This window comes from Danio aesculapii, chromosome 1, assembly GCF_903798145.1.
Source record: "Danio aesculapii chromosome 1, fDanAes4.1, whole genome shotgun sequence".
In the NCBI taxonomy this organism is placed as follows: Eukaryota; Metazoa; Chordata; class Actinopteri; order Cypriniformes; family Danionidae; genus Danio; species Danio aesculapii.
In genome coordinates this window covers 43,037,566-43,109,654 of record NC_079435.1, presented here as the reverse complement: position 1 = coordinate 43,109,654, position 72,089 = coordinate 43,037,566, and the positions used below count along the sequence as shown (strand labels likewise).

The window sequence follows — 72,089 nt, the reverse complement described above, 5'->3', positions numbered from 1 at the left end:
CATAATTCTAAAACACTATAAATTATAATATAAATAACTTAGAACTGCATTATAATGTAATATAAAATGTGAATTTTCCTATATAAATTACAATTGCGTATGGAAAATCTGGAGTTTTATGATGGCAATATGCCATACTCATGAAAAAAAATTTTTTCCACAGAAGAGGTCTAGTCATGATCTGGTGAAATTCTGAAAGACTGTATATGCATGATAGTGTTCCTTTAAACCACAACATCATAATCATGCATTTTAGAGTAAACTGCAAATGACTTTTCCCTAACCTTTACTTTAAAAATAAAATGCTTCCCAATTCTAATGTATGCAATAGACAGTAATAAGAACAGAGCACATTTGGTGAGATTTCAGCTCTTGCACAAATGCTCCACTGTACTGCTATGCTGAAGGTAGAGACTGAGTTTCAAATACCCCACATCAGTAACACCCTTGACCACCACGGATCAAACATGTCCAAATATAATCTCTTCACTCACCACTGACCTTTGCAATAGAATATGATTGTGTGCATGTACTTTGTGTGTGCGTGTTAGTGTGTAAGGCAGTGAGAGTGAGTACTGTGGTTAGTCTCAGCAGCCAGCCAGGTCTCTTGGTTATCTCAACTGGAAAATTCGCTGTGACATTGAGGAGATGTTTTTGAGGGTCTCGTCATGAACACACAGAACCAAGACAAGACTGCAAAAATGTATTTGAATAATGGCTAAACAGTATGTAATGATTATGTTAACGGAGTCCTCCAGCTAGCCTTAAAGATTAGCAAAAATAAGCGTACAATGTTACTGAGAGTTGTGACGTCTTTAAAATCCAAATATACCCCAATAAATTTCTTAGTTTTTTTTTTAAATACTTTAGTTCTTAAATGTGTGAATTTATTCCTTTTTTTGTCTCTTTAGCCACCCAGACCTATACATCTAAAACAAATACATCTCAAATTGCAGCCACATACAACTTGATGTTAATAGTAACAATTATTAAAATAAATTCACAACTATTATTAGAATAGAAAACATTAATGAATATACTATGTTATATCATATTAATAAAATGTATTATTATTATTATTATTATTATTATTATTATTATTATTATTATCACATCTGACGTGTGGTGCAGGGAATAAAGTGTGAGGATCTAAATGCAGTCTCTCCAGGTTTATTGGTTATTTAAAACAAAACAACCCAGGCTCATTTTGATTACGGACCCCTATATACATTTCTAGATGTATATATCCCCCCCCCCCCCCCCCCCCCCCCCCACAACGTTCCCTAAACCCAACCGGTAGCGTTTAAAAAAAAAAAGCACCAATTGACCAGCGGGGTCTCACTTCCCTAAACCCAACTGACAGTGTTTTTAAAAGCAATGCAGAAAAAGAAAAGCCCTTGCAGCAGCCTGATTTTGACCACATTTCCATTTTTTTTCAAAATTCTCACCCTGTTATTATCTTGTTGCAGACAATTGGGTTAAACAATATGATGAGGAGTGGAGACTAAGGTAATTAACAAGAGAAAACTCATATGACAGGGTGTGACAAATGAAAGCATGAAGCTGAACAAAACTAAACAAAGAAACAAAATGGAGACTGTTACAAACAATTATATTATAATACATTAAATTTAAGGTATACATTTCATAACCTGGTTTTGGCCGGTAGAATTTTTTAATTATCAGTAACTAAATAGCCAAATTTGTCACAATAAGTAAAACTGTATTTTCAAAGCCTGGCCATGGCTGCAGAATTTGATTTGTGTTTAATGAATTTGAATGAAGTCTTTATGTTTATGAGCATCTATGAATTTACCCGTATAAAGAAAAAAGACACAAACTCTATTATTTTGCTGGATTGCATTTGGCTTTGATTATGGCATGAAGTCGTCGTTTAATATTTATTTTTGCTGTATATTTCTGCAATGTCACAACATTTATTCATTTCCAGAATTGCATTCATTATTTCCCAATATCTTGTATTGATGATGTGAGAGTTGGACCGTTGCACAAAATCTTCTCCAGTACATCCCACAGATTCTCAATAGGGTTAAGATCTGGACTCTGGTAGTAGGCTCAGAAGGCTGTTTTCATCCATCCACATGGTTAATTAGCTATACTAATTGAGAAGACCCCAGATCCAGATCTGTTTTTACATCACTGACGGTTGGGTTTAGGGTTGGGTACGGGTAGACGTTTGTAAAATACAATTAATGGCAAATGATAACTGCCTTCTGAGCCCCCTACTGGTCTATATCTATCAGTTTATAACCACTGATAACTCTCATTAAATTGATTGATAAAATTCTAATTGGCTGGTGCATCCATCACAGTTCCCTGGAACAGGGAACATATGGACTTAGACCACATGTCCTTCTTCCATTGCTCCAGAGTCCAAACTTTATGCTCCCTAGCAAATTGAAGCCTTTTTTTTTACAATTAGCTCAATTTAGAAGTTGTTATCTTAAGGCTACACAGGTGTTCAATCCCAATTCATTGAGTTCGTTTAAATAGTGCATGTGGAAATGCTCGTACTTTTAATATTAACCATAGCCTTAAGCATTTTTTGCTTATTTTTTTCTGGGGTGAATGAGACATGAGAGAAGTCTTAAATCTCTTGTTGTGGTGAATCTGTTCTGGATGCTTTAAACGCTACCCTACAATTGCTAGCCTCGCTGAAATTGCTTACCCTAGATTTAAGGGTGTAATTGTTCCTGTCTTTGGCAAATCATGGGGTAAATTAACAATGTCCTGGAGCAAATCAGTCTAAGAGATTTAAATGGGTAGTTACAGTACGTTAGCCATACTGGAATAAAAAAAATGGGCATAGGTTTTTTTTTTATTCTTAGCTCTAGCTGGTTAATGCTAGTCTACAATATGTGTCCACAACTTGATTAGTCTTTTTTTTTTAATCTGAATGATTTGCTTGTTAAGCTAATTAAAAGATTTAGAGATTAAAGTTTGCAATATAGCTTCCAAAGTATAACAAACTGGTGAACTTTTTCAGCAGAATCTAAAAGTGGCCTTTGTGCCTTCTTATTTGCTTGCTTTTATCCAAGGTAGTTAATCATTTAGATTGTGGGACAGTAGCATGAATACACACATTCACACAGTGCAGCGCACAGCACAGCCCACTATTTGCCACATGACGTCATGCTCTAGTCTCTAATTATCTCACATATGAGCACCAAAAATACCATGATGGAACGTGGCATGCATGCTTTCTGTTCACACATACACAAACAGCCACACTTTGTTGTGTCTATATGTGATAAACACAGGAAAAAATAACACTCTTATCTCCTGCTACTGTTCACTTTGCATTCCCTGCTCTTGATAGTGGGGCTTTATCTCTGTCTGCTTAGCTTTAGCCACGTAGCTTTCCAGACAAAAACATTCCAGCATGAGGTCATTTTTCTAAGTAATGAATAGTTTCAAGAGCTCTTTGGCTCACCTTTGATCTTGTAAATGTGGAATCCTTATTAAATGTGCACTAGCTGTGATTTTGTATGTTGTGCTTGACAACATAACAGTCGTCTTATACTTTAGACAAGGGGTTCTTAATCTCGGTCCCGAAGGTCTGGTGTTCTGTAGATTTTAGCTCCAACCCCAATCAGACACACCTGGCTTGGCTAATCAAGCTCTTATGCCGCAGTCACACTTAAGCTACGGTCATACTGGGCTTTGTGTGTGCGAAAATCTGTCGTGCGGCGATTTAACAAGATGATTAGACATTAAAAAAAGCGAGCGATTGCTCCATGTTTTAAATTTCTGTCTAGAGAGGTCATGTTTTGATCCTCGATTGGTCTCACGCAGTCAAGTGATGCGATTTCGCAAGTCAGAGTTCACCAAGCTTGAACTTTGCACCGCAGCAACATGCGAAACTTGACACATGACCTTGCGTTTCCGGTCTGACGCATTCGCGTGCAGATGAATGGAAGTCTATGGGAGGAAAAGCCCAGTGTGACCGCATCTTGAAGTTTGTGTGTGTGAAATTCTGTAGTCCGGCGCTGAGAAAAGGGATTAAACAAGATGATTAGACATTTAAAAAAGTGAGTGATTGGTCCATGTTTTGAATTTCTGTACAGAGAGGTCATGTTTTGATCTTCGATTGGTCTCACGCAATCATATGATGCGATTTCGCAGGTCAGAGTCAACCAAGCTTGAACTTTCCAACACAGCGAACTTTTCGCACAAGCTAGCGTTTCCGGTCTGATGCATTCATGTGCGTATAAATGGACATCTATGGGGAGAAAAGTGCAGTGTGACTGCAGCTTTACTAGGCTTTCTAGAAGCATCCTTGCAGGTGTGTTGAAGTAAGTTGCAGTTAAAATCTGTAGGACACCGGACCTTCAGGATCGAGTTTGAGAACCCCTGCTTTAGACTGTCATCAAGAGGTTTCGCACACACAGACACACACAAACTGTACAAAGACTAGGTTTTATCCCCCAACAGTATGCTTAAACCACCCACCATCAAAAAACAATCATATAATCATGTTTACAGTTCCAAAATACTTAATTCTGTGTGATTTATGAGCTATTTTACTTGTTGATCTGTTTTAAGGATTTTGGAAGGTATTCAAATCTGTTCTATGATTTAATTATGTTTCTTAAATGTACATGATTTTGTAATGCAACTTTTGTATTTCAACACTTATTTCCAAAATCATTTGCAATTCTGTTTTACTTATAGACTTTTTAACAGGCTAAAATCAAAGATTAGAGTTGGGTTAAAATTTTTTGCATATTAACACTGTTCATTAACATGATTCTTTATCCTTATTCTCTGCGGTTCTTTCTGTCCACCCCTTTGTCTATCATGCTGAACTTTATTGGCTCTGCATTCAAGTAGAATTAAACTGTGCAGTATTGATCTTGCACTAGCTGTGCTGGAGTGGATTATTGCTCTCTCTCCCTCTCTCCTTCCACCTTTGTTTTGTCAGAATGAAAATTACGTTTAATGCCAATGTCTGAATAAAAATGTGTTAAAGTTTTTTTGTAGCTCATGATACATGTGTCTGAACTGCATCGTGGGATATTTTACTGAGGAAATTATCTCTGAAGTCTAACTAATGATTTTTATTTACATTTTAGTAGTTTTAATAAACATACTGCACAAGAAAAAAAATAAATAAATAAAAAAGAAATATGTATTCAAAATCTACAATCTATCAAATCTGCAATACATTTCAGACCTATTGAATTCCCCACCAAAATATTTTTAAGAAGTATGGAAAATATTAGGAGAAACTTGTAGACGTATGTAGTATTACTACTAGACTGCGGGTGTTATAAGCTGTCAAATTTAGTTTTACCAAACTCAAAGGCTCTGGCTGTATCGTGACACACAAAAGTAGCTATTGGCTATTTTACAAAAGTGGAAGAGTTTGATATGTCCTTCCCTGTCTTCCTGTTTAAATGGAAATTATACAAAAGGCATTGAATAATACTGTGTCTTTCTTATGTTGTGCAGAATCGATCACCGGTGATCATGCCGGTTAGAAATGAATAATTTTCCATTAAAAACGCGGCCATCATGTGACCATCAGGAAGAACGCAGCATCTCATTTCTCAGAGGACGCATTCTCTGTTCTCTTGGTCTCCCAGGTTCGTTCTTCCAACCTGGCAAGACCGGTCTTCACATGAACCGTTCTCTGCGTTCTTGGAATTGAGAAACAGCCAATATCTAGTAAGAGCTTGATTAGCTGTTTCAGGTGTGCTTGATTAGGGTTGGAGCTAAACTCTCCAGGACACTGGCGCTCCAAGACCGAGTTTGGAGACTCCTGTTATAGACATTCATATTTTTACATAATAAAATGGCACTTTAGTATGTAGTAAACAGCATCTAAAATTTTTGTGAGCTTTTCCACTTTCGACAACTTCCAGAGGTAGTCCAAATACACTTGGACTGCTTTTATATTTTAAATGCTCATGTCATCAAGTATGTTCAAGCAGCCACAAAAATGAAAGTTTACCTAACATAGATATGATTGTTATTAGAAGGTTTTCCTACTGGCTTCTAATAATAAATGTGCCGTGCTGAAAAAGACATGGATTACAAACTCAAAGTTGCCATCCACATTCTTCTCAATTGCTTACCAGTTGCTTGTGAATTGTATGAAAATTGTGAAACCACAAAGCACATTAAGGTGGAAACCGGGCCTAAGAGACAGAATTCACACCTACAAGAAAATTTACCTATTTCTGAGGTTAATTTTATTCTGAATGAAGAATTCTTTCCACTGTCTTCCTCTTTAAAATCACCCTTGCCATTGTACAGATGAGATCCACTGGTTATTTATACCCCTTAACTTAAGCCATTACTAAACTCTGATGTTGAAAGCATTCAGTTTGAATATGAAATAAATTCAGAGTGTAATAATTCTAGAAAATGTATGTGATCTCACTACCATCAGTGCCAAGAGTAGATCTCTGCTCAAGTATCAATAAAGAATGAAAAAGACCCTTGCTCGGAGTAAATCAGAGGGGAAGTAGACAAGAGCAGAAGTGAGAAGACTGGAACAGAGGTGAGATTTTGTCATGTTTAACATCTCCATCACTTTCACAGCTGAGAGAGGAGTGTTTTTGGGGGAAGGGGGATGATTCTCACGTTCACACATGAATGCACTCGTGCACAAACACATTTAACCATTTAAATGAGGGCATGTTGTAGAGTTCTATTGTTTTTGCATAAAGTAAATTATAATCATTGAAGACTAGCTCAAAGCAGAATGGTGAATCATTTAGAACTGAACAATATATGTAGGTGATTCAGCAAACAGGATATAGAAAAGCAATTCTGATGTAAAGGGCACCTATTTTACCCCTTTTTTAAGATTCAAGATAAGTCTTTTGTGTCTCCAGAATGTCTGTAAAATTTCAGCTCAAAACACCCATCAGATTATTTACTATAGCTTTCAAAATATTGAAAATTTCTGCTTTGAACACAATATTGTTTTTCTTGCCTGTGCCTTTAATGATAATTCTCCATGGCGATCGTTCCCACGTGCCTGCAGAGTGTTCCTTAATCTTTGCCTCGGCTGCGTCAGATAAACAGCACAGTGACAGACATGAAGGAAGCAGATCTCACGCAATGTTTGTGAGAAATATTACAGTAATAACTTTCCCAATGATTATTTGATGTATTTGTTGTGGAGTTAATTCAAGCCGTTATGCAACGATGAGTCACACACAATGTCTTTATTAAGTTCACGCACATGCACATACACACAGCGCACGAGTTTATCTTTGCACTGTTTTGGCATAGCAAATGTGACAGGATACACGTTAATATCCATTGCGATATGGATATCCGTTATGTTTAACGTATAAAATTAACCTGATTTAACATCCACAAACTGGGATTGTGTCTTTTATAGTTGTACTGACATGCTACTGTGGGGATAAAGTCAGTAAATTTGCTATAATTCATTACAAACATGCACTATTTTAAAAAACGTTTTAAACTTGTAAAACTCATTCTTAATCACATTTGATGATGGTTGATGATCACAGAGAGCTCAACGGATCTTTTAATCCAGGTTGCTTTGTGCACATCCTGTCTTGTTGATATAATTATACGCATTACTACGGAGACATGTTAATACACAGTTGTCAATCAAATCGGTGGCCGGGGAAAACACACTCCTATGTCATGTTGCGGTGGGCCTCAAAATTGGAGGGATTTGGATCCCATTTTAAAACCAAGAAATTTAAAAAGAGATTTGTTGTCTTCTTATAACGCCAACATGACTGTGGACCCACTATACCTACACAGAGTTCTGTCCAAACAGTTTACAAAAGATGATTTTCACCATAGGTGCCCTTTAAATTCAAGTTAGAAGAAATTAAGTTAATTAATTATATTAAATCCAAAAAAAAATTATAAACTCAAATCATTTTTAAAAGTTGCATTGAATATTTATATATTTTAATGATAAGTTATCAAAAATTATCTTAGTTAATATTACATAAATGTATTATCCAATAGTGTTAATAGAACTTTTATCTTTTTAAAACACATTCAGCATTTTGTAAAATGTTCATAATTGTAACAGAACCTTCAGAGATCAGAGAACAAAAAGTTTTTCATTGCTATACTGCTTCCAAAATGATAAAAATGGAATGCAACTTTAATATTTTCATAAAAAAAAAAAAGAAAAACTAGAAGGCAACTGACCCAGCCGGGGCTCGAACCAGCGGCCTTCTTGCTGTGAGGTGATCATGCTACCCACTGTGCCACCGCTTAATTTTTTACATTTTCTTTTCATCAAAGCATGTACACACATCATGTCAGTGTTGAATGTAAAAGAAAATCTATGGAATTTGGAATGAATGTTCTTCTGTGCCAGGGTGTGGTTCACACACTCACACTTACCATACTTCACTCACAAAGCATCAAAGCCACCTCTGCAGAATAATAGAGCATAATAATAGAGCTGGCTCTCAGCGGCACTTAGCAATCAGCATCTCTCCCACACTTATGACGGCTAGCACCTACACACTCAGACAGAACAAGACAGACGCACACTCACCCACTCCGTCTGGTCAAATGCACACTGTTTAGACCTGCAGGTCATTCCAATGAGCTGTACTTAGATTCATTTCAGGAAAAAAAAAAAAAACAGCTTTATGCCTGTTCTTTGCCGTTCTCTCATTAGCAGTACAGATGCCGTGGATAGCACATTGGCATAAGGGGTGAAGCTGACAATTAAATTGCTGTGACACAATATGGATGTAAATCTGTGCAACCACACACTTGCACATGCACTAAACAGAAAACTATTTCTGTTATAGTATCATCATGTGAAAGTTCCAAAAGTGAATCCCAGACGGAGACGTGATTTTGCCAAGTTTTGAAATTTATGAATTAAATTTTTTAAGTTATATTAAAATGACATCACATTAGACTTACAATGTCAAATATCTATCTATCTATCTATCTATCTATCTATCTATCTATCTATCTATCTATCTATCTATCTATCTATCTATCTATCTATCTATCTATCTATCTATCTATCTATCTATCTATCTATCTATCTATCTATCTCTCACAGGGATGCTAGACAGAGTTGAGGATCCACGTGCAGTTTACTTAGCTTAGTCAGGCAGGCAATGGTCAACGGGAACAAACAAAAGCATGAGGACAATCCAAAAAAGTAGTTAGGTCACAGCAGGCAAAAGGTCGATACAGGCAGCAGACAACGTAGACAAGGGAACAAGGTAAGGGTCAACTACAAATAGACTTGACACACAAAAAAATTGCCTAAAAATGTTACAGGGTATAACCAAACAAGACTTAGCATGTGTGTGTGTTTGAGAGGTGTATAAATAGTCTGTGTAATTAGTCCTGAACAGCTTCGGCTGGGTGTGTTTGCAATCATGGGGGATCTGGACCAGGAGTGAGTGAAGTGCATAATGGCATTTGTAGTTCATTAAAGTGGCAGATTTGTAGTTTTGCAGTGATCTTTACAGGCTGGCTCACTGGTGACTGGGGTGGTACTATCTATCTATCTATCTATCTATCTATCTATCTATCTATCTATCTATCTATCTATCTATCTATCTATCTATCTATCTATCTATCTATCTATCTATCCATCCATCCATCCATCCATCCATCCATCCATCCATCCATCCATCCATCCATCCATCCATCCATCCATCCATCCATCCATCCATCCATCCATCCATCCATCCATCTATCTATCTATAATATTGCTCTAATGTTCCCATTAGGCTTAAGTTAACGTGATTTCTGAATAAAGTATTATTTTAAACGTCTTTTTTAATCAAAGTATTTCATCAAAGTATTTCTTTAGATATTGCAAATATCAACAGGAGTTCAACTCAAAAAATGTATAAACATTTAAAATAGTATAATGAGGTAAAAAAAAGCATTTAATTCACATTTTGAGCTATAAAGTTACAATTAAATTACTAAAGAATTAAACTAACAAATTAAACTAACTAAATTAAAGTCACTGTATATTATTAAATAGCCTACTGCATAAAGTCACAATTATGTGATATAATATTGACATGAAAAGAACTAAGCTTGCATTTTGACACAATAGCATTTTGACAGTCATGTTGCAAGTTATACACTACCTGACAAAAGTCTTTTTAGCCTATCCAAGTTTTAGGAACAACACATAATAACTTGACTTCTAGTTGATCATTTGGCATCACAAGTGGCTTATATAAAAAAGGCCTCTAGATTATGCTCTTTTACTAAAATAAAATATGATCATGTCTTGAATTTTAAATTATTTAATTAGGACAGTAAGGTCCTAAAGATTATTTGTATTCATCTTCAATGCCTCCTTCTTCTAACCCCAGACATGCTCAATAATGTTCATGTCTGGTGTCTGGGCTGGCGCACCTTGATCTTTTTTGCTTTCAGGAACTTTGATGTGGAGGCTGAAGCATGAGGATTGCTATCCTGCTGACAAATTTGCCCTTTCTTGTGGTTTGTAATGTAATGGGCAGCACAAATGCCTTGATACCTCAGGTGTTGATGTTGTCATTCACTCTACAGATCTCTCGCATACCCCCATACTGAATGTAACCCCAAACCATGATTTTTCCTAAACCAAATTTGACTGATTTATGTGAGAATCTTGGGTACATGCGGGTTCTAATAGATCTTCTGCGGTATTTGTGATGATTGGGATGCAGTTCAACTGATGATTCATCAGAAAAATCTACATTCTGCCACTTTTCTAAATGATTAACTAGAAGTCAAGTTATTATTTGTTGCTCTTACAACTGGGATGGACGACAAGACTTTTGTCAGGTAGTGCGTAGTCAGTAGGGTGAGATAAAGATGAGCAATAAAGGTGCATTTAGTAGGAAAATTAAAATAGCAGTTATGATATATTAGGTATCAGCTATGTGAAATGAAGCTTTAAATATATGAAGCCACATTGTGGGTTGCATTTCTGAGATATAATGTTGCAGTTCAGACATACAAAACTACAACTGAAAGATATAAAGTCATATTTTAAGATATAGACAATAGCATGAGAGGAACAGTAAATATATGCAAATTAAAAGGTGTAAAACATTAAAAAAATAGCAGTTGTGAGATACAAAAATCACATTGTGAGTTTTCTGAAATTGCAAAAAATAAATAAAATAAAATAAATAAATAAATAATAATAACAACAACAATAATAATAATAATAATTATAATAACAACAACAACAACAACAATTCCTTATATTTTTATAGTGCTTTTCTGGACACTCAAAGCACTTTACACGTTAGGGGGAATCTCCTCATCCACCACCAGTGTGCAGCATCCACCTGAATGACACAATGGCAGCCATATTGTGCCAGACCGCACACCACACACCAGCTGATTGGAGAGGAGACAGAGTGATGAAGCCAATTATGATATGGGGATGGTTAGGAGGCCATGATGGACAGAGGGCAGTGAGCAAATTTGGCCAGGATGCCAGGGTTAAACCCCTACTCTTTTCGAAGAACATCCTGGGATTTTTAATGACAACAGAGAGTCAGGGCCTCGGTTTAACATCTCATCCGAAAGACTGTGCTCTCTGAGCAGTATAGAGTCCCCCTCAATATACTGGGGCATTAGGACCCACACAAACTGCTACAAAAATAGCACCCCCTGCTGACCTCACTAACACCACTTCCAGCAGCAACCTAGTTTTCCCATGTGATCTCTCATCCAGGTACTGACCGGAGGCAGCCCTGCTTAGCTTCAGTGGGTGACCATGTGAGAGTTGCAGAGAGCTAGATACGGGCAATAAAAATAAACTCAGGTGAAATATGAATTATAATTAAACACTGATATTATGAATTCACAAGCGATAAGTAACATTTCAAGATATATGAAAAATCATACATAGTAGTTACACTTACTTTAGAAGGATTTTGTTTTGTTTTTTGGCCAAAATCAGCTCCACAGCAATGTAGTCCAGAGTTCATGGCATTTAGCTAAAGTTTTGGCAATGAAAGGCTACATTTACTGCATTAGAACAAAATGGTTGTTTCACAGGACACAGGAATATATGGCAAGGTTAGACACTTTATGAAGTGGTTAGTTAATTAGTTAAACCACTGGAGTTATAATAGAGACATTACAGTGTTGTTATTATATCTTTGAACTTTGAAATCTCTGATTCAGCATCAAAATCATTTCTTAGCATTATAATATAATGATTGTGTTCGTACGCATAGGCTTATGAACAAAATAGGGGCTTTTATCTACTGAATGGAATCTGATTTATTTTCTTTCCCTTTTTTGGTAGCAACTCTATATATCTTCTGTCACATGACTAAAAGGAATTGGCCTATCATATTCACGCTGCCAGGTATCATATCCAAAATGGGACTCAGGACGGATATGATTTTCACAGATGCAGAAGTCAGGCAGGACAAAAATGCAATGAATGGATGGAAGTATGTATTCCCACACATTCCACAGCAAACAAAGTGGAATTTCCTGGGAGGGTCAAGTAGACTGTGTGACTTCCCTTAACTAATCAGAGGAAAAAGTGCGTGTTTCACAGCATCTGTTGTTCCGGGCCTTTCCAAAACCACTTGGAATGATACTTAACAGAACAGGATAAAAATATAACAACCTTCTGACATGCTAAAACTCTGTTTTTGTAAATATGATTAATGGTGTACAGCCAGATATACCTGAACAAGTTAACCTTTTTTCTTTTTGAGGACTGAAATGCACCAAAGGGAACAAGAACACTAAAGAAAAACAAACCAAAGGTCATACTTGAATCTTCACTGTAAAACAATATCCTTAAATTAGTAAATTTCCACATTTTCGGGTTCATATTTTTATTTTTCTCCCATTTATTTATTTATTTTATTTGCAAATATGGGACCTTGATCTTGTTTCCAAGACCTTTTAACCTTGAAAAGTTAGAAAAAGTAACTTTTAATAACATTTTTAATAGTTTAAAGCAGTGTTTCTCAACCACATTACTGGAGGACCACCAGCTCTACACATTTTCCATGTCTCCTTAACCAAACACACCTGATTCAGATCATCAGCTCATTAGCAGAGACTGAAAGACCTGTAATGGGTGTGACAGACATCCAAAACATGCAGTGCTGGTGGTCCTCCAGGAATGTGGTCGAGAAACACTAGTTTAAGGTGATATATTGTCTGGGTTGGAGTTGTATATTACAGTAAACAAACCTTGTAATAAACGGCCAGTACATTTTCTGTTATTTTACAGATTTCTTTATATATTATTTTTAGGTGATATGTAATATGTTAAAATGTAAACTAAACATTTTTATGAATTAATGAAGAGTTAGGGTGTGCACTAATCATAGATTAACTAACTAGTAGATAATGGCTACCTTAATTACTTGTTATTACATGTTCTTAATTAATGTATTAATTAACATTTAGGCAAAATTTTACGTTTTTTTTTTAAGTTTAATTAGTAAAGTTTTACTATTTCTTATACGTTATATTATTTCAAACTACTAAAGCTGAATTTTTAACATCAATAGTCGACAAAGAGCTTAACATCTCAATGCAATTCACAACCATAAATAAACATAAAACTGTCACAAAATATGGAAACTGTTAATTAACATTTATGTTTTATAGTGTACTAAATAAAATGTCAATTTATAACAATGAATTACATTAAATAATCATTAAATTAAGAACTACGAAAAAAAATAGTAAGAGCTATGTGAACAAAAATTAAATAATGGGAATATTTAATATTTATTCAATAACATAATATCAAGTTAATATCAAAATAATTCCTTACATTTATGCAGCGCTTTTTCTGGACACTCAAAGCACTTTATAGATTGGGGGAATCTCATCCACCACCAGTGTGCAGCATCCACCTGTATGTCGCAACGGCAGACATATTGTGCCAGACCGCACACCACACACCAGCTGATTGTTGGAGAGGAGACGGAGTGATGAAACCAATTATGACATAGGGATGGTTACAAGGCCATGATGGACAGAGGGAGAATTTGGCCGGAATGCCTGGGAGATTTTTAATGACCACAGAGAGTCAGGACCTAGGTTTAACTACGCTCACTGAGCAGTATAGGGCCCCCATCAATATACTGGGGTGTTAGGACACAGACTGCAGGTGGAGCACCCCCTGTTGGCCTCGCTAATACCTCTTTCGGCAGTGTGTAAAAAATGTAGTGTGAGTAGAGTAAAAGTACCTGTTGTAAATATTACTCAAAGTATGAGTAAAAGTAGACCTTTTAAAAGTACTCATGAGTAGTGAGTATTACGCTGTGAAAAGCTGAAGGATTTACATACAATTTGTGGATGTGTGTGTGTGTGTGTAAACGTTACATTCTGTAGTGCATTTAGTTATTGGCCAGCAGGCACATGTCATAAGATGTTAATATTAGGTTAGATTTAGGTTGTGATGTCAGGTGACCAAAATTCAATGTCTAGCCAGGATAACGTTATTTTGACGTCCAAAAATGACGTCAAATGATGTTAATATTTGGTCAATTTTAGGTTGTTAGAATGTGATCTAAATTCAATGTCGAGCCAACATCTGAAACCAACATCCTATTGTCGTCAAATACTGACATTTATTCATCACATATGGCAACCAAAATCCAACGTCTGATAGACATCATAGTGGTAACGTCGACACAACATCAAGCTGTAACATCATTAGACGTTGATATTTGATTCATTTAGGTTGGACCTCAGCCTGACGTTAAGTTCTGACATCAACTAGATTTTCATTTCCAAAAAAAATGCAGTGTCCCATCGACATTAGGGTACAATGTCAATCTGACGTCATTTTGATGTTGCGATCATCATACAGTAATTATCCGTCATCTTCTCATCAGTGACATGCATCAAAAGAGTCTCTGGGTCAATGAGTGTAAAGATTTTGAACATCTTCTTGGACACTTTTAATGCTGCAATGTAAAGCGCTCATGTCTTGTGGTAGTTCATTATGATGCGAATTACCTTCTATGTGCGATTTGATTGGACCGAAATCACAGGACTGATTTTCCTAATCTCCACAGACAAGAAAAAAATTACGTAGTGACTGCAGGTTGACGGAAAGTAGTGGAGTAAAAGTACCGATACTGCAGTAAAAATGTTCTCAAGGGAAAGTAAAAGTAAAGATTTTTAAAACTACTTAGTAAATTACAATTTCTGAGAAAAACTACTCAATTACACTAATTTGAATATTTGTAATTAGTTACTTTACACCACTGGTGGTCTACCATCAAGGTGCTGATCGGGTGCAGCCCTGCTTAGCTTCAGTGGGAGTTGTAGAGAGCTAGCTGTCAGCTAACAGCAATAAGCTAACAGCTGTATGTTTACACATACATCTTTCCCTGTAGGCTCTGGATCCAAAGACAATAGTGTAAAGTCAGTTTGTGAGAAAATAAGATGTATATATAGTAAAACGATACTCCATTGCATTTACAGTATAGGTTGTGGAATCTCAGATAAAGCCTTCAATTAAATGTGACTGCTGTTTTCAGTTTCATGTTAATGCTGTTTAGTGTTGTATTAGAGGTTGTGTTTCTGCTTTTCTCTGTTCTGTGCTGAGCTATGCTGCTGATCTGGATGTAGTATTGATGCCCTGCTGCCCCATGGGGCACATTATGTGTGTGTGAGTGTGTGTGAGTGTGTGCTTGTGTGTGGCTGAGTCAGCGATTGGCTTGCACTGCAGCCCCTTATGTGAAAAAAGTGCCATGAGCTATTGTTTTCAGACACATACACACACGTCATCACAAACCACTGACTCCACCAATTATCCACATATAAAGCAATGAGGGCTTTATGGGCCATCCTGTAATGTCTTCCTGACCTTCCACTGAAAAGACATTTTGTCAGGTGATTGATGCTGTGCTGCTGAGACATTTTCAGCTATTAGATATTGACGGTAGATCTGCCTTGTCTACATGTCCTGGATCTGTTTTCTATTCCATTGCTCAGCCAGCAGGACTGAAATAAAATTGCCCATCACAATCACTCTACTTAATCAGCATGACATCAACACTTTACACGTCCACAAACACATACGATAGAGTAAGATGACCTCTAAATAACATTTTTCAGCAACTGACAATGCAAGCTGTGTAATAGAGAAAAAGTGTAAACACACACTACTGTGTTTACTTAAAAAACAGATTGACAACTAGACAGTCAGATAGAATGACTGACATAGCCTTTCTGTATATTTTTTCCCTAATTTCTGTTCAACAGAAAGAAGATTTTTCAACTTATTAAAACTTAGGATTAGAAATAACTCATTTCTAATTGATTTCTTTAATCTTTGCACATGTTTACACCATAAATATCTGATATTGAAATTGTTTGTAATGTCTGCTAAATTGGTAAATTACCTCTAATTGCAATACAATTTGCATTATCTATTTATCAATCAACTTTGGTAGTGATTGCCCACATCACAATCACTACATTCACAATCTTGAACTGCAGTAATATGCTTGTGGAAGAGCAATTGGAAGAAGTGTAATCTCTGGCAAGGTCAACAAGAGCGACAGGATGTCCACCAATAATAATTTTTTTTCATGGACGATATTTTGTTGGTTGTTTTTTTTGTGTATTTGTGGAAACATAAGACATGAAATATAAAATACAGTAATTGGATGAGCAAGATTGCACTTTGCAAGTAATACATTTGTACAATTAAAAATAAATGTACTGTATAAATACAAATGTTCTTTTTTTTCTGTTTACTATTTACTCTTCTCAACAAATAGTTAGTTTTAACGGTTGACTGCGATGTGAAAAAACAACTTTTCGTTTTGAGCAGTGTGGCTCACACACTGACAAATACACTTTATGTTTTGGTGGCCTTGGCCAAATTACTGACACAATAATAAGGTTTTGAGCCATGAATTAATTGTTTTGGGTGAGTAACTATTTTTTAGACATGCAATAAAGTACTGACGTTCCAGCAAACAGTTTTGAGATTTGCACTCATAGTTTAGACAATGTTAAGATTGTTTTTAAAAATTTGCCAAAGTAATTGGGAAAAACTGTAAAATAAATACGACTTTCTCTAAAAAATAATATTATAGGAAATACTGTGAAAATTTCTTTGCTCTGTTAAACACTGATTGGGAAATATTTGAAAAAGAAAAAACAATTCACAGGAGGGTTAATAATTTTGACTTCAACTGTACTTAGATAGATAGATAGATAGATAGATAGATAGATAGATAGATAGATAGATAGATAGATAGATAGATAGATAGATAGATAGATAGATAGATAGATAGATAGATAGATAGATAGATAGATAGATAGATAGATAGATAGATAGATAGATAGATAGATAGATAGATAGATAGACCAAGAGATAGATAGACCAAGAGATAGATAGACAGATAGATAGACCAAGAGATAGATAGACAGACAGACAGACCAAGAGATAGATAGACAGACAGACAGACAGACAGACAGACAGTACTACCAGTACCACACACACACACACACGCACGCACGCACATGCACACGCACACGCACACACACACCACTAGGGGCGTAGCGGACATTTTAAAAGTGGGGGGACAGCTGTATGAGATCCAACAGTTTACATTCATATAATTATTAATCACCTGTTTTTAAATGGTCTGTCTCTAAAAGTGAAGGGGATGTACCCCCCCGTCCCCCTGGTTGCTACACCCTTGCACACTACACACAATAAATAAAGCCTCTTACCTTCTTGAGAATTTCAGTACAATCCTAGTCCAGAAAATGTATATTGTTTGTGTGTTTATGGGAAGCTCAGACTGTCAGATTGCTGTAAATATGCTGTGGCAGATCTACGATAGCTCTCTCGTCATCTTTCAGCAGTCCCTGTGGTTTCAGCAGTCCATCTACAGGAGTAAACTTGGACATGCACTTAGACAAGAAATGTCCTACTGTATCCAAATATGCATTTCTTCACAAGTAGAGTCCAGCCTGTGAATGTGACAGTAATCTTTTCCCACAACAGCTCTCTCTGTCTTCCTCTCCATTGCTGACTCCAGCGCACTGCTGATTTCTGCAAGGTTTGCTCTCACTCTCTCACTTTCCTTTCTCTCTTTCTTAATTGTCCATCAATTTTCTCTAAACACCCCCTTCTCTCTTCATGCAGGAGAATTTTTCACCTGTATCATTCAGTCTGTAAAGGCCACAGTGCAAATCTCTATACCAATAAATGCCAGCAGAGCAAATCAGAGAGACACTAGACTGCTGACAACATAAAGACCTTTTCCATTGTGTTCTTGTTTGATTTTCTTGTTCTACTGTTTCCTCTAGGAAGAGAAAAGTAATAGAGATGAAGAGAAGCTGTCAGAGGTGTATTAGTCCTTAAAATAATATAACAACAAGTTATTATTTCAAGTTTTTACAGCAGTGTCACAGAATGACCACTTTTATTCACCCAAAGATCCTTCCATAAGCACTGTAAAACACTGGTAGACAGGTTACCACAACATCCAGTTGTGTATAAATTGTTTATACAGAGATACCTGTACATACAGAATTGGCATCACATTAAGGTCAATCAAAGGTCACATCTCTCTGTTGTGATCTATGAAAGATCGCTTGAGAATAGCTAACTGAAAGAGATTGTTGAGAGGAGAGATAAAAGAAGGAGACAAAAGGGGAGTTCTGTCTAAAGGAGGCACTGAAAGCATGTTTATCATCATATTATCATTTCAATTATGCATGAGTTGAAGGGGTACATATGCAGGTTAAAGGTTATTTAGGCCACACGTTTAATACATTTTAAAGACACCATACAATTAATTGATCACATTTAAATACACTCTGATATACACATATTATAGTTATTTGGCTTAGGTAAGTGCACAAAAATGCCCAGAAATAGTTTTACAGGCCCAAATCTGCCCTTGGGTGGAAAGCTCTGTTTTTACCTTATTTGGAAGGGTCCTGAATATTGATGAGCTCATACTTTAAATATCAAAAATAATTGAGCAAATTGAATAAATGACAATCATTTAAACTGAAGAGGTTCACGTTAGGAATGAGTGATCTGTCTATAGCCACCCCTGAGTTGTGGATGAAATAAGCTAAATTATACACAACAAAAGGGACCAACAGAAATGTATTTAGAGATTTATTTTGTGGGATAATTGTAGGATAATTTTATGGGAGTTTAATTACAACGGATGGGTTAATATTTTTTTTATCTATGCAATCTCGAAAAATCACAGCAAGAGCTGAAATGATATGACAAAAATGAATAAATTAACATTTTACACATCTGTTGCACGTTTCACACTGCCATGTGCTACACTCGAATTGACATGCAGTAAATTCTTCCAAATATTTCCCAAAAGATGTTTTACAGAGAAAGGACTTTTTTCTTCCACAGTATTTCCTATAACATTCATTCTTCTGGAGTAAGTCTTATTTGTTTCATTTTATGTAGAATAAAAGCAGTTTTACATTTTTTAAAAACCATTTTAGGGTCAATATTATTAGCCCTCTTAAACAATATATTTTTTGGGATTGGAAAAAACCATCGTTATACATTGATTTGCAGTTGCATAGTTAACCTAATTAACCTAGTTAAGTCTTTAAATGTCACTTTAAGCTGAATAATAGTGTCTTGAAAAAAATATCTAGTAAAATATTATATACGTTCATCATGGCAAAGATACAAGAAATCAGTTATTAGGCATTCGTTATTAATAATATTATGTTTGGGGGGAAAAAAAACAAACAAGTGGGGCTAATAACTCAAGAGGGCTAATAATTCTGACTTCATCTGTATGTGTACAAGGTTGTTACTAACATGGAGAAAGGGTAGTGATGATTCTATCAGCTATCAGGAAAATTCAGCCAAAGGGAACCCTCGTTTTTCTGGCTGCATTCAAACGATCACTAGCTTTGAGGTAACAAACAGTATTATAGTTGACAGCGACATCAAGTGAAGTGTTTATCAAAACCAACAAATGGAGAATGGATATTGAAGTGGGTTTTGGGACAAGGCGAATGAAAAGTATATAAAGCTATGCAACTGAAAGAACAAAAAGAAAGACCTATCAGTGAGACCTATTGTTCATATTACTGTATTGTCTACCGTAGCTTCCATTGCAAAATGTATTATCCCCATAACAATTTGACTGAAATTTTAAATGAAAAATACGCAGGATGCTTAGTAGTGTACATCCCTTAATAACAGATGCACTTTAATTTGATCTCTGTGAAAAACCTGATAAATCAAGGTCTGTGGATGATGTACATAAAGTCATGCATATAAATAGCCTTGCCAGTCATATAAACAAATAGCTTTTGTCAAACACAAAGTCCACCTCTTTATTCCTGCCCTAGAAGCTCTTGCATGTGACAATATAAGCTCTGATCTGTGCAGTCCCTGATAACTGATCTTTCACAATATGCAAATATATACACTCCATAAATTATGCAAAGTTCCTAATGGTTCAGGCCATATGTGCTGCTTTCAGAATCATAGAGCGTACATTAGAGTCTGGGTGGGTGCCTGAAGTGATGGATTACCTGCAGTAACTATCTGTGAGAATAGCTGCATGTTACTATTAACCGTGTAAGCGAAACAGACACAGGTTGGCCAGCATCTCACACACACACACAGAATATTGATCACTTATGTGAAGTGAATAATTGCTTACTATCAAGGGACACAAATAAATACAGGTCCAACATTGTTCAGCCACTATAGCATGAAGAATTATATGCAATGGATTAAAAAGGTTACATTGACGCATCTGAGATTAAAAAGGGGGCATTGAATATACAGAGTCTATTTAAAACTCATTGCCAGTACAAATCTGATGCACCTCACATCTATTTTCACCGCTTTAACTGTTCTTAACGAATGCTGATGAAATAAACATCCTGAAAGGTCTGCTGTCTCATGGCCAAGAGCTGTTAAAGCACATACTGATGCAGAGAGCGCTAACCTGCTGTTTGTCAGTGAGTCATCAGATTCCAGGTGCCCTTCCACTTCCTGCTGCAGTTGCTAAGTAACAACACACATCTGAATCCAAATGCTTGAACCGCATATACACTTACTCCTCAGAACAGCTGTCTTCACTGAACTATGACAAGAGAGTGTGGTCGTAGCCTAATGAATTAGAATATTCAGATGTGAAATGTTTTAGACATTGCGATTGATCAAAATTAATACAAATAAATAAATAAACAATCGATTTTAATCAGAAATTATATATATTTTTTATTGTTCACAAAGAGGAATGTACAAATCCTGGCAAAAATCGAATCTTAACATTTAAATGGTGTTCACAATTTTTTTAGCCTTCATTTTATAGTTACTAAGCAAATCATTCATTCATTCATTTTCTTTTGGGCTTAGTGCCTTTATTAATCTGGGGACGCCACAGCGGAATGATCCGCCAACTTATCCAGCATATGTTTTATGCAGCGGATGCCTTTCCAGCCACAACCCATCACTGGGAAACATCCATACACACTCATTCACATACATACACTATGGACAATTTAGCCTACCCAATTCACCTATACCACATGTCTTTGGACTGAGGGGGAAACCGGAGCATCTGGAGAAAACCCACGTGAACACGGGGAGAACATGCAAACTTCACACAGAAATGCCAGCTGACCCAGCTGAGGCTCGAACCAGCATCCTTCTTGCTGCGAGTTACCCACTGCACCACCTCATCATCCTACTAAGCAAATCAAACTAAGCAAATAACTGAACACTCTGGGTTTGTATTATAACTCAAATAAATACATGTTTTGAAACAATGGTAAAATATACTTCATATTACAGTTTTTTACGATTGCTTACACACTAAAATTATACCTTTCCCACAACTAGCAAAACCTTATACTCAAGGAGCAAAACACAAGGCTAGATCTGCACACCTGTAAGCACATAGCTTCACACTATTTGCAAAACATTACACACGGTGATTTGCAAATCTCTAAACACACTTGTTTGCATTTGACACAGAATTTTTTCTTGATGGAATTTCCTTGCAATTTTAAAGCAAAGGCTTTCAAATGAATCCACATGAACCAATGGGTTAAACAGTTTTGCAGCAGTGTGTGTGCACACCTGATGGCTGTGTAGACACACAAATTAGCTGGAACCACAATAAAAAGCAATAGGAATAAACTTCACTAGTCTTCAATAAATATGTTTACAGTAGCATAGCTGTATCTTCAATAAGTAGGTTTACAGTAGTATAGCGGTAAATTTTAGTCTTCAATAAATAGGTTTACAGTATAGCGGTAAATATTAGTCTTCATTAAATAGGTTTACAGTAGTATAGCGGTAAATATTAGTCTTCAATAAATATATTTAAAGTATAGCGGTAAACATTAGTCTTCATTAAATAGGTTTACAGTAGTATAGCGGTAAATATTAGTCTTCAAAAAATATATTTAAAGTATAGCGGTAAATATTAGTCTTTAATAAATATGTTTACAGTAGTATAGCGGTAAATATTAGTCTTCAATAAATATGTTTACAGTATAGCAGTAAACATTAATCTTCAATAAATATGTTTACAGTATAGCGGTAAATATTTGTCTTCAATAAATATGTTTACAGTATAGCGGTAAACATTAGTCTTCAATAAATATGTTTACAGTATAGCGGTAAATATTAGTCTTTAATAAATATGTTTACAGTAGTATAGCGGTAAATTTTAGTCTTTAATAAATATGTTTACAGTAGTATAGCGGTAAATATTAGTCTTTAATAAATATTTTTACAGTATAGCGGTAAATATTAGTCTTTAATAAATATGTTTACAGTAGTATAGCGGTAAATATTAGTCTTCAATAAATATGTTTACAGTATAGCGGTAAATATTAGTCTTTAATAAATATGTTTACAGTAGTATAACGGTAAATATTAGTCTTTAATAAATATGTTTACAGTAGTATAGCGGTAAACATTAGTCTTCAATAAATTTGTTTACAGTATAGCGGTAAATATTAGTCTTTAATAAATATGTTTACAGTAGTATAGCGGTAAACATTAGTCTTCAATAAATTTGTTTACAGTATAGCGGTAAATATTAGTCTTTAATAAATATGTTTACAGTAGTATAGCGGTAAATATTAGTCTTTAATAAATATGTTTACAGTAGTATAACGGTAAATATTAGTCTTCAATAAATTAGCTTACAGTAGTATAGCGGTAGATTTTAGTCTTCAATAAATACAGAAGGCAATGTCCCAGTAAGAGGAAGAGAAAGCACGAAAAGGAGGAAGATTGGTAAACAGGAGAAGATTTTTTTTGTTTCTATTGAAATATATACATCACCAGAAAGCTGAATATATAAGATTTAAATTATTGTATGGTTTGTTAGGATAGGGCAATATCAGTCTATGACTGTTTGGTGAATAAAGTATGTTCATGTACTCTATAGCAATACCTCTGAAACAAATCAAACCCAGATTACATCATTATTAGTCAATTAGAAATGATACGAGTGTTTAAGATTTATTACAGCAGTGTGTAAATGAAGCAAACAGATTTATATTCAATTAAGCTTGTGTGTTCCGTACGGTGTCAAAATTGTGTTTGGTTATATTGTTGTAAAGTTTTAGAGGAAGTGTTTCATTTCGCAAAAGAACTGATGTGTTGTGTGTGGATGTGAAAATCGTGTAGGGTTGACAAAATGAGCATTAATTTCAAAATTGTGCTTAAGCAATCATAAAAAACCTGTAAAGGAAAACAAATATCAAAAATACTCAATTGTAAATCATTCAAATTTGTCATTCAAAAAGTCTGTTGAAACAATGAAAAGGATAATAAAACTCCTTCAAGAAGGAAGTCCAAATGGAAGATAAGCAAAAGATATTGGCTGCTCCCAGTCACATATCTGGTGCATGCATTAAAAAAATTGGAAAGATTATAGACCAGGACAGAAAACTCACAACAAAACAGAAAATGCACAACAAAAAACAAATGGCAGAAACAGGAGTCAATGTGCGTAATCAGGGCCGGACATAGTGATTTGGGGGCTCTAAGCAATTCCAGGTATGGGGCCCAAGCATTGAAACACGAAACATTCTCATTCTCTATAGATATATATATATATATATTTCCTGTAGTTTTTTTTTTTTTTGTAAATAAACTGCATGATACAATATTTTAAGTGTAACCTTTATCTTCCTAATGTAAAAATTAAATACAATAAATTCACAAATAAAAAAACAAGTTCACAAACTAACTATATGCACAGTTAATAAGCCATATTTGTGTTTAGATTTTAATATTTGTATGTACAGTACATAAGAAATGATCCCTATTTATTTTTAAAAAGTAATAATGTTAAAATCTTAACAGTTATAGACAGATTTTACAACATACGATAGAACATTTATAAATGAGCTATATGATTTATTTAGGCAATTCTTGGCATTGGTCGGGGGCCCCCTTATTTCCCTGGGCTTTAAGTGGCTGCTTACCTTGCTTCTTGGTTAAGTCCGCCCCTGTGCGTAATGGAACTCAGTGGCAGATTTAGGCATGGGCAATATGGGCGATCACCCAGGGTGGCACCTTGCTAGGGTTGGCATGGAGACACCCTCCACCTCTGTCATCACTTTCGACTGCAACATCACACCCCCCACCGCTGTTCACTTTTTGAATCCCACCCGCCTGATGGAACGGTACAAACCTAGCTGAATTAAATGGGGTTTAAATACAGAAAATGGACCATTATAGAAATTACATGGACCATGTATAAAGCACACAAACACAGACTTTCCCGAGTCTTATAACACTACGAAGCATTCTCTTGTCTCGTCTTATCTCGTCTCATCTCATCTCATCTCTAGCCGTGTTTTAAAACTTTGCCTTTGATTCCTTGCCGCCTGTATTGACCACAATTCTGGAGTATCTTTATGCATCTATTTAACCCTGTTTTGACCATTGCCTGCCTGACTAATCATATAAATAAACTGCACGTGGATCCTAAACCCCATTGTCCAGCACCGTTGGAGTATAGATGATTGATTGAAAGTAAATTTCAGTAATGAATCACACACCTGCATTGGACATTGAGATGATGCTGGAACTTTTGTTTTGGAACCGTTTAATGAATTACATAAAGATGACTGCCTGAAGCTCATATATAATATGGTGTTAAAAAAGGACTACACTGAAAGAAATAGTTCACTGCAAACTAATTCAAACAAATTATATAAGCTGAATTCATTCATTCGTTCATTCATTTTCTTTTCGGCTTAGTCCCTTTATTAATCTGGGGTCACCACAGTGAAATGAACCGCCAACTTATCCAGCACATGCTTTATGCAGCGGATGCCCTTCCAGCTGCAACCCATCACTGGGAAACACCTGTACACTCATTCACAGTCATACACTACAGACAATTTAGCTTACCCAATTCACATACTGTATACCACATGTCTTTAGACTGTGGGGGAAACGGCAACATACAAACTCCACACAGAAATGGCAACTGACCCAGCCGATGCTCGAACCAGCGACCTTCTTGCTGTGAAGCGATTGCGCTACCCACTGCGCCACTGTGACACCTAAGCTGAATTTAAACATTGAAGATTCCTAAATTTAATTTGTTTGTTTAAGTTCATCCTATATAAATTGTTTAAATCTCACTTTACTTACCCTAAAACAGTTTAATAAATCCAATGAATTATTTTTTTTCAGTGTAGGGAAAAAAGCTAAATAATACCATAATTTAACAGGCGTATACTGAAAATATGAACACTTTTTTCACACGATCAATAGAATTTTTTGGTGATTACGTAATTTTTCAGGATGATAATAAGCAAAATGTTACAGATTTTCTTCAGGACATGGCCAGCAAACAGTCCAGATTTAAATCCAATTGAAAATTTTATGTGAAAATTTGAATAATATATATATATATATATATATATATATATATATATATATATATATATATATTGTTTGCAAAGCTGATCTGTAAACCACTATTCGAGAAAGCTGGTTACCTAATTTCATGTAAGGCTGTCACTCTAGGAATATGGTCCTTATGCATGTTGCCCAGTTGGACCCCACATTACACCCAATCAGATTATATGGGAGATTTATATGGGTTAATTTAGATGAGGCCCACGTGGAAACCATGAATAAACTTGTATTGGGGCCACATAATAATGTGGGCTACCCTGATATGGGTTTCATTTGCCCCAGTAATAAAGAGTTTCACCAAATAACCAGGGCACTTTAACATAAACCCTCTTGTTTGCAAATTTGATGTATGTGCACATTCAATGTGCATATCAAGATATTTTACAACTACCCAAAATGTAAAGATATTCATATATTCTTGTTCAAGTCAAGAACATGTATTAATTGGGCATTAAATTATTATAGGGCCTAAAGTGTTTTCTCATTTTAAAGTCTCCGGCGCCCTCAGCTGGACAGGTTATATAAACCAATGACTAATCTTGAAGGTCTTTGGAAGATTTTCCAATAGTATCTGGATGCAGCCTTTATGATGCAAACTGAGATTGCATCACTCAGCGATGCATTGTCAGACACAATGCACTCAATGGAGTGAGGGACGTCACTGAGACAGGTGGCAGTTAGGAGAGCGCATTAAAAAGCATTGGATGCAGCACTCAAGATTTTTTTTTTTCAAAGATTTAAATAAGCCTATAATTGAGAAAAAAAAATGTCGTAGCTGTATTTTTTTAATGGTACTTAATACTATGAAAGATATTCATAAAAGACACAAAGCTTAATCTGCAATGAGTAGCAAAAAGGGGAAATCCCTTTCAGTTTCTTCAGTTCCTTTCTGTTAGAGACAAATTATTGAAGGGAAAAACTTTATTAGAAATAGCAGAAGTACTATGAAGTATGATATCTTATAATATAAGGAAGTTGTTTTGGGGTAATAATTGCTGACAGAGGAAAATGGCAGATTATATTGCAATTATCATGAGGATTTTGCAACATGGTTATATCTGCATTAATATATGATACTACAATAATGTATAATATTGGGAAACCTGTCAAATGTATAGACTAACAATGTGACACGAACTGTCCAATCTAAGTGACGATATTTGATATCTAGGACTACGTGATAGCTCCGCCTCTCTGTTTGTTTCACTTCTTAAGAAAGAGGAATTGTTCCTTTTGTAAAGGTTATTTTCTCCTAACACGTGAAGTTTATTTGGTTTCAAAAAAAGAGGTCTGAGTTGTCATTCCATCTTGAATCACTTAACCAGATATCTGAGTGGAAGCTGGGAAAATAGACCGTCACTCATCAAGTAAGTCTATGATAAACGATAGCATGCTAAATTCAGCTGGATTAGCCTACATTGTTAAAACATCATGTTAGCAGTTTTGGAAGTAGTATAGAAGCAATTATTAAGATACAGTTTTCCTCAGATGCACTGTAGATTACTTCTTAATATGACAACGAGACCATGGCTAGTTGTCTCATCACTCACTTTCAAATATGAAAAGTTTAAATATAGAAATATATACGTGTAATGTTCATACGACAGACAGACAGCATTTAAATAGTAAATACTAGTGTTTTAAACCATAGTGTAGTAAAGTGCATTATACTAAATATTATTTACAAATAATTGTTAATGAATGGTGCATGCAAAGTTTTAACTATGAACTAATAAACTTCTATAAAATGTTGTAGTACAATTCAGTTTTTACCATAGTAAACTGTGGTGTATTGTAGAAATTGTAGAAAATGTATTGTTTTGGTCATTTGTCAATATAACAATAGATGTTGTATTAACAGAACAGCTATAGAGAATTACTCTAGAAGAATTACTATAGTAATTTACTATAGTATGTTAAAAATACTATAATATTTACTATAAATTTCTGTAGTACTTTTTATGTCAGTTAAAAGCAAATTATAACTACAGAGACTGTAAAACTTGAAATGAAATAAATGCATTAAACATTTATTTTGACTAACATTAGGTTAAAATAACATTTCATATTGCAGCGTTTTATTTTTACCTGATGTAATAAAATAACTTGTTAAATCAGTAGTTAATTAATAAAACCGTTTAAAAATATTTAAAAGTCAATTATAGGAGTAGCATTTTAAAACCAACTAAAATTAAACTGAATTCTGAAAAATGAATATATTCTTAATGAACAAAACATACAATACTATCTGATTAATGCTGAAATAACACTAAAGAACAGTATTCCTGAAGTTTTTACTTTGTTTACCTCTGATAAAGAATGGAATAAGCCGAAGAAACATGAGTGAATATCTTATGACTTCCACATGTGACCGGATGCTCCAGTCTTTATCTACATTTTCTGAGGTTCAGATTTTATTGTGTACTTTTTTGTCAATCTTTAAGCTTGTGTATATCAACAATAAAGTTATGTTTATTACAGATTGACTTGGGAGGGAAAAAGCTTTGAAAGGAAGGAAAATATGAATCCAATGAAACTCATATTATTGCCCTTGTTCTGGCCTTGTTTCAGTGCCAACTGTGCAGGCACTACAAATGCACGCAAGTCAACTTGCATGATTAAGAATGCCAAAGCAGACTGTAGTCACATGAATCTGGATGCAATTCCAACGGACTTACCTGCAAATATTACCGCACTGGATTTATCTCACAACAGACTTAAAACTCTGTCTTCCCTACATATGTACACAAATCTGGTGAATATAGATGCGAGCTACAACTCTTTAGCGGGCATAGAAAAGGATCTTTGTCTTTCTCTGCCGCATCTGCAATATCTTAATGTGCAACACAATCAAGTGTATTTGATAAGCGAGAAAGACCTGAAAAACTGTTCTCATTTGACATGGCTTGACCTGTCTGACAATAAGCTGAAGCTACAAGGGGAGCCCTTCTCTCTCTTAAAGGTATGTTTTTACATTGTAGATACATTATCTAGCACACGAGGAAACATAGATAAATGCATTAAAAAGTTTAGGTTTTTTGTTATGTGCTTGTTTTATAATTTGTTAACTATGTTTATAGCATAGTCAGTTAGGCTCACCTGGAAAATGGTGTTATCTAGCACTAATATTTGCATAGTTATGTTATATGTGCAACCTGATTGATAACAATTTTATACACAACTGAATATTTGGTATGCGGTTTCAATGAATGTTTTTTTTTATTATTATTTAAGGATGTATCAATACTAATTCTCTAATCAACATTGATAAGCTCATTTCATGTTATAGATTCTAACACTAAAAAATAACCTTTTCAAGCGTGTTATGGTCTTATAGATAAATATGCTTCATTAACATTTTCCTCCTTTGTAGAATTTAACATGGTTGGATGTGTCCCGAAACAAACTGACATCTGCTAATCTGGGCACACAACCTCAGCTGCCAAACCTGGTGACCCTGGTTCTCTCTGGAAATAACATTAACATACTGCAAAAGAATGACTTCTCATTTCTCAGTAATTCTTCTTCATTTCGGGTTCTGATTCTCTCATCTCTGATTCTTAAAAAGGTAAGAGGAACCAAATGTGACACGTCAGGCTGCTTTCACTGATTTCACATAAGAGTCAGTGTTGTCAAAGTGTGCGTTTACTTTGGATTTACTTTTGGACTTTGCTCTAATGATGAAATAACATTGAATAACTTTTGTATTTGATAACCGACATTACCTGAAAACCTTATGGCAACATGAAGTATTAAGTGCTGGTGTAACATTAAAATATAACAATATAAAAAAAGCATGCACACTGCTGAGACTGTAGTTTGCTCGTTAAGAGAGGTTACACGGACTCATGGTTAATCTTTCATATAATAAAACAATTATACAATATCAAATACGAAATCTCTACATCATGATTATGTAAATAGTTACAATCAAGATATTTTCATGTAAAACTCTGCCATTCCTACCCCAAATTTGTCTTGTTTTTCACTTGTTTTGGGAACACAGGTGGAGAATGGCTGTTTCAAGGCTATTGATACACTGTCTGACTTGGTGTTGGATAGCAGCAAGCTCACCTCTCAGTTTACCACCAGTCTTTTTGAAGAACTTGCTGACACAGCCTTGCGAAACCTTTCTCTTAGGAACACTGAGCAGGTGACACTGTCAAACACAACTTTCCAAGGTCTAGAGAAGACTAAGATCACAAGTCTGGACCTCAGTGAAAACAGAATTTCAAAGATTGTAGATGGTGCCTTTCAGTGGTTGCCCCAACTGGAATTTTTGTCTCTGGAGCATAACACAATTAGACACCTAACTAGAGACTCATTCAGTGGACTAGGAAACCTAAGGCAGCTCAACCTGCGGAAAGCACTAATTAAAAGTCATGCATCCTTACCAGTTATAGATGACTTTTCCTTCCAACATCTAGTCCAGTTGGAACATTTGTCCATGGCAAATACTGCCTTCCGAGAGTTAACTGAACAAATCTTTTCTGGACTTCTGAACCTGAAGACATTGGATTTGAGTTGGAGCATCACAGGGTTAAAGACAATCACAAATAGAACCTTTGCTGGTCTGCAAGAATCTCCACTCCTTCAGACTCTTAATCTTACAGGCATGGGCATTAACAAGTTGGAGCCTGGTGCCTTCTCAAGTTTAGGAAATCTTAGCAACCTCCTAATGAGTCGCAATTTTATCAATCAGCAGTTACAAGGGAATGAGTTCAAAGGCCTCTCTAACATTAAAGAGATTGACATGTCTATAAACCAACAAAGTATTTCCCTCACCAATGCATCATTTGTTCATGTTTCCTCATTGAGGACCCTAAAGCTAGGCCGTGCTTTAAAAGGGACCTTAGATATGGAACCATCTCCTTTCAGGCCACTTGTCAACCTCACAATCCTAGATCTCAGTAATAATAATATTGCAAACATAAATGCTGACTTGTTGGAAGGTCTGTATAATCTAAAAGTGGTGAAAATGCAGCACAACAACTTGGCTAGATTGTGGAAAATGGCAAATCCTGGTGGTCCAGTGCTGTTTCTGAAGGATGCTACAAATCTGTCGTATCTGAATCTGGATTACAATGGCATCGATGAGATTCCACCTACTGCTTTACATGGCTTCTCTGAGTTGCATGAACTAAGTCTGCGTGGCAATCTCTTGGATAAGTTGCATGCCTCTGTTTTTGATGACCTAAATTCTTTAAAATATTTGCATCTTCAAAAGAACCTTATTACATCTGTCCAAAGTGTTACGTTTGGCGTGCCACTGTCCAAACTGAAAGAACTTTACATGGACCACAACCCATTTGACTGCACCTGTGAGAGCATCCTGTGGTTCTCTGAATGGCTGAACTCCACCAACACCAGTGTTCCAGGATTTCCTCAAAGTTATATCTGCAATACCCCCAATGCCTACTTTAATCACTCTGTAATGAACTTTGATCCATTGTCCTGCAAGGACATGACACCTTTTAAGGCGCTGTACATTTTGAGTAGCACGGCAGTGTTACTGTTGCTGTTTATATCTCTTCTGGTACACTTCCAGGGATGGAGAATTCAGTTCTACTGGAGTATAATGGCAAACCGTATGTTGGGGTCACTGAAGGATGCAAAAGTTACCGAAGGTAGATTTAAATTTGATGCTTATATCATCCACGCTGGTGAAGATAAATCATGGGTGGAACGAAGCTTGCTCCCTCTAGAGGACAACGATATAAATTTTTTCTATGAACAGAGAGATTCTACACCTGGGCATTCTCGTCTTGAGACAATTGTTGATAACATGGTACACTCCAGGAAGATAATTTTTATTATAACAGAAATGCTTTTAAAGGATCCATGGTGTAGGCAGTAAGTAATATCTTAATTATTTATTAACAAAACAATTCGAATGGCATAGTGAAATGTGTATTTAGTCACCATTAAAATCAAATGCAAGTTGCTGATCAGTTTCAGTTCTTAAAAGGTGTAGATTAGAAAAAAAAATAAAACCCATTCACTACATTTTCCCTGTTTCAAGTTACAATGCACAGGTATTTTTGTCAATTCAAAAGTTCAGAAGAAGTATTCATGCTTTCTTCTCTCACTCTGCAGATTCAAAGCCCATCATGCGCTACATCAAGTAATGGAGGATAACCGCGACTCGCTGATCCTGATTTTCTTGGAAGATGTAACTGATTACAATCTGAATCGCTCTCTACATCTTCGTCGTGGCATGTTGAAGCCTAAATGTGTCCTCTACTGGCCTTTACACAGGGAACGTATCCCAGCATTTCATCAGAAACTCCGCTCAGCATTAGCCTCTACCAACAAGGTCAACTAGAATTTTTTTTTTCAATCAGCAGTGCTGTATATTTTATGCTTTTAGCCTGTCAAATTAAGCAAATTGATAAACAGACTTCCATGATACTGAGCGTTTCACTACTTTATCCTCTTTTGTGGTCACAATTGCATAATCTTATTGGAAGTACAAACAAGATACTTTTGAAGACAAAAGCCAACTGCCCTGTAAATAGCGTAGTTCACAAAACAACAACAACAACAACTTAAAATTCTTAAAAACTGCTTGCAATGTTTTGTGAACAATTGGTTTTTGTAACTTGGAATCTGGGGATCAAGGTACAGTGAATTGTACTTCATTAGTTTTCTGGGAAAAGTTCTGTTGCCTCCAAAGGGCAGAAAAATAATAGGAAATGTGCTCATCTTCATCCAGTTTAAAAGTTTTCACGGTTCTTAATGCTTTTTTCCACATTTTCTGTAATGCTGCAAGTGGTTCACAAACTTTTCAGCAGCAATGTACAGTATATTTTTATTATTCCATTAAAATATTGAAGGGACTATTTTTGTTTCCCAAACAAAATCAAGTGAAGTAACCAAGTCTGTCTTTTAAACCAGTATTTACTGTATGCTAAACCATGTCAATGTCTGCACTAAGAAAGCAGTTTACTTATGTTAGAATGCTAACCAGCTAAATTGTACAAGGCAGCCACCCAGTGGTCGTTTCTTAAAAATAAATCCACCCTGCCTCCCTTAGTTCACTGAATATTTCTTACCATATACGATTCATACAAAATTTATTATAAGAACATGCTGTAAAGCAGTGGTTTTCAAGCTTTAAGAGTGATCTTTTTATTTTTTACATTGATGACCATAATGTACATTTGTACATAATGTACATCCAAAAATGTACATTTATCATATTGCTATCAACTATTAAACTCATAATCTTGTAATAACTGAGATATTGCCATGTGTGATAATTAGCTCCTATCTTGCTTATGATGTATTATAAGCCTACAGATCATATTGACAGTAGTCTGTGTCAGTATTTTTCAAGGAACTTTTTCAAGTAAGATTGTGATGAAATGAATGTGCAGAATAAAATAGTAATAGTGAGTAATTGAAAATTTTAGCACATCCCATGGCATAAGGGGGTTGCACAACATCAAGTCGTCATTAAACAGCTGAGGAGCTCCACTTAAAAACACAACAAATAGGTCTAAAAAAAACAAAGTCAAAATGCAAATGGAACTTGGTGACCTATTGAATGGATTTGTGATCTTTGTGTCAATTTTTGTGCTGACATTAACAACATGTTGCTGAAAGATTATATTCATAAATGTAGAACTAAAACCTGTCCCTGGCATTAGTCCAGCACATTCGTTCTTTGGCAAGACGCTGAAAATTTACTTCTAACAGAACAGGTAAGTGCAATTATTATGCTATCATTAGCCAAATGTAGTATGATTATTATGTTGCTGGATATAATGCAATATTGTCAGATCAGATCAAGTCACATTTATCGGATAAAAGAAACTGCCTAACATCATGTCTGGGGCAAGAAATAGAGACTTTGCTTCGAAATGGAGAAAATGATAAGATTAAAATAAAGCATAGGCTATAAAAAAAAATCTTGGGGGGTGGGCTTAATTTTTTAAGTTTTAATTCAACATTAAAAATTACTCTCTATGAAATAAAACAAAAAAGACTTTCTTATTTTATCATGTGAAAATGTCCTTACTCTGTTAAACATCATTTGGTAAATATAAAAAAAAAAATGGGGGGGTGGGGGTATTGGCTAATAATTCAGACTTCAACTGTGTGTGTGTGTAATATATATATATATATATATATATATATATATATATAGATAGATAGATAGATAGATAGATAGATAGATAGATAGATAGATAGATAGATAGATAGATAGATAGATAGATAGATAGATAGATAGATAGATAGAAGTGATAACTTCTTGAAAGAGGACAGGACTGAGGGTTTTCTTAACAAACATTTTGTGCTTTGCTATAGAAACATTTAGCTAAAGAAACCTTAAGAAACATATTCACCCACTTTTAGTTCTCTATTTCACAAATCTTTTGACTGGTTCTGCAGTAACAGGAAGAATTATTGTCAGGATGATCCAAAGTCCAGTACACTATAGATAAAACACTGGAGAGCTCACACAGACACAGACGACTCGTTGGCAAGATGGTCATGTTTGTCGGCATGTATACTTATGGGTTTGTGGCTGCTTCAGTTTGCATTATTTGCTTTGCATGCATCACCTACCAGCTGTTGAAAAGCTATCTGCACAAATGGAAAGAGCTGAAGCCCATCCCGGGCATTGGAAACACATTTCCATTCATCGGGAATGCGTTGCAGTTTAAATCGAATGGAGGTGAGAGGAGCTTATCAGTCAATTTCCTGTTCACTCTGAGCATCTGAAGAACATTTTGTTGTGATTAACATGGTTAATACACAAAATACAAATGCTAACTAATACACTATAATAAAGGTAAGATGATGAGAATAAATTTTAGTAAATCCAATGTATAATTTTTTTTTTCAGTGCAGTGAACAATATAAAAAAGAACCTCTAAAGAATTTGTAATAGTCTTTGTAATAGGAATTGTAATTGCAAATGTTTCAGATTTCTTTCTACAGTTGGTTGGATACACAACTGAATTCCGGAATTCTCCACTGCTTAAAATATGGATTGGACCTATTCCATTTCTCATCTTATTCCATGCTGAGACAGTTGAGGTATCCCTCACCTACAGTAGAGCAAAAGGACACAAACACTCCTCTGTTATGTTTAGGACCTAGTGCATTTCATAAGAAAATATTTGAAGATAAAGATAACCTTGGCAACAAACTTATTTATAGGCACCACAAATTTGATGACCACATTATATAAAAGAACATGATAATGTTTTACATATGCTATCTTTATACAAAGAAATAAACATGCTGTAAAAGAAACATGTCAAAGATTAGAAGATAATAAATTCAAAGGGAACACAATATTAAAGTCCAAGTGTAAGTGCAAATCATACAGGATTCACTGTATTAATATAATCAGAAAACACATTTAATCATATTAAAACTAGTTTTGCTAGTAACAGTTAAGGGGGGGGGAAAGTGTATCTGTCAGAGGGGCCGTCATATTAGTTAATTTCAGTAGTAACTACTGGCAAACAGATTCCAAATGTTTAAAAACAGAAAGCTTTTTTTATGTGTTCAGTTTTTTAATTACATGACAATAACATCTTTTTAGGCTGGGAGGCTTTTCATGATCTTAAATTCTGTCTAAACCTAGCGGTAACACTCATTTATACAATGTCAAGTTTTCATGGTTTAATTTTTCTCTTTTGTATATTGCTTTTGGCAAATCCCACTCATATACAGACAGTCCTGAATAATCCTGTTCACATTGACAAGGCCTATGCATACCAATTTCTGCACCCCTGGCTTGGAACAGGACTACTCACAAGGTAAACCGTTTACTCAATACATTTAATTTATTTTCCACTCTTAATAAATTAATAGACATCTATTATTTATGACACACATGGGGGTGTGTCCTAAAAAGTTGAAAACCCCTGCACTAGAGAATGCAGTTTACATTTTTATGTATATTGTTAATAAAAGAATAGACATCTATTGTTTTGACTTTGCAAGATATTTCCAAATATTCATTAAAAAAATTACTCATGATTAAAATGTAAACTGAAATAAAATGAACCTTATTATTTTAACTATTTTAACCAGGCTCACTGACAATGTACCTCAGCCAACATTTTTGCAGAACATAAAATATACTGCTCCATGCACGTTTCAGATGACAAATCCAGTAGAGGGTGCGATCTACATTTTTTGTGAAATCAAAATCATGTTACTTATGGTAAATGTCAAATACCTGTTCTTGTACATGGCCACATGAAGGCAGGGCTTGTTGTACAGATCAAATAGTGAACCACTGACCACCACTTCTGAACCACCGCTTCCCTAAACCCAACCAATAGTGTTTTCAAAAGCAAACATAAGTGACAAGTGCTTCGAGCACATAATTTTACCTTGATTTTACATTGTTTTTATCTCTTTTTGTGGTACTGAGCTTCACTGGATGTAAACCACAGCACTTCATCACAATGCAAAACCGTACAAAAGTGAGCTACTGTACCAAGCAATCTGATAATGCAAGAAAAGCAGGCTGTGTGGACAAACTGCAGTCGAATGTGTGTTTAAGTGTTTGTGGTTTTACAAAAAAAGACAGCTAAAGCATGTATTTCCAATGAGCCTGGGTTGCATTAGCTGGATTGATCAATCACCTGCTGCAGAACCACAGGTCAATTATAGGAAATAAATCCATTTTTCCTTTGGTTAGTACTGGGGATAAGTGGAGACGCAGACGCAAGATGCTGACTCCAACATTTCATTTCTCGATACTAACTGAGTTCTTGGAGGTGATGAATGAGCAAGCAGAGGTGCTCATAGAGAAACTAGAGAAGCAAGCCGGAAAGGGCCCATTCAACTGCTTTAGCCACATCACTCTCTGTGCCCTCGACATCATCTGTGGTTTGTGTGATTTTTAAAATATAATATAATAATATAAAGTATTGTATTTTTTTATTGTTTAAGGGAAAGTTCACCTAAAATGTAAGTTTACTAACTCATACTTACTAACATGTCAAACCACTTTATTCGGTTTGATATTTTGAAGAAGTGGAAACCTGTAGCTATTGACTTCCATAGTGTTTGATTTTTTCTACTATGAAGTCAATGGTTACAGGTTTCCAGCTTTCTTTAAAATAATCTTCATTTGTATTTAACAGTGAGTGAGTAAATGATGACACAGTTTTCAATTTTGTGGTGAACTGAAGACAAATTCTTTGGAGTATGTTTTATGACAAAATACTTCAATCTTGTGCATTTAAGTATGCTACTTGCCATTATTTTGTATTATTTAAATTGCAATGTAGATGTACTAAATAACCTATCAAATTTCTAAACTGATTACATTTCAGAAACTGCCATGGGAAAGAGGATCTATGCACAGAGCAACTATGACTCAGAGTATGTGCGCACTGTGTACAGGTAAGTGGGTTTTATTTCACATTAAATGGCCGGGACGTTTAGGGTGGATAACAGATGTATGGTTGTACATTTGAGTTCAAATCAATAATGGTTTGTAATGTGCAAATGTCTTGTGTGTGTTTAACAGAGTCATGAGCTTTTATGCCATGGTCATGTTTGTTTGAGTAGTTTAAAGGCCACAATGGATGTTATGTGACTTGATCCAGGGAGAAATATTTCAAAGTAATTCTAGATTTAGTTATTCAATAAAAGAAAGAAATAAAAAAGAAAATACTTTTTTTTTTTGTATCAAACTATTAAAAGGTTCCATCAGCGATTTTTGGAAAGCTCTTTGTAAATTCACCGGCCACATAGGTACACCTGTCCAACTGCTTAACACAAATTTCTAATCAGCCAATCATGGCAGCAGCCCAATGCATTTAGGCATGTAGACAAGGTCAAGACGAGCATCAGAATGGGGAAGAAAGGTGATTTAAGTGATTTTGAACGTGGCATGGTTGTTGGTGTCAGACGGGCTGGTCTGAGTATTTCAGAAACTGCTGATCTACTGGGATTTTCACACACAACCATCTCTAGGGTTTACAGAAAATGGTCTGAAAATGAGAAAATATCCAGTGAGCGGCAGTTCTGTGCACGCAAATGCCTTGTTGATGCCAAAGGTCAGTGGAGAATAGCCAGACTGGTTCGAGCTGATAGAAAGGCAAACAGTAACTCAAATAACCACTCGTTACAACCAATGTATGCAGAAGAACATCTTGGAACACACAACATGTCAAACATTGAGGCAGATGGGCTACAGCAGCAGAAGACCACACCAGGTGCCACTCCTTTCAGCTAAGAACAGGAAACTGAGGCTACAATTCGCACAAGCTCACCAAAATTGGACAATAGAAGATTGGAAAAACGTTGCTTGATCTGATGAGTAACAATTTCTACTGCAACATTCGGATGGTAGGGTCAGAATTTGGCATCAACAACATGAAAGCATGGACTCATCCTGCCATGCATCAACAATTCAGGCTGGTAGAAGTGGTGTAATGGTGTGGGGCATATTTTCTTGGCACACTTCGGGCCCATTAGTACCAATTGAGCATCGTGTCAATGCCACAGCCTACCTGAGTATTGTTGCTGACCATGTCCATCCCTTTATGACCACAGTGTACCCATTTTTTGATGGCTACTTCCAGCAGGATAACGCATCATGTCATAAAGCGCGAATCATCTCAGACTGGTTTCTTGAACATGACAAGGAGTTCACTCTACTCAAATGGCCTCCACAGTCACCAGAACTCAATCCAAAAGAGATCCTTTGGGATGTGGTGGAATGGGAGATTTGCATCAGTGGAGGATTAAGACAGTTCTGAAGGCAAAATTGGGTCCAACCAAGTTCAAGTAACTAATAAAGAGACCAGTGACTATGAAAGCACTAAAACAAACCTGTCCCAGCCCAAAATTATCTCCACCGAGAAGCTTGAACATTTTGCCATAGTTGTTGCCTGTATTGCATATCTTGTGCATGCACAAGATATGCAATACAGGCAACAACTATGGAAAAATAATGTCTTTTCATGTCCTAAATCTTATCGGACTGTCTACTGTTGCATAAAGTTGCTTTTTTGAAAACTAAACATTCTTGAATAAGCACTTGTCAGCTTGTCTGGTCATGAATTATCTGAGAATTACTTTATTCTTGTGATTGTCTGCTTTTGTTGGCATCTGTCAGAGTGCTTTGAATTGGGCTTGTCATAGCTGAAGCAAAGGAAAATTCACTCACCCTTATGTTGTTCATCTTCAGAGCTCAAATGAAGATATTCAATCCAAGAAATTTTGGCCCACTATTTAAAACTCAATCACCTAGACCAGGGGTCACCAAACTTGTTCCTGGAAGGCCGGTGTCCTGCAGATTTTAGCTCCAACCCTAATCAAACACACCTAAACAAGCTGATCAAATTTTTACTAGACATACTTGAAACTCCCAAGCAGGTGTGTTGAGGCAAGTTGGAGCTAAACCCTGGAGGGACACTGGCCCTCCAGGACCAAGATTGGTGACCCCTGACCTAGACTCTTCAAAAGCTCACAAAACCATTAAAAAAAAAAGATCCATAATAACCGACGTTTAATAAAAGTCTCCTAAACAGACACAGTCACTTCATATCAGGTCTGTCTAAATCTGTATTTGGAGTTTTAAGCGTTTTCAAGCCAGAGTGGAATTATTATAATTTAAGATATTTAGAATGGTAAAATGTGTTCACATCATTGTAGAACCCCCGATTACTAGGCTACTTGTAAACTTGGAGTTTTCTGAACTGATGTCACTTGAAGTCATGAACGGAAAGGAAAAGTGCATCATGTGTTGCCATGTCATAGTGACGGTATTTACAACACAGCATGAACAAGCCGTTTAGCTCTAACCCTAATTAGGCACACCTGAACCAGCTAATCAAGGTCTTCAGACTCGCTAGATAGAACACCCCTGTTAGGCTTTTATTCGCCTATAAACTTTTGTCAGCAAACTTAAATGAAAGGTCAACCATGTCTGATACTCAAGAAAGTTACCTTGTTATGGTAAGCAAGCATGCTAGAGCTTCTGTGACCAAATTTGAATACACCAAATATTTGCGTTCACTGTTTCAGTGTGAATAAAGACTAAATGTATGTTCAATTTATATGACTCATAAGAAGAGTCTCAAAATGGATAAAATCTCTCAACTGTATTCATTATATGATCTTTTGATGTACAAAGTGATTTCAATAAAAATATATATTGTTTTTACAGTTCCAAAGATGATTTAGACCAGGGGTGTCAAAATCAGTTCCTGGAGGGCTGCTGCCCTGCACAGTTTAGTTCCAACCCTGCTTCAACACACTTAAGCCACTGGTCACATTGCATCTTTTTACCTATAGACTTCCAATCATATGCATGCGATTGCGTCACACCGGAAACGCAATCTCTTTGTGTTTTTTTTTTTTTTTTTTTTTTTATTGTTTGCATAATATAACTTTTTTTTTGTAAAATTAAATAAAAAAAAAAACTTTACAAAGCCTCAATCATTAAGAAAAAATATGATCATAAGCTTGAAAAATTAATTTTTCTTTATTAAAGATTTAATTTAGGCCTTTATTAAGTTGATTGGACAGTATTTCAGACAGGAAGCAAAGTGGGAGAGAGACAGGGGGTAGGGACTGGAAATGTCCTCGAGTCAGGATTCGAACTCTGGACACCCTGAAGTGCTAATATATCATATGTCAGCATGCTAACCACTAGGCTATTGCGCCGACAAAACTTATTATTCTTCTTATTATTAATAAGCTTAAGATATTCATTATTGAATGAAATTTCAGCAAGAATAGTATTACATCTATGTACTGCCTTTAGGAACTTATTTTTGTGTATAAAAAAAGCAGTGTAACACAAAAAAATTAACAATAAGATCGAGAGCATGATCATTACCAGAGAAATACAGAAATATATCCTTTATAGCCAAAATTAAATCATATTTAAATATGGAAGATAAATAAAAAATAATGTTGTTCCAAAGACATTTAACAGGAGTGCAGCTATAGAATAAGTGAAATAAAGCTTCATTATGTATATTGCAGAAAGTACACAAATTACATATATCAAAATAATTAGCAATTTGGGAAGTTGTAGGATATACATTATGCAAAATCTTAAAAATGTATCTCTCTTTTTTGTTGGATATGCTGAACTTTTCAGATAATAACCATGCTCTTTTCCATTGAATGCTGTCAAAAAAATTAGTCCAAAAAAATTTACATCTTGGGGAGTTCGGAAATGCAATCTCGTCGACTAGTTTTGCATTTCGCTGCATTGCAAAGTTAAAGCTTGGTGAGCTCTGACCTGCGAAATCACATTACATGACTATGTGAGACCAATGGAAGATCAAAACATGACCTCTCTGTACAGAAATTTTTAAATATCGACCAATCGCTCGCTTTTTTAAATGACTAATCATCTTGTTTAATCCAGCCCCTTTTCGCAGTGCTGTACGACAGAATTTTGCATGCTCAAACTCTAGTGTGACTGCGGCATTACCTGTATAGGTTTCAAACAAGCCTAAAGAGCTCAGTCAGTTTGTGTTAAATTAGGGTTGAAACTGCAGCCCTCCTGGAGTTTGACACCCGTGATTTAGAATAAAGTCTTTAGAGTGAGTAAATAATGATAGGATTTTTTATTTTAATGTGAATTTTGTTGCTATTCTTAACAGTCTATTTCTTTTGATCACAATTTTTTGTATTTCTGCTTTGTGCAGAATGAGTGACATCATCACCAGGCGGCAGAGGATGCCTTGGTACTGGCCTGACTTTGTGTATAACTATGTTGGTGAAGGCAGAGAACACAACCGTAGTCTGAAGATTCTCCATTCATTCACAGAGAGTGTAAGTGTCTATACTGTACTTGGCGTCGTTCATTCAGATCATTTCCGCATTCTGATTGGCCATGTGCTTTTCTATCACACAGGTGATCAATGAGAGAGCTGAGTACATATCCTACGTTGAGTCTGACAGCGAATCAGATCAAGGGATGAGGAAAAGGCGGGCTTTCCTAGATATGCTGTTGAAAACAAAAGATGAGGATGGCAAAATGTTAACTCATAAAGATATCCAGGAAGAAGTGGATACATTTATGTTTGAGGTAGAAACTGTTATAGGTGGGGTTTCATTTTGAAGGGGGTAGGGAACAAAAAAAAAATCTTAAAAGTTGTTTGGCCTGGTCTTATAAAAATTAAGGTCCTGTACCGACTTCACCTGTCTAAACTATTGCTCTCTAAGATGTTTTTTCTCTGTAGACCCATTGTGCGAAAGACGTGGTCAAACTCCAGCATCACTTGGGCATATGTTTACCAATTTTGGCTATTTTTGGAAATATTCTAAAAATCAGAAAACAGTGTTCAGATTTGTAACACTTATAGCCCGTAGGTGGATTTTACTTAACTGAAAACAAAAAAAACCTCTCCTGTGCTCATCATTGATTAGAAAAAAATACATTATGTCATCAATCTTGAAAATATCAGACCTTTACAAACATGGAATGCTTTTATTAAGCAAGAATTGAACCCTAACAGACATCCTCACCTCTTTTTTTACCCTCCCTTTTTTTCTATATTTATATATGCTTTAAATATTATGCTAAAATCTGTTCTCAAAAATGCATATGTAAAAGTTTGTATCAACGTTTTTATGCCACATTTGAAATTCTAATAAACAGATTGTTAAAAATTAAATAAATGCATTAAGCCTACTCCAAGGCCGCATTTACACTGCACTGTTCAAGTGACCCAATTCCGATTTTTTTTTTTTCTCTCATGTGGCACAGATCGGATATGGCCCATGTACGTGTAAGCAGGAATAAATCACATGGATTCTGATTTACTCAAATCAGATTCAGGCCTTGTTTATATGTGGAAATTTATCCGTTATGAATCGGATCTGTGTTCTCGTGTCGGCAGTGTAAGCAGGTAGATCGGATTTTACCTGTCAATGCGAGCCGCGCATCATTAAAAACCATAGCGAATGACGTCAAGTCTGACACTTTCTTTTCAGAACAGACTTCAGCAGAGTCACAAACCTTAAATCTCATACATGAGGACTTTAACAGCTTTTGTATTGTCATATAGTACAGGTATTTAAGCATGTTTACGAGAGCGAGAGAGCGCAATGTCCGCCACGTAACCAATATAAACTAATATAAAACTAGTGCATAGGCCTACATCTCATGCATAAATCACGCCATGGACATGACATTAAGATGCCTAAAGGTTTAAAAAAGACTATATATCAAAAGAAGATGGACAAATGAGAAAATTTCTGTCATAAACTATAGTAAAACAGCTTGTCAAAAGCTGTTTTACTATACAGATTACATACAGGAATAGAGAAAAGAGCACTCTTTAATTAGCAGCTGTCAGTCATCTTTTTTTCCTGGTCATTGCGCCTTTGCCATGAGTTGTGTAAATGCAGACGATCGGATACGAGTCCCTATTAAAAGATGATGTAAGCAGGTCATCAAAAAAATCGGATACGGTCACAAAATCGGAATTGACCATCAAGATCTGCAGTGTAAATGCAGCCTGAAGGGCCCTTTAAAATGGCCATTTCTGAGCAGTTCACTCAGGACTCTTCAACAAGGTGGCAATGATTATTTTAATCATTTTTAAGGCAGTGACAGTGACTTTATATCATCTTATGTTCCAATGGCATGATTCCATAATTTCTGCTACGTTTTGCAGGGTCATGACACTACAGCGGCAGCCATGAATTGGGCCATACACTTGTTAGGCTCCCATCCTGAAGTCCAGAGAAAGGCACAACAAGAACTCTTTGAGGTTTTTGGTGTGTTGATTTTACTTTTGTTTCCTATCATGCAGTTCAAAATCAAAATGTATTCTTCTTATCTTTATATGTATGTAGTAGCACTTGTTATAAACATTTATTTGTCCTCATAATCTTTAATCAAATACTATAACCTTCTCTCTCCCCTCAAAACATTTTTTCTTCATGTTTGGTCACATGGAGTGTCTTTAGGGAGGGGCTATCAGAGTGTGTCTTGTTTCAGCCCTAATTTATTCTATTTGACAAAATCCTACACCACCCCTCTTTTTTTCGTAATTCTGGACCATTTAAATTGGATGTAGATCACAATATGAAGGAAAAGGGGCAATCTTAACTTCGACTTTAAACACCAAGAATTGATGCGTAAATCGTTACATTGTTTTGATGTAAAAGTGCTTGGAAATTATTTGAGTAATTTTGCATAGTATTTGTGTATCAGGCGAGTCTGAGAGGCCTGTTAATACAGAGGATCTGAAGAAGCTGCGTTATCTGGAGTGTGTGATTAAGGAGTCTCTGCGTCTCTTCCCTTCTGTTCCATTCTTTGCTCGAACCATCTGTGATGATACGCAAATCAGTGAGTTCCATATAATGTAGTAGTCTATCTATCTATCTATCTATCTATCTATCTATCTATCTATCTATCTATCTATCTATCTATCTATCTATCTATCTATCTATCTATATAAATATATCTATATATCTATATATATAAATCTATCTATATATCTATATATCTATCTCTGTCTGTCTTAGTCTGCTTCTCTATCTATGTCAATCATCAAGCATTATTTATTTATTTATTTATTTATTTAATATTGTACTATAGTAATGCACTTTAGCTATTCACCCCAAGTACAAATATCATTGCAAATCCTAGTGTATTTTTTTTCTAATGAAACACACACACATTACAAATAAATAAATGATATATGTATTTCAGATAATATATAGCTGAATATATTATGAGATAATAAATTCTTTATGATCTAAGAAACTATTTGAAATGACATCTGACATGACTTGTGTGTGTCTTTTGTAGATGGCTTTAAAGTTCCTAAAGGAACAAATATTGTTGTCATAACTTATGCTCTCCACCGTGATCCACGCTTCTTCCCTGATCCTGAAGAGTTCCGTCCTGAGAGATTCCTGCCAGAGAACTGCGTTGGTCGACATCCTTATGCCTACATTCCTTTCTCTGCTGGTCTTCGCAACTGCATTGGTGAGACCTGCAATTATAAATAGAAACATCATGTATGGAGGCGATGTGTACATCTACAGTATTGCTACTACTTCTACTACTACAGTACTTCCTCATTTAATTAGTTATAGATCGATGAATGGTTGGGTATGAATGGATGGGTTGATGGATTGATTGATTGATTGATGAATTGATTGATTGATTGTATTGTATTCAGGTCAGCGGTTTGCTATCATGGAGGAGAAGGTTATTCTGGCTTATATTCTGCGCTACTTTAACATCGTAGCTTGTCAGAAGAGGGAAGAACTCCGGCCACTGGGTGAACTGGTACTGCGACCAGAGCAGGGCATATGGATCACGCTGGAGCGCAGAAAGCACTAACATAGCAGTAAGCGCACACATAGCTAACAATGTCATAAAAATGTGTGCATGATGGCAACAATTTATGTAAAGTCATAAAAAGTATAAGTCTTGTCTTAAAAGGAATGATGTATCATACCAAACAAAGTTATGTCCGAGTTCAAACAGTAGATGGTGCTACATATTGCTATTTTATAACCCTATTGTCTGTACCGAAAGGATAACCCTTTTCTACAACACAAATATTCATTCATTCGTTCAGTCGTTAGTTCATTTTCCTTCAGCTTAGTCCCATATTTATCAGGGGTTGCCACAGTGGAATGAACTGCCAACCATTCCAGCATATGTTTTACGCAGCGGATGCCCTTCCAGCCGCAACCCAGTACTGCGAAACACCCATACACACCCTTGCATTCACACACGCACTCATACACTACAGCCAATTTAGTTTATTCAGTTCACCTATACCGCATGTCTTTGGACTGTGGGGGAAACTGGAGCACCTGGAGGAAACCCACATGAACACAGGGGGAAATGCAAACTTCACATAGAAATGCCAACTGGTCCAACCGGGACTCGAACCAGTGACCTTCTTGCTGTGAGGCGACCGTGCTAACCATTGAGCAACCGTGCCACCCTGATTCAAACTGACACAATAACAATGATTTTCAGCAAATAGACTATTCTGTAAATAACAGGACTGCATAATTTTAAATGTCAAAAATATAAATGCAATAAAAATTGCATTTGAGCAAATTTTGAAAATACTTTTTTAAAAATAAAAATGCAAATGAGCAATGAGTACAATTCTTATTAATTAACAGTTAATTTAGTAAAAGAAGAATTAATTAAAAGAAGTTAGCGTTAAGATTCTTTGTGCTATAATAATAAATGTGGTTGTTTAAGCTCTAAAATACTTTTTGGTTCTTTCCCTTCTGGTAAGTTTTTTTTTTCATAATTTGTTGAATTGAAATAATCTAAACCACTATAAATAACCATTTGTGAACTAAAAAGGTTCCATTGATGTTAAAGGTCTTACACTGAATGATGGATGCCTATAAAGGACCTTGCTTTACAGTACTTTGGCATACTGCACTAGACAAACAGTCAACACATAAATTACTCAAACATGTACCATATGGCGGACGGTGACCAACTTTTGATTGTATGTGTATTTTTAACACTCATACATTGTGCAACATTGGAATAAATGATGAAGAAAGTATTGGCTTGTGTTAAAAAATATAAAACGAGACAAGTGTCAGGGAATTAATGTCATTTGGTGCTGTCATCACTTAATAAATAATTATTCTGAGTTACATCAAAGTGAATCTTTCCAGAATTGATGGCTATTCAATTTCAGTGTGTAAGTTTTGTATATTTACCTAGCTAATTAAAAATAGTGTTTTATTCAACAAATGGTGTATGCTTGAACCAATAAGCTTTGAGAGCAGTTTTAATCTCCTGCCTTCCTAGATCATTACACTGGTCTATGCTTATGCAAACAAACTGATGTTTTTATGTTTGTGTCAATGTTAAGGTAGAACTGCTGTCTGTTTGGATGAATAAAAACCTAACTTTTTCACACAGACTTGTTATAAAAGTAAACTCAAAAGTTCGTTAGGCCTAATTTTGGACAACGATAGTCAAAATTGTCATGCTTTCATCACTCATCCATGAGACCTGAAATTTGGTTCAACATGAGGGTGAGTACTGTATGTGAGGATTTTTATTTTGCTAAAGCAGTTTATTTAATGTTGTCCTTGCAAAACAGTATCATATTTTATTGTTGAAGGGAAAAATAAATAGTTAAAAGGGAAAAGTAGTTATGCATAGCACTTTTATTCTCCATACATTAAATGGAGAAAAAAAATTAGGAGACCACTTAAAAATTGTCAATGAACCCTGATTTAATGAATTTATTAGGTATGGTATATTAGGTTTGTGTAAAATTTGAATGTTTGTTTTATTCTGTAAAAGTTTAATAGATTTTTTTTTACATTTCAAATAAAAAATTGTCATTTTAGAACTGCTTAAACATTTTTGCTCTATGTTTTTAGACACATTTATGTATTTTTAAGGAAAGATAATATAATGTTTTCAAAGAAATCAGTAGTGGCATAGCCCTGAATTTCATTATCAATAAATGAAAATATTTGTTAATTTGACCAATTGTAATTTTCTTGAAAATAATAATAATAATAATAATAATAATTATTATTATTATTATTATTATTATTATTATATTCATATACATGTTCATATACAGTTCTTTATTTGACATCCTGTCACAAAAGCAAAGGTGGTTTGAATAGAAAACGGAAAATAAATATTTTTTAAGCGCTTATTTGGGTTGGAGGAAATTGCATGGGCAAAGATCTGAAAGATTCTTAGAAAATTGACTGAATGTGGCTGAAAGCAACAGATCATACTATTTTATTTCTAACAAGGACAGCAAGAGGGCTGCGCTCTTTCATGTGCCCACTCTAATTATCTCTTCATTTTCAGTCTGAATTGCCAGTTCTACTTTGTCAGGGATAGAGAGCCTGATACAACACGGGCCTAATATGTTAAAGGAAGCATCTGTTATTATATTTTAAAATTGACAAGCTGAATTATATCAGTTGATTATAATCGTTACATGCTTTTCTGTTACCACAAAGAAAGCAATCATCTTATCATCTCTTCACTGGACACAAGGGCTGTCTAAAAACGTGGACTGCGTGTAAAAAAAAAACACATTCAGAGCTATTTTTGGCTAAGCTTAATTGTTATAGAACCCAAGTCAAACTCTAATTACTTTCTCCTCTCTTCAGACATCATCCAATCTAGTCTTTGTCCTCATTCGTTTTTCTTCTCATCTGTGCAGGCTACTTCGCTTTCTACCCAGCCAGATCATGATCCCACGAGACACGTGCATGACATGTTTTTGAAGCTATTAAATACACTCCATGCCAACTACCTCTAATGGCGGACCCATTATACTATGTTAAGTGATTTGGCTCGAAAAATCGGTCATTGTATGTTTTAGTAGGTGAACATTAGTACAAATTGTAGCCATAGGCCCATTCTTATTATTCGTCTCCTCATTTAACAAATCCTTTCCGCTTTCGGTTGTTATTGCTCAGATGTGTTTGTTTGGTAGCTGTGAGCTCGGTGTCCCTCAGGGCTGCAGTTAATTAAAACTTTTTCTCTCTGCTGGATTCTGTGTTCTCCTCCATATTCTTCTCACATTATTTTGACACAAAGCCATTGTCGCTGTGCTGTTACCCATAACACTGATTTTACCTTTTTTTCCCCACATTAGAATAGAAATTAAATACGATAAAACTAAGTCTCGTGGAAAGATCCGGACAGTATTTTTCAGCCATGCCTGAGGCGACAGAAATATGTGTTTTTTTTTTTTTTTTTTTAGCTAAAATAGCTGTGATTTGAACAGATAATGAGCAAAATGGTGTTAAGGATGACATAGATGAGTGTTTTAATTGTTGACTGGCAGTCACGATGGATGTTGAAAGATGCAGTGGTGTATTCTGAACACAGAGGGGTGGTGTTGTACCACTTTTAGTGTATTTGCTCATAAAAAGAGCGACGATCTCTTCAATTAAAGGCACCAGACACATGAATGCACATGCAAAGCATATGCGCCGGACCCTCTGGCAACCCCCAGATATCCACACTGCAAGGACTAATATTTTTATCAAGATTTATTATCGTGGTACAAACATTATACACAGACTTATCTTTGTCTTGACTGGTGTTTTCTTTTTTTTTTTGGACTAAAGTACCCCCAAAGGCCCATAAGTAAGGCTTAAGTAATCCTTTCTTGACACGAAACATGTTTTTAATATTTTATTTCTTTCATGGCTTATTTATTTAGTCCACACAAAAAGATTAAGAGACTTATTAAAAGTTATTGTCTGTTCTCTGAATTTTGCGTTAAGAGATTCATGTTTTAAACAATAAAGCAATTAATTTATTTAAGAACGACTACTGATGATGACTCGTCAAAACTTCATAATTTAGAACATTTAATTAAATTCTATTTAATTTTAAAATAGAAAATGAAATTATGTCAAGATAAAATATTGGGAAAATTGTATACTGTATGTGTGTGTACCTCGTTGTGGGAACTAAATGTCCTTACGAGTATAGCAATACTAGTAAGTTTTGACCTTAAGGGGACATTTTTGGTCCCCACGATGAAAACGCCTCATAAATCACACAGAATGAAGTGTTTTGGAAATGTAAAAATGCAAATTGTTTCATGTAAGGGTTGATTCAGGAGTAGGGGAATATAATGTACAGTTTGAATAGAATAACAATCATTGTGTCTATGGGAAGTCCCTGTAAAAACAACTGTACAAGTGATCTAAATAATAATAATTCATATGTGAAATAACTTTACTTGTATAATTAAAGAAAGAAAGAACCCAGCAAGCATTTTTTGTAGTCTAATTTTTATTTGTCTAATAGATATCTAGTAGATGTCAAAACATAGTCATCTAGGCTTAAACAAGGCTAAATTTGGGTTGTCAGTGAATATCTAATTGACGTCTAAGAATAGGCTAAAACTTGACTAGTCATCAAATAAACAGAAATGAATGACTGCACATATAAAGTCTGTCTAATCTGTCAATTTGATGACTAGTCTAGTTTTGGGCTATTCTTAAATGCCTATTAGATTTTTACTGACAGCCCGAGTTTAGCCTTGTTTTAGCCAAGCTGTCTGTGTTTAGATGTCTATTAAACACAAAATTGTTTGCTGGTAAAGAGAAAGAAAGAAAGAAAGAAAGAAAGCACATATATGTGCCTTTACACATTTTCTGAACATGAAAGTGCATGTGTAGAGAGTGTGTCCAGGTTTGTGTATGTCATTGGTCAAGCACACATGTATTTGAAACTGGCTAGCTCAGGGCTCCGGATATTAGCGTGACGGTCTCCCTTTTGAAGTGTGCGCTTTGGTAATCTTACACCTAAATTGGCAGAAATGTGGGTCATGCCACCAATTTTATCCTAGTTATCACACTCATGGTGTTTCATATTCCCTTACCAAAACCCCTCCAAGACAGAGTACATTCAAAACAATTCTGTTAAATTAATTTCAATTTAATCAAAGTATTTCTAAATAGCCCTGAGAGAGTGGAACATAAGAGGTCAGATGCTTGCGTGCACTGAAAGGACACTCAATTACTTTCAGACAGTGTTGCTGTAAAAGCAGGAGTCTCACCATTTTCATCTGTTTCCCTCTCTCATGTGTCCCTTTTCTTCACCATGGTAGGCTGCTTCAGCACAAACTACATTGTAAAAAGGGATATAGAAATAAAGATACATTTTATTAAGTAGTCGCGGCTGAATGAGAGCTTAATTTTGGCTCCATATAGTTGAACTCAAAATTATTAGCCCTCCTCTGAATTTTGTTTTCTTTTTCAAATATTTCCCAAATGATGTTTAATAGAGCATGGATTTTTCCACAGTATTTCCAATATTTTTTTCTTATTTGTTTTATTTTGGCTAGAATAAAGGTAGTTTTAAAAGTTAAAAATTTTTAGTAACCATTTTAATGTCAATATTCCCAGCAGGCACAGGACGTCAACATGACGTCAGATTGACATTGTACCCCAATGTCATGGGACATTGCATTTTGTTTGGAAATGAAAATTGGGTTGACACTTGAACCAAATGTCATCCCGACGTCAATGTCCAACGTTGGACAGACATTGCATTTTGGTTATTTTCCAACGCAACCTAAAAACAACAAAATATCAATGTGTAACGATGTTACAGCTTGACATTGTGTTGACGTTATCACTATGAATTCTATCAGACGTTGGGTTTTGGTTGCCACACCTGACGAATAGATGTCAGTATTTGACGTCAATATGATGTTGGTTTAAGATGTTGGCTCGACGTTAGATTTTGGTAACTTTCCAATGCAACCTAAAATCAACAAAATATCAATGTCATTTCATGTCGTTATTGGACGTCAAATTAACATTGTCCTTTGACACTGTCGACCTAAATTAACGTCTTATGATGTTGTGTGTCTGCTGGGTTATTAACCCCCTTAAGCAATATATTTTTTAAATTGTACAGTCTTATGCAAAAGTTTGGCCACCCCTGATCATTTTATAATTGCCAGTCATAGTCTGCTGGCCTTTCAAATCAGCAATTTAATTTGCATATATTTTATACTTTAAGGAAAAAGCAACATTTTAGTTCTGACATAACTTTTAATTAACAGATCCGGTGCAATTTAAATCTTTACTAAAACAAACAGGTGCAAAAATTTGGGAACCCAACAGAATAATGACATCAATCTTTTGTATAGCCACCTTTCCTGAAATAACAGCCTGTAGATGCTTCTTATAGTCAAGGATATGTCCCTGAATTCTTGCTGATGGCTTTTAGGGCCATTCTTCCTTGCAAAATGTCTCCAGTTCAATTAGGTTTGATGGGTGCCGAGCATGAACGGCCCTTTTCAAATCAATCCCTAGATTTTTGATGATGTTTGATGAAGTCTGAGGACTGGGATGTCCATTCTAGAACATTGTATCGTGTCTGAAGATGAATTACTTTTTAGATCTGGAACCATCCTTTGGGTCATTGTTCTGCTGAAACATCCAACCCTGGAGTAACTTCAGCCTCTTGAGCGATTTCTGAACATTATTTTTTTAAATCTACTGATACTGGGTGGTTTCCAGTACCTGTGCCTGCCACACATCCACACAGCATGATGGACCCTTCACCATATTTTACAGAAGGTAGCATGTTCATCTCCTGGAATTCTGTGTACTTTTTTTGCCATGCAAAGCACCTATGGTTGTGGCATCTGTCCACAGTATATTTTTCCAAAATGATTCAGGCTTGTCCAGATGAGCCTTACCTATCTCAAACAATTCTTCTCATTGGCAGAATTCAGAAAAGACTTTTTCTGCATCACTTTCCATTGAGCTGTTCTTTGTGAAGAGTGTGCTGGACTGTCGAACAATGTACGGTGACATTATTAGCAGCAAGATGTTCCTGGAGCTCTTTGAAGGTGGTCTGTGGTTTGCCTGTGACCATTTTAACCATTCTTCGCCTTTGATTTTCAGATATATTTCTTCGCCTAGCACAACTTTCCTTCACAAGAGCTGCTGTGGCCTTCCATTTTCTTATTATATTTCTGACTATGGAGATAGAGACTTTAAACCTTTGTGGTAGTTTTTTGCATCCATTTCCTAATTCATGTTGGTGAATTATCCTATTTTAGGTCATTAGGAAGTTCTTTCGATGTTCCCATGTTTCTACTTTCTGGTGTACAATAAGGAGAAGCACAACTAGCAATCAGCTATCTTAAATATCCGTTTTTTCATGATTGGTTGTACCTGTGTTAGGATTGTTAACGTTCACTAAGTCACTCAAATCAATTTTGTGTTGTAATCAATTAGCATTAGGTGAATACAGGTTTCAAATCCACACATAAGAGAAGGTGGCCAAATTTTTGCAAAGCCTATTTTTCAGTTTCATTTTAATTTCACCCTTTTCAATACTGCTACACTATGTTGAAAAACATGACAATATCTAGCTTTCACTTGAAACCGAATGGCATTTAACTGTGATCTTCTCTTATGAAGAAAAAGCACATAATTATGCAACCACAGAGGGGTACAAAAAACTGTATATATTTTTAAGTGAATTAATTATTTAATTAGTTTAGCTAAACATTGTTTTTGTTCTTATTAATTACAGTCATGTATTATTTAATTTATAGGGCTGATTTTGTGACGTGATGTGCATGAATATGTGTAACTGTGTAAAAGTGTGAGTGAGTAAAAAGGGCATATATGGGTTGAAATCACACGGTTTTGAGTGCTTTTTCAAAGGGAATACCACCATGACATATAGTTTCTGACATGAACTCTCACCCTCTCACACACTTACACTCACAATCACACTTCTAGGGTGCTGATTAGTTCAGCCAGCTACCAAAAAATAAAGAAAAGACAAAAGTGAAGTAGAAGGAGACGCTGTCAGAAAGTCAAAGAGCCCTGACACACCAAACAGATAACATAAAACTAGTAGCCATCGAAGCTGACTTGTATTGTTGTGCACCAAGACTAAAAAAAGTCTTTATATCAGCTAGTATCAATAGTTCAACTCATCATCAGGGCTGCATATGCATATACTGTCAAATACTGGCATATACTACAGTAAAAAATCTGTAAACTGGTTTAAAGTAAATTTCCTTTGTATGTATTTTGGCTAACCAAAAAATAAAACATTTCCCAGAATTTCCCACTACACTTTTTATGTTTTTGTCGACATTCCTATGGTTATTTGTAGTTTTTTCATCAATGATGTACATTACAGTTTTATGTTTTTGATTATGACGTTCTCCTGCCTAACATGTTTTGGTTGCATTTTTGCCTGTGCAAAAAAAGTGTGGATGTTAGTACTTCAAAACACTGGCATATTAACATTATAAAGTAATAATTATTTAACTGTAGTTTACCGCAAAATATATTTCTTGTTTCTACTGGATTTTTAACTGTAAAATTCTGACAACCACAGCTCATGCTCAGCTCTTTTTTCGTGTAAATTTTACAGATTTTATTTTATTGGTTATTTTTATGCTTACACATAAATAATATTATTAATATTTTAATGTAAAGCGTATAGCTAACATTAAAGATTGCTGTAATGACTGAGCCCAAAAGCCATACCAAATTTAGGGAGAACATAAACAGTTGGTTTGGTTGTAAAAAAGTATTCATTTAAACATAAAAGGATAAATAAATTTTAAAAAATCAAACAATAGACTGAATCGAGTACTCATGATTAAAGCATTTGGCATAAACATAAAGAAACCTTCAATAAAACAAAGACTAGAAATGAAAAAAAAATAAAAATAAGGAAACAAATGAGAGAAAGCAACATAGCCGGTGTTTTATCCAATTGTTGAGTGTGATGTCACGTGACAAAACGTTTTATATAAAATTCACTTTAATGTGTGATATGACTAAACGGTCATGAACAAATATTTTCTCAACTCAAGTTAGTAGCGAAGGGGCTTGGACCCGGAAACAGTATTTCATACGTCACGACTTAGCAAGTGTTTATAGTCCCTTAAGAAAGGGAGACTCATCACACAACAGAGGGTTTTCCCAAATTCATTCTAAGGGTTCTGAATTGTGTGCAGTGTCTGGTACCAGACAGCTTTCCTGATCAAAGGATAATTTCCCGAAGTGTCTATTAGCTGTATTTTTCAAACTCATTCATTCCAAAGGGCCCTTTGACTTGGCCAGTTTTGATCACTTTGGTTTGGAATGACACTTCAATATGGTGGCCATGATTTTTTTCACTCCAAAGTGCACCATTAGGCTGAATAAACTCCACTCTACTTGTGTAAAAGTGAATTCTTGTTCAAGGGAATGAGTGACGTTTGCATAGACATACCCTTGATCCCTCAATTCTGACAGAGAGAGTGAGTCGGCTTCATATGTCCACTCTAGCACCATATGTCAATATGTGCACAGAATGCAATGCGATTGTGACGTCATAACAATGTAATTCCCAAGTGCTCAAGGGTTTAGGGTATTCCATTTAAAACCATTGAGGTGCTCCAGGAGTGGACACTTACAGTATGTGACGTAATCAATGACATACATCCCAGGGAACAGAGGGAAATTAACGAGTGAAGAGCATAAAGAAATTGGAGAGGAATTCTTTTACTACGCAAAAGAACAATAACAGGGTATATGCAAGAATCCTAAAGGTGATTTCAATACCCTTTTAAGACTTTTTAAAGACCTTCTCAGAATATTTTAAAACCTCATCGCCACTTCAAGGTCTAATCAGTATCAAACCTTTAACTTAATAAACAATTGTTAATAAACAGTTGTAGTTAAATAAACCAATGGAGCACAAACGGAGCATGGCCGAATGCGCCCCGGCTCAAACCAATTGTGAGGATTGAGCACGCTATTGCTAACATTAGGAGGAAGTCGGCACCAATAACCTAGTGGTTAAGTGTGCCGACATATAGCACCATGGTACTCACAGCAATCCGAGTTCGATTCCTGGCTCGAGGTCCTTTGCTGACTATTCCTATAATGGCTCCTGAATGTTTTCTTCTGATTAAAAGATTCACGCTTCAACTGATGTCTCAAAGTTTAATGTCTTATGATGATGACGATGGTTATCATCGTCATCATCATGACATCTTCATGTTATTTTGACACCCATTGGACACAATATCTTGATATTTTACGACACCGTGAAAAAACTGAAACAAATAAAAACAATCACATACAAAACGTCAATGTTTTGCGTTTCTTTACAGCAGTTTAACTGAATTAGTTTTTTATCGAACCAGCATTAATATTCACTGTTTTAAACTTCACAAATCAGTTGGTAGAACACAAACGAAAAACAACATACCTTGTGCATCTTCTAATCAAAGTTCAAAAGTCATTCATATGTTTTCAGTTTGTTCTTCTTTTATATAAAACCATACAAAGTTCCTTTTCTTCTTTACAAAAGCATATCGCTGCTTGTGATAACTGCTCATATTAACTTCCCGTTTAACTGATAATCACACGGATAACAAGATCACGTGACAGCAAACGAAAACTACCTCTGTATCACCTGTAGGTGTCACTTTTATCCAATTTCGAATACAATAACTTCCCAACAGCATTAATAACATATGAAATGATTTATAACCAAAATATCTTTCTACAAAAACAACAAAACATTTAAAGGAAAAAAAAAACTTTACGTTGACAGACGTACACTTCCCCTCTCTCTTCTCCCAATACTTTCCTGTCTGTAACCTCCACTATCATATCTAAATTAAAGGTGAAAAACAGGAAAATACAATTATTTATGCTTATTTTAATCAAAAACTTTGGACAACGCTTGAACAAAATTTCAGACCTTGTAAAAACGCTATTAAGACTTTTTAATACCCTTTAAGGGCCTTAATTTTCTCATAATTGATTTTTTAACTTTTAATACTTTTTGAGACCCCACAGACACCCTAAATAAAATTGAAGGGGAGGCAAAGATATCCTTCCTATGTCACAAAAAGGTAATCCTGGCTCTGTCCATCACTTAAAATGGACTAATATACTAAACATAAACAAAGCAGCACTTTCATGCAAGCAGTAATTGCTGACACAAATCCAGCCCAAAAATGACGAATCAAAAGTTAACGTGGCTTGGTTTAGGATGTTTTTCAACACATACAAAAAAAAATGTGCCAACTGTATTTGCCCTCAACTTTCACAGTGATTGTTTTGTACTCAATTTGCAAAATACACAACTTAATAACAATTATAACCAACAAAAATAGTAAAAAAAATAGTCCTATATACATTTCTGAATTATATAGCCAGAGGCATGTATGGTTGCATTTAGTCTTTAAAACAAATGCTACGGGGCGGTATGATGCGATTCCTTTTTGCGTTTCCCAGCTGACTGCTTACCTCCATATGGATGGCTTTCCTGCTATTAAAAGTTTGTCCAGTAGCTCGCCATGTAAAACAGCGGACTTGAGACATAGTGAGGAGTTGACCATGATGACAGGGTCCGAGTCCAGTGAAAAACGGTTCCGGAAAGCGGGTAAGACAAAAACAGAAACCAAAAAATAAAATAAGCACGTAAATAACAGGGTGAGAACGTGGTAAAATCTGAAAGTGTAAAAATCAGGCGAGGGATTTTCTTTTTCTGAATTGCTTTTTAAAACTGTTGGTTAGGTTTAGGGAAGTGGGTGGGCAAATCGGTGCTTTTGAAAACACTATTGGTTGGGTTTAGAAAAGGAGGAAGGTGAGTCAGGCAGCCAAGTCAGTCAGTAAATCAGTTGACAGCGGCCTCTGGTGGATTTATGCGAGAACAGCAAGCGTGAATTGCACTCGCTAGAGAAATTTGAGACCTCAAAAAGCGTACACAGCGGCCTCTGCTGAATTTGCAAAAACAAAAACTTAAAAAAATGTAGGCCCTCTCCAGAAATTTATATACTGGTACGTTTTTAGAATGAGCCTTTACAACCTAATTATTTAAGCAATTGTCTGCCAGCCTAATGCAATTATACAAAACAATCACACAAACACTTTATATTTAGTAAATGATTTAACCCAGTTTACTTTTTTGGTTTGTTTGTTTAGAATAAATTATGTTTCCATTTAAATAGTACACTGCTTCTGATTCAAATGATATATAATGGCAATCAAGTTCGTAATAATTTTTAAATATCCACTGCTGACATTGTACTTTATTTTGTTCAGTATAATACAGAACAAATTAACAGTTGGATATATTAAATCTTTTTAAGGAAAGACATGAGGTTAACCCATGAGGACCCAGAGGCATTACCAAGAAATTGCCATAACACTGTCAAAAAGAACAAGTTTTCTTAGTTTTTGACTTTTATACATCTGCTTTGTACTTGTGCTCTAGTTGTACATGTTTTAAATGTTTTAGAGGCTTTAGAGTTGTGTATGACTTTCAGCGCCAGGCTAAGTGCTTAAACTTTCCCACCTATTCCCCGTTGTGTGCGACTATATGACACATTTATGAATATCTGAGTGTTTACGTGTCAGTGCAGTAGTTATTTTTGACATTTTTAGAATCCTTTTGGGCTTCAAAATGGGAGATATTTACTTAGTTTGGTGACAATTTCCATCCCAAAATTTTAAACTCACTACTATATCAGATATCCAATATCCATGTGTATCCAAGCAAGCAGCTTCTCCCACAGGGTCCTATTAGATTTTCGAGCTCATTACAATTACCAAACCAAGCTACATCATTACACAATATAATGGCTGAAGGAATCAATGCAGTGCAAAGGTTTTCTTTTTATACCCTATCAAGGCTAATTACCCTAGTTAAGCAAGTTCATTTATTTGGGCCAAGCATTTCAGTTTTTGTAACTTCCAATTAATAGGGAACAAAATCAATAGGTTCAGGCATGTAGCCTATTGTGACAATGTATTTAGGGCAGTAAGTGCTAATAGTGCAATCTATTTGTTTTTGTTTTGATTTGGCACCCTCAGATATCATTAGAAGAGAATGAAGAAAGCTAAGGCAGTCATATGACTTCAGATATAAACAGAGATATACACTAACTAGCTTTGGAAAGGAAGGTAATCCTGTTATGATTTTTTAGCTCAAGCTGGACACTATGTACACTGGAGCTTAGTCAGTCTAAATGTCTTGTTTAATTTAGCTGTGAGTGAAAGAACAGCACATTCAGTTGGTGGAACCCTTATGTAACGTGACAACTATTCAGCTGCCAATTTTTGAAAAATATGAATTGGAAAGCATGGGTTGTGAAAATTAAAGGCACAATATGTAATACAGTCATGCGGAAAGTATTCATAGCGCTTCACTTTTTCCACATTTTTTAATGTTACAGCCTTATTTTAAAAAAAAAAAAGTTTTTTGTCATTATGGGGTATTGTGTGTAGAATTTAAAGGAAATAAATGAATTTAATGCATTTTGGAATAAGGCTGTAACATAAACATCGTGCTAAGGAGGGGTTTGGGAACAAATGAATTGCTGAATGAGTCATATGGGAGTTGTTGGAATCATTCTGTAAAAATAAATGCATATTATAAGACAATAAAAGTGTTTTTTGACCTTGCATGCATATCAGCTGTTGTTGGAGACCCCCAAAACCAAAATATGACAGTTATTAATGCATAATAGGGGCTCTACCAAAGCATTACATTGGTAGCATACACTGAGTACACAAAAGGCACGCGCTCAAGCCAGTTTGCAAGGAATTGTGTAATCTGACCTGAGGCACAACTCGGTGCTGCCTCACATTGATGCCTACGCTGTAATTGAACAGGAGATATGCAAAATACAGTGATTTTGATAATGAAAATAATTTAAATTACTTGAATCATACAGAAATTGCATTTATTGCACAGATCAGTGGACAAATACTGATTTTATCTTGCATATATATATATATATATATATATATATATATATTGGGGACATGCATCAGGTATCAGGAGAGGCATCATCCTCACCTGCCATCATAAGATGTATGATAAAATCAACTTATTTAAAATTAAAATATGTATATTATATTAAAAAATTCTACAACGGTGTTATATATTTTGCTTACTTGATGTACTTTATCCCAAATGTTTCAAAAAATTTTCAAATCTAGAAAAAAAGGTGGTTTTACCTGGTAACACCATGCTTACCATGCTAATGATGTTATAATGATGTTATATGCCCTTCATGAAATCAAAACACGTATATTGAAAACGTATAACATCAATACACCACACCCCTTCTACTTTTTTTAAGTTTAATGGTGGTTGGCAAACCAGTATTTGGTGTATTTGCACCACATATTTAGAAGTAGCGTGAAGTTTGGGTGGAAAGGAAGACATTAAAAACCACAACTATTTGTAATTTGTTTCCTTGATATATTTCTGAAATATATAAACAAAATAGCATACAGTTTTAATTGTTTCTGTGCTTTGTGATATCTATTAATATTGCACCAAAGCACCCTTGTGAATTTGGAAGAATATGACTGTTTCTGTTTTGCATAGATGCATTGAGGGCACAAACACTCAATTGGTTGGTAGCGCTGATTCATTGTTGTGATTTGCTCACAAGGGCCGACCAAAATTTCAGACATTTCAGGAAATCATCCGACCCTCTGATTGCTGATCAGATTGCTGAGTCAGTATTCAGCTCAAAATTGGACCCAAAATTGCACAGTGTATACCCGGCTTAATGAAGACCACAACTCCCATGACTCCACACTCAGTCATAACATCATTATACCACTCCTTTGTTTGTTGTAAATTTGTGCCCATAGCAGAAAAAAGGCAGCATACTGTGCACAACATCTAGCACAACATTTTAATGAATGCATTCACAATTTAGGATTTTTGCCAAAAGTCGGTAAGCCGATATTTGTGAACTGCTTTTAGCTGATAGCCCATGCCAAAACCGATTATATTTTTTATTTGTTTAATGCTGGGAAAGTGTTAACTTACAAGTGCGATCTCTTATTCTCAATGAGCTCTATCTTCTAACAAATAAATGTGATTTCATGACCAAATTAAAGTATAATTATTTAATAGAACATGGACATGGACTGAAAACATTGAAATGGTTTCCAAATATTGTGCTGTGGTAAAAGTGTTTTGAGCTAGAATAGGCTAAAATCTACTTGAAAATAAGTGTTTATCAATAGACAATCAATAAAAATTATTTATACTTAATAATTTTTGTGAAAAATGTAAATTGTTGTTGTTGTGGACGCTCTATGCTTATTTCAGCTGGAAAGTATGTGAAGTTGTATGAACACAATAGGTATGTTTTAAGTGTTTTGCAAAATACACTTTTTATAGTGCGCTTAGGTTGGATTATAAACTTTAAAGCATACAAATGGAAACCAAATCACTGTAAAACTTTCATTTTAATATTTTCTGAGACTTTAAATTGTTTGGAAAAAGGCCATTTTCTTCTATTGTTTTACAATAGGCATGAGGTTTGAAAAGAGATAAAGGTGGCAAATGAAGATGGCAATTTCACTGAACTGTTCATAAGTGTGTTAGGAAACAATAAAAGCCCTTTGCACATCAAGAATGCACACCTTTTCTGGTAGCTTCCTAAATACACAGATATCCAATAAAAGAAAATGTACCATGTACTAATCAGACCTCATTTGCCATCAAAGATTAGGAGCTTTCCAGTTGGTTATGTATGGAGAAATGGGGAATGGTGAAACTGGTTTTTCTCCCTCTTGTGCATTTGCTATAACACCACCTAAAATGGACTTTCACAGATTAGAAAAAATATGTCAGCCAAACGAAGTAAGGTTATAAGACAGAAAATCCAAACTCTGTTAAAATACTTTAAAGCACTCTCTCTCATTCAAGGTTCCTACTGGCATCATATGTTCAAAGCCAATTCAAAAGGCAGGAGCAGTAAAAAATAGTAGTAATGGGTTAGCACATGGTGCAACCATAGAATAATTGCCATTGTGTGTTTTTTGAGAGTCTTGCACATCTTTTAATCAAAGTCCAGAGCTGTACTCTTGTTAGTTCTCGACACTGCTAGTGTTCTACAAAAATCAATAATAAACTTATTAATTATCAAACAGAGCCAACACAATTTCATTGGAAATCAATTCCAAACAAAACAGATTCAGAACTTGCTTTCAAAGAGTCAATGTTATGAACTTGAAACTTTGAAACTTCAATCGTTTTGTGACAAGCTTTTCCTCACATGTGTTCATTACAGCAATTTAATGCCAGTGCTCACATGTCTGTAGAATATTAAATGGATTCAGTGACTGTTTATTTGTTCATTCTGACATGCTCTGCGTATTGCATCTGAGTGCGAGTTTGACAAATATGCATATCAGAAGCGGCTGACACAGTGTTGTTTAATAAATTACTCTATTATAACTTGGTGTTATTTGTCTGTTAAATCATAAATCTGTTTTTTAAGAAATGATGAGCATAAACAGGTACTGTCGATCAAATTTTCATACAATGCTGGTAAAGTCATATGTCTTTTTCAGTGGTCTATTCTAAGTTTAGTCAGTCCAACAGAGTCACACCTTTTAGATCATTTTCATCAATCTTAAAATCATATACCTACCCTTATCCCCAAAATTTGAATGACGAACTGTCAGGATTCTGCCACTTCAGTTAATTCTTGTTCTGGTGGCACAGTCCAGACACTAGCCCTGTCATGTCTTGTATATGATCCAACATAGGCTCATTCTGAAAACGTAGGCCTATATACGTTTCTGGAGATCGTGAATTATTTAGTCAGAAGTATTATGGCTGCATTTCATTTTTAAAATTAACGCTATGGGGTGGTATGACACCATTCCTTTTCGCACTTACCAGCTGACCGCTGACCTTCGTATGGACAGCTTTCCCACTGTTATCAGTTTGTCCTGTTAGCTTGCCATGTACATTGGTTGACTTGAGATGCAAAGAGGAGTTGACCATGGTGACGGGGTTTGAGTCCGGTGAAGAACGGTTCCAGAAAGCAGGTAAGACAAAAATTAAATAAACAACTAAATAACAGGGTGAGAATGTGGTAAAGTCTGAAAACATGGAGAGGGATTTTCTTTTTCTGGATTGCTTTTGAAAATTGTTGGTTGGGTTTGGGGAAGTGGGTGGTCGGGTCAATCAAAAAGGAAGGAGGAGGGTGGATCATTCGATCGGTCAGTCAGTCAGTCAAACAATCAATCGACAGCAGCCTTTGGTGGGTTTATGTGAGAACAGCAAGCGCAAATGGCACTCGCGAGAGAAATTTGAGATTTCAAAAAGCATACACAGTGGCCTCTGGTGGATTCGCAAAAACAAAAACTGCCAAAAACGTAGCTCCTGGGACGTGTTTGGCAGTCTTTAGAAATATATATAGTGGTACGTTTTCAGAATGAGTCTGGGCCATGCGTGCTCCCGCTTGATTCGCTCTGGGCATGCTCGAGATGCGCACTCTCGTCCTGGTGTTTGTGTTTGTTCTGTCTGCAGCATGCTGTTTCATTCTCAGCGTCTCAGTCTAGTGGGTTTTGGTTTCGGTTAATGCTGAGATGGAACATGCACGTTGCATGTGTGAGTGCACGGTGAGTGTTTTCATTTATCGTGTACTTGTGTCTTGCATACAGTCTTCTGTTGGTGTTGTGTTTAGCACATGGTTCCTGTTTACATGCGCCAAGTGCTTTAGTGTTGTCATGTGAACATGAGGTTATAAGTTCTCTCATTGGTGCATGTTCTAGTCCTGTTTTTTTACGTGAGCACATGGCTTTTGTTGTTTCTTTTGTGTCGTGCTCCTGTCTATTGTCTAGTCCTGCCCTTTTAGTTAACCCATTATTAGTTTATTATTTTCACCTGTTTGTTTGCCAATTATTACTCCTTTATATTCTCATCACGTCTGCTGTCCTGTGCCAGCTCGTCACACATCGTTTATTGCCTTGCCTTGCCTTGCCTTGCCTTGCCGTGTCCTGTCGTGTCCTGTTGTGTCGTGTCCACCCTTGCTCTTATCTGCCAGCCCAGTCTAGTTTGCTTTTTTATTTGTTTTGTTAATGTTTTCTCCCCTCTCTGTAGTGTTTGTTGATTTTTTTGTTTTATTTTATAATAAACCCATTTTTTAATCTACATTTGAGTCCTCACTTCTAGCACCTCTAGACTTGTTCTTCATGCTCCACCTTGGTCAGTCATTACTCTGCCTTTGGCATTGGTATATGGGATCCTTCTTTTTTCTTTGTTTTCTCTGCCTCAGTCCTCCAGAACACTTGTTCATCATGGCCACTCATCAATTCATTTCAAGTTTATTTGTTTAGTGCTTTTTCAGAATACATTTTGTTTCAAAGCAGCTTTACAAAAGGTGTATTACATTATACAAAATTATTGCATTTGATAATTATTACATTCTTACAGTCAAATTCTCAAAACGTTTATTAGTTAGTTTATTATTAGAAAAGGTTATTAGTTATCATAACTTTATTAGTTACTTATAACTTTAACTAGTAACTAATAGCTTTCAACAGTTAAAATTATTATATATAAACATAGTTAACCTGCAGCTATATTGTATATACAGTAGGTGATGTATATGTGTGCATGTTTAAATAATATTTGTGTATTAAATGTATGTGTGAAGTCTTTGATCATTAGCGATCATCACCAATCATCAGCTTCACCTTGGTCTACGAGAGCTTTTTTGTTGCGCCTGTAACTCTCTATGCCTCTTTGGCTCCAACTGCATCACCATCACTACCAGTTCTATCTCGGTAAATCATCTCACTGGTTTCACCAGACAAGGCTCAACCATTGCTCATTCCTCCATCAGTGGTGAGCCTGCATCCACCAGAATGGTCATGTTTACTCAGCGCTGCTGCAATTGGTCTAAAGTGACAATAACAATCTGACATGCTAATTTACAAAGTATCGGCATTTATCATTTGAATTTTGTTATTAAATTGTCCACAGTTAAAAGCTGTATCTCCTTATGAGAGGGCTTTTTGTTACTTCACTTGTGGTCTTCACTTCACTCCACCTCAGGCCAGTGCTGGCTCCACTGTTCACCTCTATTTCTGGCTGTGTTTCACTCTACTTTTAGACAGACACTTGTGAATTTGCCTTAGCACTTGCCCTCAGGGGAATTCCCTGGTGGACTGAAGAGTGCTCCACTTCATCAAGTGGACGAGCTGTTTATGGACAGACCCTTGACCCCTTGACTTTTACAGAGGGAGTGATACGTCTTCAGTTTGTACACTTGAGGTACCCCACAATGCAATATGATTGTGATGTCTTAACAGCAGCTTAAGAAGCCGATCACACCAAATGCGCTTTTCCAGCTGAGAACGTGAGGTGCATCACACTGCCGTTTTTTGTTGTTAAAAAAAAGAAGTGTGGTGTGCTTTTTTATGTTGCTAGGAATGAATGAATCAGCGTGAGCACTGCTGTTGACATTGTTATTAAATGTAATATTTAATAATATTGTGATATTCAAGATTTGTGAAGTCATGCAGCTCCAGATAACTCAAAACAGCAGCCACTTGTCTGTCCTCCATCTTTAAAAGTGTCCGTAGTCATATTGACAACACAAACAGTGCTGTCACCTTAATGGAAACCCTGCCTCTGCTTTCATTTTATTGGAGAATGAAAAAGACGCGACTGACATATCGATCTTTTTCTGCTCAGAGTTGACCTTTCTTCAACTGCAGACACCCATCCTTGACACATTCAATATCCTGTGTTCTGAACTAATACCTCAAAGCAAACATTAAGAATCTGTACCAGTAATTTTGCTCTAACCCAGGCTCATTCTGAAAACGTAGCCCTACATACAATTCTGGAGATCGTGAACAGCTGTGTACGCTTTTGAGATCTCAAATTTCTCTCGCTAGTGCCATTTGTGCCTGCTGTTCTCATGTAAATCTACCCGAGGCCACTGTCGACTGACTGTTTGACTGACTGACAAACTAATCGATCCCCCCACCTACCCCCTTACCAAAACCCAACCGATAGTGTTTTAAAAAGCACCAATTGACCAGCGCCCACCCCCTTCCCTAAACCCAACCGATAGTGTTTTAAAAAGCACAAATTGACCAGCGCCCACCCATCTCTAAACCCAACCGAGAGTGATTTGAAAAGCAATCCAGAAAAAGAAAAGCCCCCTGTTTTTTACCACATTTTCAGATTTTACCACATTCTCACATTGTTATTTACTTGTTTATTTTATTTTTTGGCTTCTGTTTTTGTCCTCTGTCTTCTGTCTTTCTGGAACCGTTCTTCACCAGACTCAAACCCCATCCTTGCAGTCAACTCCTCTGCATCTAAAGTCCGCTGATGTACATGTCGAGCTAACTGGACAAACGTAACAGCGGGAAAGCCGTCCAAACAGAGATAAGTGGTCAGTTGCTAGCACAAAAAGGAACAATGTCATATCACCCGTAGTGTTCATTTTGGAGACGAAATGCAGCCATACTTACTTCTGGCTACATAATTCGCGATCTCCAGAAATGTATATAGGGGTACATTTTCAGAAAGAGCCTATGTTGTTTTGCTCACAACATGCCTTAATAATAAAACCAGCATTTCGACATTTTCCAGTAGTGGTTTGAAGTTGTCGCGCTGATTGCATCATCAGATTTGGCGATCCTATTGGTTCTTGGTTTGACAATCATCGTAACTGATATCACAATGCAGGAAAAGTGTCTGAAATCTCCTGACACTGCCATTAGGCAGCTGTTGGCAAACAGATCAAACAGCAATACAAAACACAGATTTTAGCCTAGGACTAGATGAATCTTTTAGGATTGCCCAAATTTGTCTCAGAATACCAAATCGTGGCTGAAATTTCACAGTGTGAGCACAGCTTTGCATTTGCAGTAAACAGTAGTTTCCAAGAGCTTGAGGCAGGGATGTCAAACTCAGTTCCTAGAAGACCGCTGCCCTGCACGATTTAGTTCCAACCCTGCTTCAAAGCACTTAGCCATAGGTATTAAACAATCCTAAATGACTCAATTAGTTTGATCATGTGTGTTTAATTAGGGTTGGACCTAAACTGTTCAAAGCTGCAGCCCTCCAGGAAGTCAGTTTGACACCTGTGGCTTAAGGTATTCCATGTAAAGCCATTTCAGATTTTATGCTAGTAGAAAGTACTTATGGAACAAAATCAATAGCTATGTTTCCATCCAAAGATGCAAATTAAAAACTGGATTATCGCATAAAAGATGTGCGAATAATGCAGCGTTTCCAGTCAAAGAGAACAAAATCGTCACTTCCTGATTATCTAGCGCCAAATATCAACAGTAAATATGTAATTTGTTACAGTAGGAGAAGCTGCATCAATCTTTTCCCTATTTAATAAATGACTTGCGCCTTAGAAGACAATGCTGACACGTATGTACATGCGTTGTGGCATTTGAAGGCGTGAGACGATTTACAGTTTAGAATTACAAAAACAACATTTCAGATGTTTTACAGTGTGGTCAGCCTGCTCATTTGTCCATTCACACAAATTTTTATCATCACATGATCTCTTATAACAAAATAACATGACCTTTTTAATTCGCGCCCTGGAATTTGTTTGATAAAAGGGTTTCCATCATAGTTCATGCGAATCTTTTCTTATCGAATAAAAAGTTTATCTTAGTTTGTCTTTTCAAAATTTATGCGCAACTTGGTGTTTTCATCCACCTTTTTTTATGTACATATCCAAAATGCGCATAAAAATAGTTGGATGGAAACATAGCTAATGATGTGTGTCAATGAAATTATTAACAAAAACGCAAAGCAATTTGTTTACGCAGCCTTTGTTTCTGTGTGAGTTTTGCACTTGTTAAGCTGTGGTCACACTGGACTTTTCCTCCCATAGACTTCCATTCCTCTGCACGCGAATACGTCAGACCGGAAACGCAAGGTCATGCGTCAAGTTTCACAGGTCGCTGCAGTGCAAAGTTCAAGCTTGGTGAACTTTGACCTGCGAAATCGCATCACTTGACTGCGTAAGACCAATCGAGGATAAAAACATGACCTCTCTGGACAGAAATTTAAAACATTGAGCAATCGCTTTTTTAATGTGTAATGATCTTGTTTAATCCCGCCCCTTTTCGCACCGACATATGACAGAATTTCGCATTATCAAACTCTAGTGTTACCGCAGCTTTATAGTTCCTTGTCCTAGTTTTGTTTGGTTTCTATGGTTACTCAGAGTTTGCTTATCCTTTACACATGGGATTCACTTCATTAATTGGTTTGTCTGTGTATCTAAGCTCAGTTTTCTCTTCAGTCCATTGTCTGTTAGTGTCAGTGATGTGTTTGCTGTTTTTCATCTTGTTCTCCTATTATCTTTCCAATTTAAGACTGAATTGCTGTAACCAGATTTAGTGTTATTTCTCTCTTTGGTTGTAAGCTCACTTACAAACCACAAAGCTTATCCTCAGGGTTTACGCTGGTTTCACAAGTCAAATTGAAGACTATTTAAGACCATGAAGAATGAAATTTCAGACTTATATAAGACTAAACGCTGCAAGAAAATATGCCCTATCTAATATGATTTATCTATAATTCTAATTAGTTATTTCTTATAACTTCATTATTACATAATGTATGAAAACAAGCAGACTCTAGTTATATACATAAATTTTTAATTAACAACGTAAACGGTTTAAAAACTAAATGTATGCACAACACACTGTTCTAAAAGTTTTGTTTTTGAAATGTAAGACTTTTTAAGACCCTGCGAATACCCTATATGCATATCAAATAGTTTCAAATAGGTTAAAACAAAACAAACTAAAAGATTAATCTTTGTTATGTTTTCAATAATTCCAGTTAAATTCTGCCAAATTGTTAAATTCTATGCCCAGTCATAATTCCTACAATTTATTTTACATTTCTGACCTTTCACTCCATTAGCAAACCTTCAGAAAAAAAACACACACTTTGGGTAGAACTGCTTTGCATTAGCCTATCCAAATAAAGTGATTCTGAAAGACAGGAAATGTATGCGGAAATATTTATAACAACATAGCTAATTTAAGAACCTAGATTAGAGTATGCCAAGTCTGTCTGGAAAGCAGCTGATCCTGTTGAAGTTTTTATATGAATATCAGCGATGAGCAAAGCCCAACATCACACAGCTACAGCAGAGAGAACGAGGCAGATGAAAGGCAAATTAGAGAAAAGGGTATTAGAGAAATAGAAAGGAGAGAACAATGTCCAGCTATATGTTTTGGGTAGTCACCTACTAGACTGCTATTGATTTGTTGATGTCTACCAAGGTTAGATATTTGTGCTGTATTACTTCCATGATTTATTTACTGTATCCACCTAAGACCTCCAGATGAACTTTTTTACCTGTCTCATCTATGAGTTGTAACTTTTGTGTAAGCATGAACAATGTCTTAAAGAATTAAACAATCAGGACAAAAAGTGCTATATATATATATATATATATATATATATATATATATATATATATATATATATATATATATATATATATATATATATATATATATATATATATATATATATATATATTAAGATTGCATTATACTTTTTTTTACAATTAGCTGTTTTACATTTAAAGGGGACCTATTGTGTCCCTTGTTAAGTTTCATCTCAAAATACCCCAGAAATACAGTGTTATACCTCAGTGAACTGCCCTTTTAGGCTTTGACCTTGATTGTGCCATTTTGTTGACCATCACTTTAAATTTAAATAGTAAGATAGTAGTCTTTTCAAAAGAGGGCGGAACTTCAAATGCATGTCAGCATAGTGGCAAATTTAAAAACAAGACTTGCGTCCCATGCTAATGAGGGAGAGATCATCAGAAATGGGCGGGGCTTCCCCACTCTGATGACACGTACAAAGGGAGATATTTAATCAAAGTGTTTCTGCTGACTGTTTTTATGAGTGTCATTATTAAAAAAAAATAAATTATGAAGTTTCTACAATAGAACCTGGTTATATTCACAGACTGTTGCCACACATTTGTGTTTAAATACCTTATAAAAGTCCCCTTTAAGTTACACTAACCGAAAATGAGACAGATCAAAAAATCACAATCAAAAAATGTATTGCTGTTTTGTTATTTTATTTCAAGTATTTTTTTAACTGAAAAATTCTGTTACATATGATAAACCTACATATGATACAGATGATATTTTAGCTGCAAGTGCTTTCAACGTTGATAGTCAAGAGACTAATACGTAGAATATTATAGTATGAAAAACGTTTCTCAAACATATTAGAGTGATTTCTGAAGGCTTGTGTGACTGAAAACTGGTCTAATAGCTGCTGGAAATTCAGCTTTGGAAAACGTTTTACTTTTTTTTTTTTAATGTATCAAGATGGAATCAGTTCTTTTATATTGCAATATTAACTCATTCACTTTCAGTGCTGGGAAACACCCACTATCCCATTCACCTATATTACATACAGTGGGGGAATTAAGCATTGAAACATATTTATAAAAGTGTAGTTGACTTGAAATGTTCACCAGATGTTGGTAACAACCAAAGATATCCATATATGCAGAGAAAACAAAACTAATTAGTTTACAAAAGAAGTTATGTGTAATAAAATGTAATGACATAATGAAAAAGTATTGAACACATGAAGAAAGGGAGGTGAAGATAGGCAGTGAAAGCCCAGACAGTAGCTGAAATCTCTCAGTAGTTACTCAGCAGCCCCCTGCCCTTCCTCATTGTAAATTAATATAAGCTGCTTCAGTCCAACATCTATAACAAACTCCACATAGAAAGGCCTTCATGGTCCAGCCAGGATTTGAACAATGCTAACCACTCGTAACCAAGGTGTTATATTATTTTATAATATTACTACTTGGGCGGTGGTGGCGCAGTAGGTAGTGCTGTCCCCTCACAGCAAGAAGGTCGCTGGTTTGAGCCACGGCTGGGTCAGTTGGCGTTTCTGTGTGGAGTTTGCATATTCTCCCCGCGTTTGCATTGGTTTCCTCCAAGTGCTCCAGTTTCCTCCACAAGTCCAAAGACATGCGCTATAGGTGAATTGGGTGAGCTAAAAAATTTGTCCGTAGTGTATGTGTGTGAATAAGTGTATGGGTGTTTCCCAGTGATGGGTTGCAGCCGGAAGGGCATCCGCTGTGTAAAACATATGCAGGATAAGTTGGTGGTTCATTCCACTGTGGTGACCCCTGATTAATAAAGGGACTAAGCCAAAAAAAATGAATGAATGAATGAATGAATATTACTTTTGTTGTTGTATTTTGATCAAATGAATGCAGCCTTGCTTAGTAAACACAAACAAACAAAAATGTACCTACCACGGCTCAATACAGTGAATAGCATCTTTGACTGTAAAGAAAATAAATAAATTAAAATGACTGCGCTACTGTGCAAACAAATTGTTGTTGAATGGGTTAAGGCTGTGAGTAAGCGAAAGCACCTGCTCTGAATCCTCGGCTTTATACTACGTCTGACACAGCTGTACTTTATCTGAAGACTGATGCTCAGCTGATGGAGCTTTCCTCATAGTGTCACTGCTCCTCGTTTCTTTCCAAACAAAGAGCTGTCAGGTTACAGCAGAACAGCATTTCCTTCTGCTTCACTGCTGTATGTGTGCATGTCTTTAAGATTTGCATTCAAAGGTGGTCGCTGCCAACCCTCCAACCTCCTTTTCGACAGGTAAAGTACATATCTTTAAATCAAATGCAAATCATTCCAAGCATATTTTCTATCAATTTGAAGCAATGCATTTGAGTATTAACGGGAACAATTGGATGGGATTTGTGTCCTAGGAGAACCGAAACAAAAATTATGTTTCTATATTCATTTAATCAGTTTCATCTCTCTTGGCATTTGCCATCTGAGGGGATTACATAGGAAGACATTGCCACATCGGCAAGGTTGACTAATTTTAAGTCTGTGTTTCTTGAACGACCTCAGACACCAAATTAAATTGATGGCAGTTTGATAGCAATCCATAGCAGAAATTGATAGACTAACAGCAAACCTAAAATCTTAATTATATAATAAATATACCAACCAATTGTATTGTAACAAATACAATTTCACAGGTTTAGCACCAAAAGCAAAAACTAATGTACTTATTTTATTGTACTACTCAAAAAACTTAAATAAAAGGCAAATAGGTAAATTTGATTATTAATGCTATTAATGCAATTAATATTAATAAGTTGTCAATTAGAGCTGGGAGATTAATTTAAGGTGATTTTCATGCGCACTTTGTCAGTAAAGCTAGTTCTAGTACACCTTCAACACATACTTTCAGATGGTGCAGCATGTACTACACAGATTCATAGTCCACTGATAAGCTACTCGATGATAATGACATGGAGATAATCATTCTGTTTTAATGACAATTGTTTGAAAAGCTTCTCATCTGTGTGAAGTAAATACTGTATGTGAAATTATCACATATAATAACATGCTTTTACTCCAAATATGTTTGAAATAAAGAGATTCTGAAGTCAGTTGTATATATCTCGCCTAATGTTTTTCAAATACTATGATTTCTGACATATACTACTTGTCTAATAAACATTTTTGCACTTGCTTCATTGCAGGGTTGTATGTGATTTCAGATGCAGTGAAAATATTCTGAAATGCAGGATAGGGAAAGCATGTGACGCGAGTCTGAAAAATAAACTGTGAACATGAGAAACTACACCTTAAAAATGCTGGGTTCCACACAATTCTTTTAAGTCATCCTAACGCAAATTGAACACGTTAATTTGAATGGTTTTTACAATTTTGAGTTGAATTTAAAACAATCAAGTTGTCCCAAAAAAAAAAAAACCCTCAAGAATTGTGTTGTTTCATTCATTCATTTTTTTCTCAGCTTAGTCCCTTTAATAATCTGGGTTCGCCACAGCGGAATGAA

At 35.7% G+C, this 72,089-nt stretch overlaps 2 protein-coding genes across 3 annotated transcripts; both read left to right on the top strand.

The window, feature by feature from the left end:
- The first annotated feature begins 27,122 nt into the window (after window positions 1-27,122).
- tlr3 (toll-like receptor 3) lies at window positions 27,123-33,154 on the top strand. Of its 2 annotated transcripts, XM_056460790.1 has the most exons (6): window positions 27,123-27,279; window positions 28,231-28,317; window positions 28,394-28,874; window positions 29,286-29,480; window positions 29,919-31,765; window positions 32,009-33,154. In XM_056460790.1, the coding sequence occupies exons 3-6, from the start codon at window positions 28,434-28,436 to the stop codon at window positions 32,235-32,237; spliced, it is 2,712 nt and encodes a 903-aa protein (XP_056316765.1). In that variant the 5' UTR covers window positions 27,123-27,279; window positions 28,231-28,317; window positions 28,394-28,433; the 3' UTR covers window positions 32,238-33,154. The 2 variants fall into 2 exon arrangements, with proteins under 2 accessions (XP_056316765.1, XP_056316758.1); XM_056460783.1 differs by lacking the exon at window positions 28,231-28,317.
- Window positions 33,155-34,367: 1,213 nt separating this feature from the next.
- Window positions 34,368-46,791, top strand: LOC130231438 (cytochrome P450 4V2). The gene is made up of 11 exons (XM_056460777.1): window positions 34,368-34,595; window positions 34,848-34,960; window positions 35,606-35,691; window positions 36,585-36,775; window positions 37,225-37,294; window positions 41,569-41,695; window positions 41,778-41,951; window positions 43,546-43,648; window positions 44,088-44,222; window positions 44,688-44,867; window positions 45,064-46,791. The coding sequence occupies exons 1-11, from the start codon at window positions 34,406-34,408 to the stop codon at window positions 45,225-45,227; spliced, it is 1,533 nt and encodes a 510-aa protein (XP_056316752.1). The 5' UTR covers window positions 34,368-34,405; the 3' UTR covers window positions 45,228-46,791.
- Window positions 46,792-72,089: the final 25,298 nt, after the last annotated feature.

Bases quoted from the DNA above. Each gene is read 5' to 3' on its own strand.
- tlr3 (XM_056460783.1), top strand. From the start codon at position 28,434: ATGAATCCAATGAAACTCATATTATTGCCCTTGTTCTGGCCTTGTTTC. The intron at 28,875-29,285 runs GTATGTTTTTAC...CCTCCTTTGTAG, and splicing joins AGCCCTTCTCTCTCTTAAAG to AATTTAACATGGTTGGATGT. The intron at 31,766-32,008 runs GTAAGTAATATC...CTCACTCTGCAG, and splicing joins AAGGATCCATGGTGTAGGCA to ATTCAAAGCCCATCATGCGC.
- LOC130231438 (XM_056460777.1), top strand. From the start codon at position 34,406: ATGGTCATGTTTGTCGGCATGTATACTTATGGGTTTGTGGCTGCTTCA. The intron at 37,295-41,568 runs GTAAGTGGGTTT...TGCTTTGTGCAG, and splicing joins TATGTGCGCACTGTGTACAG to AATGAGTGACATCATCACCA. The intron at 41,696-41,777 runs GTAAGTGTCTAT...TCTATCACACAG, and splicing joins TCCATTCATTCACAGAGAGT to GTGATCAATGAGAGAGCTGA.